Source organism: Leopardus geoffroyi, chromosome A1, assembly GCF_018350155.1.
Source record: "Leopardus geoffroyi isolate Oge1 chromosome A1, O.geoffroyi_Oge1_pat1.0, whole genome shotgun sequence".
NCBI lineage: Eukaryota > Metazoa > Chordata > Mammalia > Carnivora > Felidae > Leopardus > Leopardus geoffroyi.
Window position 1 is genome coordinate 228,898,787 of NC_059326.1, and position 72,089 is coordinate 228,970,875.

Consider the following 72,089-nt stretch of genomic DNA (forward strand, 5'->3'; position numbering starts at 1 on the left):
GAGCCTGCCAGAAACACCACCAGGGGTGCCTCTGCTGACACCATTTTGGTGGGTCTGGCTGGTGGTGACTCCCTAATAAACGTGTCAGGGTGATTAATGAACTCATTATTTTATCAAGATCACGGTTTTTGGTCTGAGTAGCTACGGATGATCAAAGTGGTAATTTAAAGTTTTTTATTATGTGATTGGATAATTCCCATAAATTTTCAGTGATATCTGGAATTTTAACAATAGCACAAACTTTTGAAAACAACTTATTTTTTAAACCAAATATCCTCAATATTATCTTTATAAAATAAAAAAAAACTTTTTTATTATTTTTAATGTTTATTTATTTATTTATTTGAGAGAGAGAGCACAAGCAGGGGAGGGGAAGAGAAAGCGGGAGACACAGAATCCAAAGCAGGCTCCAGGCTCTGAGCTATCAGTGCAGAGTCCAATGTGGGGCTCAAACTCACAAACAGTGAGATCATGACCTGAGCTGAAGTCAGATGCTTAACCTACTGAGCTACCCAGGCGCCCTCCTCCCACCAAAAAAAAATTCTTTAAGATTTGTAAAAGCTTTGAAGAAATACTTCTGTCTAATTTCCATTCTATGGGTGATTTAGAAACAAAGTAAACGTGAGGACTGGGGAAACTTATAAAATTAATTTAGACAGAGCTTATCGTTGTCTGTAAATGTGATCTGTTGGCCGCGGAGCCGTTTGCTGTGTCTCACCATCAGCAGGACCCTCGTTACTCCTTACTTCTCAACCCTGAGGACAAAACTCCAGGCGAGTGACTGCCTTGCTCATTGGTTTCCTGATAGTGTCTCCCAATGGAAAGTGACAGCAGAAGAAAGGCAGTGGGGGCAGGAAGACATGTTACCTAGCTTCCGGACAGTGTCACAGGCAGAGCCACCACATGGCCACCGCAAGTGCCTCTGGTTGCAGAAGTGCCAACAAAAGTGGCTGTAGCTTCTCAGTCTGAAAGATCCAGCTCATTTGAAAACCCATTGGATTCAAACATTTAAAAAAAGTGGCCAGGTACCTCGTTCCTTGCAGTCATTGATATTTGTCTCTGTCAGGGATCATTAAAAAAAAAAAAAAAAAAGCAGTCCTTAAAAATAATAATCAAACATCAGGGGTGCCTGGGTGGCTCAGTCGGTTAAGCCTCTAACTCTTGGTTTCAGCTCAGGTCTTGATCTCACAGTTTGTGAGTTCGAGTCTTGCATCGGCTCTTCACTGATAGCTCTGAGCCTACTCGGTTGGGATCCTTTCCCTCTCTCTGCCCTTCCCCTTGCTTGCTCTCTCTCTCCTTCTCTCTCTCAAAATAAATAAACTTAAAAAAATTTAAAAATATAATCAAACATCAAAACCCACAACGAGACCGATTCCTTTTTAATTTACATATTTCCTATAAGGATGGGGAAAATTGGTTAAAATAAAGGATTGTTGTCAGTGGACTATTTTTTACAATATTAAATTAGCTTTAGCCCCCCTTGAGCATACAGCCTGGTATCTCTCCACCTGCCCCTTATTTTCTGCTTTCAATGGGAAAATTACAGGGGCGCCTGGGTGGCTCAGTCAGTTACGCATCTGACTTCAGCTCAGGTCACAATCTCACGGCTGTAAGTTCAAGCCCTGCATTGGGCCATGTGCTGACAACTCGGAGCCTGAAGGCTGTTTCAGATTCTGTGTCTCCCTCTCTCTCTCTCTCCCCTTCCCCTGCTCATGCTCTGTTTCTCTCTCTCTCTAAAAAATAAACAAACAATAAAAAAAAAAAAAAGAACGGGAAAATTACAGGAACTCTATGCATATGGAACAGAGTGAGATCAGTGGCAATCCAGTCCTCCTTCATATCATGAGATGGGTGGAATTTAAATCATCCTAGAACTAATGTTTCCATAATACGCTATAGGTTGTCAATTGAAGGATTTTAAAGTGAAAGTTTCTAAAACATTTTAAGCACACAGAGTGAACTGAAATACTAAACTGCTCAGAAGGTGAGGGTAGGCAAAGTTCTAGAATTTTTAAGACTAAATGCAATGTAAGTAAAAAAAAAAAAAAAAAAAAAGAAAAGAAAAAACAAAAAAAAGAAAGAAAAAGAAAAAAAAAAAGCTAAAATCTGTATTAGCTCCCTATTGCTACTCTGGTAAAGTGCTACAAACGTAGAGGCTTAAAGTAATACAAATTTATTATCTTAAAGTTCTTTTTTAAAAAGTTTTATTTATTTTGAGAGAGAGAGAGCACATGTGAGTGGAAAGAGAGAGTCCTGAGCAGGCTCTGTGCTGTCAGCACAGAGCCAGGTACAGGGCTTGAACTCACCAACCATGAGATCTCACCTGAGCTGAAATCAAGAGTTGGATGCTTAACTGACTGAGCCACCCAGGCGCCCCTATTTTCTTAAAGTTCTATAGGTCAGAAGTCAAACTTAGTTTCACTAGGCTAAACTTGAGGTGTTGGCAGACTTGAGTTTTTTCTGGGTGCTTTAGGAGGGTAAGAGACTTTCTGGCCTTTTCTGGCCTTTTGAGGCCACATGCCTTCCTTGGCTGGTGGCCTCTCCCTCCATCTTCAAAACAAGTAGCGGGGCATATTCTCTTTTCTCTGACCTCCTCCTTCCCTCTTATAAGCATTTGTTGGGAACACATTGGCCACCAGATAGCCCAGGATGATTTCCCATCTCAGGATACTTGCTTACTCACATCTGCAATTTCCCTTTTGCCACATAAAGTAACATCCTCATAGGATCCAGGAATTAGAATGTGGAAATAGTAAGGTTTTTTGTTATGTTTTCTCGAAAGCATAATATGTTAACCGAATATTAAAGCAAGTAATAATAAAATAAAATAAAATTTAAAAATATTAAATTTTCAGGTCCTTGGTAGCAACTGATTATTCACTTTTGTTTAAACTTTTCCATATTTTATGTTTTTATATGTTATGCATGATATATTGGTTAGTAATATGTGATTTTTAAGGGAATTTATGTGTATAATGGGCCCATTCTTGTGGCATGATCACTCACTTTACACCTAGGGGAAATTCCATCTGTAGATCAACACATTTGTAACCCTAGAAATTCATCGGATGGCACCACCTCTTGGATTATAAGCAGAACAAAACAAAACAAAACACTTTCTTTGTTTTAGCTTCATATATTCACTTAGTCAGGGTGACCTCACGTATACTGTGGTAGCAAACCTCACAATGATCTGTATAAACACAGTATATAATAAATACATTTATTCCTTGCTCATATCAAGTTCATTACTGGCCAAGAGAGTTGATCTAGAGCTGTAATCTACTGCTTTGGTACAGTGGCACCTTCATTCCAGTATTTGCTTCCTTTGATGTTAGAGACTGAATGTTTGTGTCCCCCCCCCACACACCCCGAATTTCAAATGTGGAAGCCCTAAAACCCCAGTGTGGATTTGGAAGTAGGGGCTTTGGAAGGTGGTTAGGTTTAGATGAGGTCATGAGGGACAGACCCCCCGATGGGATTAGTGACCCTGTCAGAAGAGGAGGGGAGACCAGAGCTGCCTTTCTCTGCCATTTGAGAACACAGCAAGATGGTGACTGTCATCACGCCAGGAAGAACATCCTTGCCAAGAATACGATCATGCTGGCCCTCTTATCTTGGACTTTCCAGCTTCTAAAACCATGAGAAATGTTTATTTGTTTGAAACGCCCTGTCTGTGGTATTCTGTTATAGCAGCCCAAGCTGGCCAAGGCGCCTGGTCACTGGAGCAGTGAAAAAGAACACAGGGGACTATATCCTGGTACCTCCCTTCTGTTCCTTTTCCTATCAGTAGACCCAGCCAAATGGGCATTCTTTGCTGAAGGTGGGCAAGGGAGTGAAATACTCTATGCTGAGAATTCAAGGAAAACAGGTACAGGGAGCACTGCTCATGTTGCCATATTTTCTCAGATCGAAAAGGTCAAAGCCAGCATCACAGTAACAACCTTCCATAGCTTTCCAGGGCTATGAAAATGGAAAATCCTGTCAAAAGGTCACTGGTGAGAATGAAAATAGCTTGTATAGAAAAGATAATGCCTGTATTAGTTTCCTGTGGCTGCCCTAACAAATGACCACAAACGTGGTGGCTTAACACAGCAGAAACTCATTCTCTCAGAGTTCCAGAGTCCATAAGTCTGAAATCAAGGTATCGGAAGGCTCACATTTCCTCCAAAGGCTCTGGGGTGAATTTTTCCTTGTCCCTCTTAGGTCTGGTAGTTCCAATGTTCTTTGGCTTGTGGCTGCATAACTCTGCCTCTGTCTTCACAGGGACTTTTTCTCTGTGTGTTTCTCTTCTCTCTTCTCTTACTAGGACACTGGCTATTATAATAAGGACCTACTCAGATATTCTGAAATGATCTTATCTGGAGATTTTTAATTTAATCTAATTGTACCTACAAAGACCCTTTTCCACAATAAGGTCACATTCATAGGTTTTGGGTGGACATATATTTTTTTTGGCAGCGGGGGTGGTAACGTCATTTAATTCACTACAGTTACAAAACCAAGGGCTTTTAAAACAATGTTACAGGAACATTGGTCATCAATAGGTCAAGCCATGGTCATCAATTACCATTATTTCATATACTGAACAGATGTATTAGATTGCCAGCCCCTGTTTTATAGGAGAATTACATAACAAATTTCCCCTTCCTCAGTTATACATGTACAAATAAATGATTACTGGGTTCCCAGAGATGAGACACTGCCATCAGTCATCTCTTTGTACCAGAGACTGTCCAGACATAAACCTTTGAGAGTCCAAACTGAGAAAAAAGTCGAAAGTATTAGCACTATTTTAAGAAACCTTTTTGAACTCCATTCATAAGGCACCAGGCTAGGTACTCAGGACATAGTAAAAAATGAGAATCTTTCTCTTCCACGTCTACTTAAAAAAATTGTTAGAGACATGACTTTGTTATGTAACTATGTTTAAAAAATAAAGGAAAAAAAAAAACCAGTGATATTCAAAATAAAACAAGAGAGGGTCCATCATTTATTTCCTGTTTTTGAAAAAGGACCAAATATAATTTATCCTGAGAACTCTAAGAGATTTGAGAAAATTATTAGAAAATATTTACTTTATCCTAAATATAGAAGAAAACTGTTTATACTAGTGACAGCAAAATTACTAAAGACTTTGAACTTGTTACATTTTTTTTTCATTTCAGACTAGCAAAAACTCTTTTTTTTCTCTCTTAATGACTAAATTAACTTCACAAGTTGGAGAAGTAAAAGTGACATTCCTAATTAGTCTGCCAGGTTTCTATCCCCAAACTAGGCTTATAGGTTAGGTAAATTTGAAACAAATGTATTTATATCACAATATGATTCCATCAACAAATTACCAAGAAACGAAATGTATAGTGCTGATGAGATATCTGAAAAATGTGTGAATCATCCAAACAAGTCTTATTTGGCCTTCTAGATATTGGTCATAATATTCTTTTTTTAAAAAAATCTTAATTACCATTCAGATCTCTCCATTCTCACTTGTGAAAAGGTAAAGGTAAATACCAAGAAATATATGTAAGTCACAGGACTATGTATTGTCCTGTGAAAGGCTAAGGAACATTTTAGCCAATCTTAGGGTCTCCAATTGACAGGAACTACCCTGCGGTTTCCTAAGGACATGGGGTTCTTAGGGTTCTGGGCTCATGAAGATTTTACTTTAGACTTTTCCTACTAATTCAGTAGAGCAGATAACAACTGGCTTTACCTTTAGCCCCACACTCTGTGACTTGGCTACTTCCGGACTTCCAGCACCTACTTCTTTTTGTCTGAAGACTTTCTGTGGCTGTGGAAGAACCCTTTGGCATGCACGCATCTGGCTGGATGTGTTATAGGCATAGCCCTTAAGCAATGATGAACAGGAGATAGTGTGTGACTATCCTGGCTCTCTCACTCTCCCGATGGGATGGCCCTGTCTCCCATGTTTCCTCAGTGGGATTAGGCTCTGGTGAACCACAGTAGGAGCTGGCTTTAAACCATCTACTTTATTGGCTTTCTCCTTCTTTGTCTGATTTTGCTTGTTTCCTTTTTAGTGTTTTCTTTACCTTCCAAATAACTGACATGCTCTCAAAACCTTGTTTTAGGGACTACTTTTGGAGAATCCAAAAAGAGCCATGAAGGGAGCCCCTACTCTTCTCTAAGAACAGGGGCCCAATTTTGCCTGGAATTTTAAATCATGGGGTTTGACAGGTAACTCAGGTTGGAGTGCTGGAGCATTATTTAAATTAATAATAGGATTTTCTCTCTGGATTGAAAATTTGGTCTGAGAATCAGACACTTAGAATTTTAGAGCTGCAAAGTGTAGTCAAATCTTTTTATTGTATGCTCATGGAAATTGTTTTCTAGGGAAGCCAGGGGTATAAAATAGCGACAAGTCAGCATAAGAACTGAGAAGAATTAAGTTAAAACATATAATTTAGTGTATATGGTAGCACTCTTTTTTTTTTTTTTTTTTTTTTTTTTTTAATTTATTTTGAGAGACAAAGAAAGAGAGCACACTTGCAGGGGAGGGGCAGAGAGTGGGAGAGAGATAATCCCAACCAGGCTCCATACTGTTAGCATGGAGCCCGATGTGGGCTTGAATTCATGAACCCTGTGAGATCACGACCTAAGCCAAAATCAAGAGTCAGTGCTTAACTGACTTAGCCATGCAGGTGCCCCTATAATAGCATTTTTAATAGATACTATTCATATAGCTTTCTCCCCAGTTTTGTTTCTAGTACCTTCAAGGGTGTATGTGTGTATGTGTCTGTGTTCTGTGTGCAAACTGTCAATATTTAAAGGTTGGACCTCACAGGCCAAATAATTATTCAACCAAATTTTCCCCAGATACCCATGTCTAACAACTATACTTGAAAGTTCATCAGATGTCCACGTTTAACATTTCAGCGCAACAGGCTGACCCAATCATCTGACCGAGCCCCACGTCCTGTTATGTTTCTCGTTGCTCTCTGCTTAGTATCTGTCCCCACTGCCATTGCCTAGGTAAGGCCACGGTTAAGCCTCTAATAAGTCTTCTTGCTCTCCATCTCACCTCTCTAAACGATGCTGCACACAGCAGCCAGGGGTCAAATTTCAAGGGGTCAAATTCATGATATTTAGTTGCTTAATACCCTTCACTGGTTGTCCAGACTCAAGATAAAACATCAAATGCCTTAGTGCGGAAGTCAGAAGGTTTCTCTCTCTCTCTCTCTCTCTCATTTTTCTCTTTGTGAGTTAATATAAGGTACGTGTGATGGATTAAATGGTTCCGAAGGAGGGACAAATGGATGAAACAAGAAGTGCTAATTGCAAGAGAGATATTTGAGAAAAAGTCCTAACAGAGTGAGTCCTGGAAGATGGCAATTCTCACTCACCTTCAGTGTCTTATACATACTGTTCAAAATGCCTGAGAAAGGACCCACCCTTGCTTCACCCAGACGATTCTAACTCATTACTCCTTGTCTCCGAGTTGAATGTTCTCTTCCCAGGAAACCCTTTCTGACGTTCAAAATGTGCCTGTGCCCTCAACCTTGTGTGCACCACGTCGCATGTGCTTATATGTTATAATTTTATGCTGACTTCTCTGTGTGTCCCACTGTGAGCTCTCTATCCTACCGTGCTGGAAGCCGAGCTCTCCCAGCCTGATGGCAAGGCCCAGGCTGTGGACGGATTGGTGACTGCAAGGCGGCCCGCCAACAGGGAAGCTTCTTGTACTCCCACTTTTAGGTAATTTGGCCTGAATAAAAGTACCTGGGGTGTTGTCTGTTGGGGAATTGACCTCAGCAGGCCCCCTGGGAAAAGAACCATTAGGGAAGACAATAAGGTTCCGCGAGAAATTGAGCGGCCTTACATTTAGCCCTTGCCTTGTCTTATGGAGACTCCTCTGCTTACAGGAAGGATAACCTCATGCATTTGCCAGCAGAAGTGGCCAACAAAGGAGAGACATATGGATTTGAAAGCCCTACTCCAGCAACTAAGGAGTGTATCTCTGGGCACAGGTGACTTCAACCCCTAGGCCCACCTGGCCCTCCGGAGGCATTCCAGATGATGACTGAACCTAGTTGGTTAAGGTACAGAATGGTCCATTAATTCCTAGGTTCACTGTCTCTCTGAGAATGTGTGAGGCATGGGTTTCTAAGGCTTTTTCGGCCCCTTCCTGGCACCTCGGACCGAGGCAGACACATTGTCCTTCTGGCCTCATGTGGTTAGGGGGTCATGTCCCAGTAACTCTTCCACTTGAGGTGTTGAGAAATGGAGGGCCTTTCATGCGAACAGCAAAGCAAATGCTTTATAGACTATAGATAATTATAGATAAACGCAGATGCATAATGGAATAATGTAATAAATTAATCAATAATCAAAGAGTATGCAGGAACATTATGAGAAAATCGCCATGTTATTTCTTAAAGGTTGATTACACATAGGAACATTTTTAAAATTAGGTAATGTTAGAAAAACACGGATGACGTATGCTACAAGGAAATCACTAGCAAATATAATGCCACGTTACAATAAATCGGCCAGATCAACTCACAGCGGTTGTCTGTGTCCATTTTTATTTTAGTTTTTTATTTTCTAGTTTTTTATTTTAGTTTTCTTTTATTTTCACCGATGCCGTCCTTCCTCGGGAACCCCTGGGCCTGGTGGAGCTGGACTCTGGAACTACCTGTAAGGACCAGGCTCTTCTCAGCATATGACCAGTGTGTGGTACATGGTAGATACAAAGTAAGTGTAATTGTTAATTAAATTCATACAGTAGGTAATAGAAAAGATGCATCTGCTTGGTGATAGTAAGTGGTGGTGAGGAGTGCTTCTCATAAATTTAACTTACGAGGTAAAGATTGGCAATAAATGGTAGGATAGAGAGGGAGGAACATACATTAAAAAAAAAAACAACAGTGAAAATAGATTTTCCAATCTTTCCAATATGGCTTCCTGGTCATATTGCTAGTATTCTGTCTCTGTTCCAAGAAAATCCCATTAAAAGAAATTTTGACTGTAGCAGAACGAGCCTTAGGAAGTGGGGCAGTTCCTTTTCGAATTATACTGTTCAAAGCTTAATTATGAAAAGCAATTGTCCTCGGGAAAGGCAGCTGAGCTAGCTCAGCTGTCCTAACATGGTCTTTTGACCCCAGCCTCAGTGCAATTGCTTGGAACGTGTTGGTTTCTAATTACTGGCCATAGAAACATGCATTAGATGTCGATGAGAGTTGCCAAGAATTGCTGTACACAACAGAAACCCAGATTCTTCCCCAGTGGTCAGCGCCCAGCAGCTGGGCTCAATTTTTCTATTTCAAGTTAGTAATGCCTGTAATTGCTGTGTGATTCTACGTGCGATTCTTCTTCCTTGTCAGAATCTCCATTTACGGCTCCCATCAGAACCCTGAAGCTAGTAAATTCATGGGGATTGTTCCCGTGGTTTGTTTTGAAGTGGCAAGAATTATGAAAGCAATTCAGACTCTCTTTCTGGTTATTTTTCCTTCCTAGTGTTTAGTCTCCCTAACTTGAGCAACAGTTTAACATGATTGTGCAAGTCGTGGAACCTCTGTCAGGCTCCCATAAACGTGAAATGGATGGTATCTATTATCAGAGACTCATACAACTTTCATATTTTACTCTCTATATTGAGTGGCCAGTTATTACCCTTTTTATACCAAAATGGCTGCCTGTTAAACTGCCTAACACTTGCAAGAAAGCAAACACAACCAACATTCAATGTTTTACCATAAAAGCAAGAAATGGAAATGACCTTTCTGGTCAGTCTCTCTACCCCCTTGTCAAGTCCCCAGAGGAAGGATGCACTAAATGCTTCATGGTTTCTTGCCGGTGATGAATTAGAATGTCTCAAACTTCCCGTAGGACGCTGACAGATGGAGTTCATCTGACACATGGTAGGTTACAAGGCATATGCTGCAAAGATAAGGGAGGCGAAGCCGAGAAAGACAATGTGAGTTTGATGGAATTTTAATAAAACATTGACAGTGTGGTGTTTTCTGAAACTAAACTTTTTTTTTTCAGTGCAATAAAATGCCTTAGCCTTCCTTTGCCTAACTCTATTTTTCCTCATAAAATATATTTAGACTTGGAGCTAGTGACAGGATTCTCGAAGACTTAGTTCTTTGAAAAACAATTCTGAAGGTGCCACTAAAGGACTGTTGAGTGATTCTTCCCTCAGGGCATTTCACCAGTAAAGACTGCAGATTCATCTATTTGTCTGTTTGTTTCTAGTCCCTTCTGGTTAGAAAACATAAACCAAATAATCAGGAATAGTATTTACAATGGAAATAAAAGATGAGTGATGGCACAAGGTACAAGTTTTGCATGAGACTACATGAGTACTGAAAGGAGGTTAATTTTTATACATGAGCTAAGATGTGAGGTGAGACAGGACAGGAAGCAGAGAATGTATGCCATTTCAGGCACTTTAAACAATAATACATGTCGATTTTGACTCAGTTATCTAAATATTTTAGTGGGAAATATACTTGGGGACCCGCAAGATTTGAATAATGAAAATAGTTCTCTGTTTCATTATGCTAGCATAGACTTGCCTTGGTACAGCACTGCAGCCTGGGGAAAGCTTTCTCTCTTTTTATATATGATTTATGATGTATTGCTCATGGCTGAGGGTGACAATGGTGGTCAAAAGGGAAGTTTTTGAGTTAAACTAAAAAGGAAAGGAGAAAATGAATCCACGATCTCCACTTGTCCGAATTTCTAGTTCTGACAGAGTTGAGATATCCAGTCTGTTCAGAAAGGTCGAATATAGCATATTATGCCCTTTTAATTTTTTAACGGAGGCGATTTCTATCATGATGGCTTAAAATAACTTTGGATAAACTGGAATCAGAAATCATTATAAGGCAGAAGAATAGAAGCCTTTAGTTATCACAGAGTTGGTTAGTTTAAGTTTTTTTATAATCTTTTTGATGTTTATTTATTTTTGAGAGAGAGGGAGACAGAGCACGAGTAGGGGAGGGGCAGAGAGAGAGGGAAACACAGAATCCAAAGCAGGCTCCAGGATCCGAGCTGTCAGCACAGAGCCTGATGTGGGGCTCGAACTCACGAGCTGTGAGATCATGACCTGAGCCGAAGTCTGACGCTCAACCGACTGAGCCACTCAGGTGCCCCCAGAGTTGGTTAAAGATACATTTATAACTAAATAAAACTCCATGATTTTAAGTAGAAAGTGGGCATTTTTATTTACTCTTTGGATGAGAGTTGGTATATGTTTTGGAAATGTGTTCAGTAATAAGTGCAATTGTATATTTGTTTCATTTTGTAAGAATTCCTTTGAAATTTCAAAATTAGGGAAGTCAAAGTGGGAAGCTCCCTATTGCTCTTTCCCCTATAACCCACTCATTTATTGCATTTCTTTTCAAAATTTATTTCTAGCCTATGAAAAATACATTTGACCCTGAATAATGCGGGAGCTAGGGGCACTGACCACCCCTCTGCAGTTGAAAAATCCAAGGGTGACTTTTGATTCCCCACAAGTGTAACTGCCAATAGTCTACTGTTGACAGGAAACCTTACTTGGTCAATTAATACTTTGCATGTGTTATATGTATTATGTACTACAGTCCTACAATGAAGTAAGCTAGAGAAAAGAAAGTTATTAAGAAAATCATAAGAAAAGGAAAATACACTTAGAGTCCTGTTCTGTAAAAGACCCCCATGTAAGTGGACGTGTACACTTCAAAGCTGTTTGTTCAAGGGTCAACTGTGTATATTTAATATGCTCTCTGTAAATGGATTATGCAATACATATTGTTTCCTATTAGACACATACTCATTCCTATGCGATCATCTATTTTGGGAGCAATAGAAAACTACACGAACACATTGATTCTCTGCTATATAAAGAATGAATTATCATGCTTTCAATAGCCACCAATTTTGTTCTCTTTTTCTTCCCTATTTTAGAAATACTGTTGCAGGTTATTCTAGAGATTAACTTTAAAGACTTAATATACATGAACTTTAATTTTATGAATTATCACATTAACTCACTATCCACTATAAAAGAGGACATTAATATATACATCCTTTATTTCATTTCTTCTTTTTCCCTCTACCTCTTTGCATGATTTAATTATTATAAAATGCATATAGCATCCTGATTAGCAACATAGTTAATCTCCTCTCTCCTTTAGCTATTAGGTGACTTTAAAAATTGAAAACCATTTAAAATTTGTTGAGTGATTTATAATAAAGAGGCTCTTAACTAGGCTTTCTGCATACATTATCTCATTTAGTCTTCAGAAAAATGTTTGTCCAATATCTAAAGGCTGAAATACATTGACACCTGAGTATTTACAGGCATCTCAAAATTAGCATGTGTAAAATGCAACTCTCGATTCTTATTTTGATCATCTATTGCTGTAGAGCAAACTGCTCCTAAACTTAGTGTCTTCAAACAACCATTTTATTTTGTTCAGGGTCTTGTGGATTAGAAATTTGGGAAGGGATCATCAGACGGATGGCTCATCCCTGATCCACATGACATCAGCTGGGGTGTCTGGGACTGATGGATCCTCTCCCAAGATAGCTTTTTCTCTTATGTCTATGTCTGGCACCTTTGTTTTCTCTGATTCTGTCTCTCCACCCAACTCCAAGGTGCTTCATCTTCCATGGTCTTTCCATATGGCTTGGGCTTCCTTGTGGTATGGTAGCCTAGAGTAGACATACTTCTTACACGGGGATTCTAGTCCTAAGATTGAGTGTTCTGAGAGACAAAGGAGACGTTGCCAATCTCTTAAGGTATGGGCCCAGAAACTGGCACAGCGTCACATGTGTCATATTTCATGAGGTAAAACAGTCACAGAGACCACCCAGGTTCGAGGGGAAGGGCATAGCCCCACCTCTCAAAGGCATAAGTGCCAAGGAGGTTTGGGGGGCTATAAAAAGTTTGCTACAGTTTCCTATTTTGTAATTTCCCTTCCACAACTTTTTCTACCCCAGAAAAATCATTCTTTCAATCACTTTGGCCCAAAACATTGTAAGTAATCTTTCCTGCTGTTATTCTCTCTCACAGCCCATCTCAAAAAAAGAAAAAAAAAAAAAATCCTGTTGGCTATACCTTCAAAATATATTCATACTCTACCTACTAATTACCACTCCACAGCTACTATCCTGGTATAAAGTGTCAACATCTGTGTGTTCTTGACAACTGAAGAAATCTCATATCCCCTAACTATAGCTCTAGGTGATTGTGTTTAAGAAAAGGATAATTTCTGGCAATACAGTTGATCAGAGCATGTCACCAGAAGAGGAAGATTTAGGACTGAAGTCTTAAGAAGAGGAATTTAGCACATTTATTATTTTTTACTTTATAACATCAAAAGTTATAAATGCACATGGCTAAAAAGATCAGTGTTCAAATGAGTTTGAATTTTCTTTCACTTTTCTTTTTTTTACTTTTTGACCCTATTCCTAGACTGCATCATTTAAACCAAAAAAAAAAAGTTTTTTTAATTGAATTCTTTTGCTGATTATACCCATTACTAAATAATGTGTGTATCCAGTAATTTATCAACTCATATTTGTGGGGGCAATAATGCTAGATAATTCCATTTTCTAGTCTTCTTCTAACTATTTGGAATTTTTGAAGCATTGTATTTTATTTGCAGAAAATTTTTTAGGTATATAAATTAGCCGTGAAAAATGCGGGTCTAAAATTTTCATTTTCATTATGCCTCAAATGTGTTTCACTATGTGTGAAATATATGCTCTCTCCTTTGTATTTTAACATGCACTCTTTTATATGTGAATAATAGATTACTTATTAAAAAAAGACACATTCAATACTTTTGGGGATGTATAAGGAATACATCTTTTTAGTTTTGTTCTTTTTTCCCAGCAAAACTATAGGTCTCTGAATTTAAAATTGAGGTTCTAAATGACTTCAAACATCACAAATCATGCATATCCTGGGGCACATTCTTATTTAGTGTGGGTTGTAATCAGGATAATGAAAAACATCACTATTTTTGTTTGGTCTTTGGAGATTCGATAACGAGAGAGCCATAACTAGGTTCAGGTGTTTTAACAAGAGAGGCATATCATTCATATGCTGTTAAAATTGGTGTACTGTCTGTTTACACAATAATTATCATTAAGTTATTATTTTTTTCCTAACAAATAAGATTGCCTTACACATCCAGCTCAAGTGATGGTCATGATCAAATTACTTTTTATATTACTCCTAAATTAGGAAGACAGCCAGGTGACTCCATCAAAGTTTAGAGTAATTTCTTTGACTCCATCAAAGTTTAGAGTAATTTCTTTAACATCTCCTGCAGGTGGTGAAATGTTTAATGAATGTGGCACATGCTTAACTATCCAGCATCTTGGTAATGAATACCATAAATACATATATAGTAGGTAGAAAAATCTATGAAAGTTATTACATATTTATCTTATTTTGATAAAAAAACATTATGTGAAAGTGAGCAAAAAAAATCAAAAAATCAGAAAAGGCTTTCATCCAAAACTCGAAACGTTGATCTGACTGTCAGGGCAACTCAAGAGCGTCGTGTCATGGTCCAACAGGGAAGTGCGATCTCTTGTTTTCCAAACGATGGAACCTGTGTTTTTCATGTAGGAGATGAGTGACCCACAGAAGGTGTGGAAAGTGTTCATCTCCCCATGTTGCTGTTAGAACATTTGGCTTCCTGTCTCCCGTAATTTTAAGGTATTGAGTTGTTGCCATCATCCAACAACCCCTGACTCAAGAACCAGCTTTCACCCTGTTGTTCAGTTGCTTGGTTCTTCTCCCTTTGTCTGTGTCTTCATGCAATTGTTTTTTGTTTGTTTTTTTTTTGTCTCTTCTCATCCTGAGTTCTCCAGCGAGCCTTCCTACAGTGTGACCAGTCATCCAACGTACATTCAGTATGAGGTCCTATTGAAAGGCTCATACAAACACACATACATACTGCATCTGAATATTGTTTTGCGTTTTCATCATTGTGTACGTGATGGATATTGATATTGATGACTCTGATTTCCACTAATTTTAGGTGTGATTTGAGATAAGTTATTCCACCTAAAGGTCACTTTCAGCTGTGAAATGAAAGTAATACCTATACGTTTCTCATAGTGCTATTGTGAGGATTAATAAGCTATGCAATATACTCAAATGTTTTCTATTTCTATTGTGGTTATTATTATTACTATCATTATTATTATTACTATCATTATTACTACATGTGTAAGTTCTATCAATACCCTGGGATAATATATTATCTGGGGCTAGCCAGAGGGATTTTCATCTTGGCCCATGGTCTGCCAAGGAGTTAAAGATAGAATTTAGGATGTTTGTGAACTTGTATGGAATAAATATTATTTACATCTTCACTAATCTGTAAGGTTACTTTCCTTAAGGGAAATTTAGCATTGTCTTCCATTACGAATGTAGGCAAAAACTCTTAGTATTGAGCATTACCTGTGGTGTTGGTATCAACAGATACCATTGATATTTTTTGGCACATTATACCTGTGCGTATATAAAATACAAAGGACAGAGCATGTGTGTATTTATAATTATATATTTTTATATATACTAACATATATAATTAAAATATATATATTATAGAATATATAATTTATGCTTATAACTATAACCAAAAACAAATAGCTATTTTATGTGATCTGAGTCTTACAGTTTCCAACTGGCCGACTCTGGTAATGCTTTGCCCAGTGGTCATTTAGCCACCAAATGATGATGTCACATGGTCTCATAGGGAATTCAAAACGTCTTGCAGAATTTTGATGTTCCTTGAGAGGAGTCAGTCCTCATCTTATGAGGTGAACGATGGAAGCTTTAATTACATTTGCAACAATAAATCCTTGGGAATAGATATTTCAAGCCTTGTAACTTTCAAAGAAAATGTTGAAAATTTTGGTTGTCCAATGTGACATGCGTGTTGCTTTGTCAAAAGTCGCTCCTGAGTTTCACGCTCTTATTTAGGATAAGCACCTATAGTTTTCACAACGATCGCTCTGAAAAGATAAAATTTAGGGGCACCTGGGTAGCTCAGTCAGTTAAGCATCCAAGTCTTGATCTCAGCTCAGGTCGTGATCTCAGGGTTGTGAGTTTAAGCCCCACGTTGGGCTCCACGCTCTGAGCCTACTTAAAAAAAAATTAACCTTGCCTTGCCTATGTAATAATTATATTTCTTATTACCTAACATGTTAACAAACAAGCACATTGTTACTCTGTCATGCATATATATTTTAAAATATTTGATGACATTTCTATATCATTTTCTCTGTAACCTTTGTATTTTATTAGCAATGCTATTCTAAAAGGGGGATCCATAGGCTTCACCAGACCTAACCAAAAAAGTTTCAGAATTCTTGACCCAGAGAATTGAATTTATTTAACATTTACAGATAACATCAGTGCAATTTCATCTACTTTGGGGTTCTTACTAATGTCCAATTTACCTATTTTTTCTTTGATTGGTTTTTAAGAGACAAATGCAAATTCAAAACCTAATAGTTCTTTTTTCTTTGTTAATATTTATATTACATCAGTGAGCCTAGGAAGAGCAATTTGCTGTAGGCTCTGTTCTTTCTAATACTACCGTTTATGTTTCTCTTTAATATTTGTTTTCTTTCTTCTGCCATCTTATGCCTACTAATTTATGTCGACTGACATTTTTATGAAGAATCTTCTTTTAAGTACTTGTAATTTTCCCAGTTGCAAGCCCTTGGTTTCTATAAGACTAGTTTCTTCAACCTCTAATTCATGTTTTCCTTTTGTGTTTATTTAGAATTTTTATATAGTTACTACTATTATTATTCACTAGAAATGTGGAACTATTTCAAAGGTAAAAAAATACTGCTACCTCCCTGTTGGTGGGAATTTTTATTATGATGTCCATTCATTCATCAAAGCTCTTTGAAACGTAATCATTCATTATGTATTCTGTGAGCACCCACTGTGCTTTACTTGTGACAAGTCTTCCCTGACGGTATAAACAGGTAAGATGATCTTTATTTCTGGTGTGCCTGGGTGGCTCAGTCGGTTGAGCATCAGACTTTGGCCCAGGTCTTGACCTCAGAGTTGATGAGTTTGAGCCCAGTGTGGGGCTTTGTGCTGACAGCTCAGAGCCTGGAGCCTACTTCGGATTCTGTGTCTCCTTCTCTCTGCCCCTTCCTTGCTCACTCTCTCTCTCTCAAAAATAAATAACAAAAACATTAATTTTTTTTTAAAAAGATGATATTTACTTTCAAAATGTTTAATTTTGAAGGGGAATATAGGCATGTGACATATAACCATGAAAATTAACAATGATAAGGGGTATAGGAAAGGAATAAAAAGGCAAATGTTCAAGCCTATCTTTTTTTCTCCTTCATTTCTTTAGAAAAGTTTTTATTTAAACAAATTATAGCATTGTACTGAATTAACATATATAGAAATAATATGAAAAAAATGGCTGCACAGAAAATAAAGGGTGGGGGAAAGGCCCTCTGTACATAAGAGTAAAAACTGATAAATAAAGAAGTACTAGGAAAGATATCATTTCATAACCACTGTGGTGATAATTAATCCTGGCAAGAATACCAATGATTGTTAACAATTATTGGAGAAAAAATTTTAGAAACAAGATTGTCATGTAGTGTCAATGTGTCTCCTAACATATACCGATTTATATACAAATGATAAAAGATATCTTTATAGCATAAAATAATAACAGCTAAGTTCAAAATAAAACAAGACAGGCCTATCATTTATTTGGAATGGCTTAATGCCTAAAGGTATAATTACTCCCCAATTAATATATAAATATAATAAACTTCCAATCAAATTTCCAGGGGAATTTTTTAAAGGTTAAAAAAAAAAAAAAGAAATACGTTTTTCTAAGATGTGTATTCTTTTCCTTGTAGCCAACCTAAAAGTGTCCTCAGTTTTTTCCCCATTGAGTATTGGGCATACATTTTTGGCATATAACTGTTACCCAGTTAAGGAAGTCTCTTGTTGTTGAGACATTTTTAAATCATAAATTAACATTCATGCCCTAAAATATATTTTCCTACATCTACTGAGAAAATTGTTGTGATGAGGTATGTTTATACTTTTGCTTATGTTGAACCATTATTGTATTCCTGGTATAAACTCTAATAATTTAATATGATTTAAAAAATATATTGCCGGATTTTCTTAGCTAATTTTTTATTTGCATACTTGCATCTATATTTATATGTGATTTTTTGGTATTACCTTTACTCGGTCTTAAAACTATGCTATATTAGCCTTCAAAATAAACTGGGTAGCAAGTTTTATGAGACAACTTGCATGAGATTAGCTATTTCTCTAATATTTGATAAAACATCTGTAAAACAGATAAATTTCAGTATTTTTTAATTCTTTCCCTTTAAAAATCATTGGTATCTTTAACAAATGGAGTTGGGAGAATTCTCCGTTTATTTACAACACTGAAATCATACTTTAATTTGGAATAAAAGATCTCAAAACCCTTACTGACTTTTTAAATAACTTATTAAGTGAAATCTATTTATTTCTTGTTCATAGTGTTCACTATCCCATTAGCAACATAATTATGCAAATTGAAAGACGTATAAACAGTGTTAGGGAAGTACTCAATTGCTTCAGGGAACTTGTTGAATGTGTTAGGGAGAAATAACAAAATTTCATCCCTTTAAATGTCAAAGCTGTTCTTAAAGGGATCATTACTTATGAACAAGAAATTCTGAGTTGAAGTGGATAATTATGACAATTGTCATGACTGTCCCTTGAAATGGGTTTCATTCTTTAAAGAATCTAATTCTTTTACATTGGTGTTACTAATTACTCTTCTAACATGGGGACCAGTGCTATCACCTTGTATATCACTGGGAAAAAGAGATTAAAATTGATATTAATGCCTTTTTTTTTTGCAATGGATAACATTTTAAAGAGTTGTTGGTCAAGATTCAAAGTAGTTTTTAAAAATGAAAAATCAAGTTATGTCATGAAAGATGGCATTACCTATTTCAACAAATCAAACTGGAAAAACAATTCTTAGACTTGTTGACTTTATGCCATTACATGTTCAGCCAGTATACCAGCTCCTAATGTTAATGTTGAGTATATTTTTCCATTAATGAATGTTCAGGGGGAAAAAGAATGGAATAAGTTGATATGGCCACTATGCAATGTATATGGTATACAGACTGTAATTGAAAGGACTTCTATAAACAAATTCTGCAGAGGCGCCTTTGTGGCTCAGTCGATTAAGCATCTGACTCTAAATTTTGGCTCAGGTCATGATCTTGTGGTAGTGAGATCAAGCCTTGCATTGGGCTCTGAGCTGAGTGTCAAACAGAGGGCCTCTTTCTCTCCCTCCCTCTGTCTCTGACCCTTCTCCCTCCGCCCCTTTTCTCTCTCAAAACAAATAAGTAAATAATGTTTATAAAAAATTTCTGCAAAGCAAGAAACTATTAAAAAGAGCCTTACTAGGGAATATAACAGAATGTATAATTAAAGAATTATGTAGTTTAGATACTTATACTGTAGTGAGCAGGGAGAGTTTTGACTTATACTATTTTGGTCTAATCTCCATGGATTTACAGTATAATTCTAGGGAAGGGAATTCAGACAAAAACTAGGAAAGCTATTTTACTAAAAAAAAGTGTGAGACTTGGAGATTGAGAGATTTCCCTTTTTTGGTTCCCAGTGTAATAGAATTATAGTACATTGGCATCACATATTACCCATCACATATGTTGGGGCCATATTGGAGTGTCCTTGGATATTGTGAAAGAGTGAACTGGCAAAAAATGTACTCTCTGGAATAGTAAACACCTTCTATGTTATCTCTACCTTTCATAGCTTTGAGCTATTTACATCTCTGTGAGTTATATAAAACAGATAATAATATAAATGATTCTTGTCCATAGATATGGAAATTAATTGCGCCCAGTAGAATGCAATAGGTTATTACCCTATGGATAGACTCATTTGCTTCTATTGATAAATTCGTTTCAGCATTTGTTCCTAATATATGTGTTGTACTTTGGATTCTCCTTTAAACAGTTGGAACATTTACTGGTTTTCCCATTAATTAGTGAGTTAAATAAACCTGCGACAATGCGCATTTTGTACATGTGTAAAAGTCATGATTATGGTGTCTTTCACAGATAATCATTTATCATGTTTGGATAACATTCGCTGAGATGTGCAGTGGACTCACCTGAGAGCCAGGTTAGCTGAGTTGCCAGAAAAGTGCACCTGATGGGCTGCATAAACCCAGGCACGTCTTTCCTTTACTTGCAGAGGTGAACGTGAGTGAGAATAGAACTTGAATTTTGCTCAAACTCTATTTCTCTCAATTTTCCTCCCCTCTGCTAATTTTGGATTTTGTGTCTATCATCGGTTTGTTTATAGATGAAAAGTTAGTCCCAACTGGTGGCAGCAATGACTGGAAATTTTGTTTTATAATCTAAACATTTGGTGATCTTTGTACATGGATTCATGGTTTCCAGAGATCTAATTTTGGTTTGGAGAGAGATGACAGAGAATCTGGATTGTTAGTCAGGTGTCATTAGAGTTCAATTCAATTAAGGATTTTGTGGCTGTTGAAAAGGAACACAGCTCACCGAGACAGTGAAAAACAAGTATGTCTCCTCTTTTTATACTTGTCTGATACTTGAAAACAAGTATCAAAATTCATTTCTAGGGGAATTACCTCTATTTTTCAGTTTCTGTTCATGTGTAAGGGGGTTTGTCTTCTACCCTCACCCTTAGTCCAAAGGTGGGCATGTGACTAAGACCCAGCAAAAAAAAAACAAAAAACAAAAAACAAAAAACAAAAAAACAGGCATCCGATCTCCAGTGACTAGTTTAGGGAACAACATGTGACCCAACCAGAGCCAATAAGGATTAGGGACACTCTTGTAGGGACTCTTGTGAAGTAGAAACCAGAGTTGCCAGCTGTATTTGAACCTGAAAAGATTTCACTTTGAACTTGCTGCCAGGCATGTTTCTATCATATGAATCCTGAGAATGAAGTTCAAAAGAACAGAGCCAAGAAATCAAGGGAAACTGAATCCTGAGGACATCAGTAGAGCCCCTGCAATAACCCTGTTGTCTGAACCGAGGCCTCATGTCGGATTTGTCAATCCCATGGGTCAGTACTTCCCTTGTGTTGGTTAAAACAGTCACTTTATATTTATTTTTCACTTTATCTCAGACGATTCCATGCAATAACAGAAGGTTCTCCATCCCTGGAGCCTTCTTTTATGCTAGTCCACTAAGTATACATTTACCTCTCTGTGCCTCTATTTCTTCGTCTGTAAATAATAATAATAATAATAATAATAATAATAAATGATATGTGGTACTTCAAGGAGTTATAAATATTAAGTGATGTAATAAATAGAAAATCATGAATGTGTTTCACAATGCTGAGGTGAAAGCGGCATCTCCTAACTTAATTTTTCAAACTTAAATTCTATCAGATTTGAAATCACTCTTTACTAGGGTCAAAGACACCCGGTACTAGTCAATACTGGGGACAACATTTCCTCTTTACCATGATATACACTTCAATAAAATGTTTAATGAAGACCTTGTCTTTGGCCCGTCATTATTAGTGATGGAAGCTCTTAGCACAAGCCTATATGGTCCACTAAAGTGTGACGGTTCCACAGCCTCTGTGCTAAGTATGGACGCCAGCCTGCTTTGGGCAGCTCCTAAACTATGGTGATTATTGTTTAGTCGCTCCAGCAAACACAGCAGTCCATACCATCAGACGTGCAGCTGCACCCATGGGCACATCCTCGCAGGAAAATGACACTGATTGAAACATCGCCGTATTCTGTTTCTCAATTACCCTGTTAACCTTGGGCAACTCTTCCTCGGTTAATGAAGCGTCTATCTTAGCCCTTGCCCTTTCTGTCCCAGGAATACCTGGCTACATTTCCTCCCACGTGAGAACCTGGATAGGGTTGTAGAACAGATGTCTAAACATTCACACATTTTGGTTACTCTGCTATTAGGTGTGTGGTGTAGGGCTGAGGAAGGTCCATTCCCACTGCATTCGATATCCGTGGCACCCCTGAAGCACAGCCCTGTACAAGCTGAATGATGATCCCTAATTGTGAGCTTTGGTTGTGAGCATTACCATTCAAAATGTTTTTTAGTCAAATATTTCCTCTGCCTTTTCCTGACCCCTCCCCACCTCCAGGGACCACCAGAGCACTACTCAGAGCCTCCAACCCACACCTTCACTTAAAGCCCATCCTGCTCTATGTTCATTGTACACTGGATGTCTTTACTAGAATACAAAAAAGACCTGCTTTCAGGAAAATGTCCCTGAGCCCCTTCAGATTGTCTTCTGGTTGTCACGGGTGAAAGGTTGTGCAAGCTGGCGCAGACCAAGAGGTGATTTTACTATCTCCCCAGCTTTGAATTCTGTGTGCATCCAGAGGCTGGAGAGTGACCTGAATGCTAGTTAGAAGTATGTAAAGATTTCTTGCCTAAGCCTTAAAACTGAATGCCTTCCCTCCCCTCCCAGCTCAGACAAACCCCTTTCTCTGCCCTCCTTACCCTCTGGCTTCCTCCTATTGGGAAAGCAAGAGAAAGGAGAATGCTTTTCCCATTAACCTCCCCAAGGTGCACAGAGCTCACCAGGAAATGGCCAAGGTTACTACAAATATGCTAAAGCTCCTGTGTTAGTCACTCAGAGATGCTTGCAGGCTCACTGGTGTTGAGATGGAAAGGAAGGTAGGTCATTGGGGAAGAACTGGCTAAGCCAGGTCCTAGGACTGGGTCTTCACTTGATTTTTTTCTACTTTAATAAGCCCTTGAATACATGAATGAATATTTTTATACTCATTTTCCTTTCTTCTCCGAATGAATATTACACAGGATAATTATATTTTCAAAATTATGTTATCTTAGCAGATTGAAAGGACTCTGCATGATGGTGGATGTGCAACCTGCCTCCATGCACCTGCCCACCTTTTGGAAATCTAAAAATGTAGTCTGTTAAAGCTAAAGTTCACACTTTCTTTCTCAAGCTCCTGGAAGCCTCAAACCTCAACTCAAACCATGGCATGGATGGAGGATTCTATTCTTCTCTTTGAAGGAACACATGTATTTATGAAGGATAAACATCACTGATTATAAAAAAAATAGAGCTCTGCGGAAGATGTGCTCTTATGAGAATTAATGAAGTTCCTGGCCAGACAGAGATAATTCTTGGAGTAAATTTTTTTTTCTCAAAAAGAGTTGGAGGAGCATTTTCCGTTTGGCAATGAAACACAGATCCACGAAGACAGTGGAAGATAGTGGCAGTGGGCTAAGATTCCCGGACTGCTGGTGCAATTTTGTGAGGTGCTGACTGTGGACACAGGCTTTCTGGGGGACATGGAAGGAGGATGCCCTGGACACAGTTATTGGTCCTGGGATTTCAGAAGTTATTTGGGGTGGCTGTCTCTGTGTCTGATTTTTTCTGTCTAGAAAACTCACACGCTTAGAGGCTGTAGGAAAGCTGCAGGAATCTAAGGGATCTTCTTGGACTTGACTGAGGTGCAGCCCAAGCATGAAGTCAATCCTGACCCTGATATGATGTGTTGAAGGGGATCTTCTGGACCTTGTTTTTCCTCTGGGGTAAAAGCCAGTGAAACCATCTCTGAACCTTAGTTCTCAAATGAATTTTGAGATGAGCCTGTTCCCCCTCGGCAGAAATTGAGGTGTCTTCTGTCCAGTGCTGTCTGTCAACTCTTGCCTACATTAGAATCTGAAAGACCCTCAGAAATTAGAGTACAAAGCGAAATGATTGGTGGCAAGTTCAGTAAAGTTCACATACACGTAGCGATTTTTTTTTTTTGGATTCAGTAGATTCCACATGCTATCCCCAGGAGTCTCACAATTACCCTGAGGGTTATACTCCTAAGAGACATCTCACAGAGGAATGTGAGACCTAGGAGACTGACACATTTGGTGGAAGACATTAACCAGAAATCTGTGTCCAAAACTAATTGGAAGTCCTTCCACTACATCCTACATGATCACATTTTGGACAACAGCCATGGACCGTGTCCATTTATTCATTCACTTCCTTGGTTTTTTGGGGGCGGTGGGGTTGTTTTTGGCTGGCAACCTCCTGGGAACTTCCTGGGTGTAATCTGAAATTGGCTCCCTATGCAGAGGGCAGAGAGAGGTGGAGGAAAGAGGCAGGCCACTCCAGATTGGTAGATGGCAGGTTTAAAAAGCAAGGGAACCTGCTGATGACATCTTTCTTGAGTGGCAATAAGATGAGTAGATCTCTGCACCTGCCTACCTGATCCTTAAGTTTATATAGAGGCCTTACTGGAGTTCAGTCACATATCCAATGCATATAGCCTCAACACCACATTTCTATCTCAAGGCTATATGCTTGGAGCAGCTTCTCGGAGTGAGGAAGATAAGGGGGGCACATCCCAAGGACAGGAGAGGTAGTGGAGAACCTCCAATTACCAGGGACCAGCTCGCATATCTTCTTGATGACTTCTTCTAACAATGGGCAGAACAGGAAATCTGCCATGTATGCCAGGCTCCCTTCCTATGGAGCGCCCCTGGTGTGAGCTTCGCTGGAAAGACTCGTATTAGCAATTTCTGTCCTCTGAGACCATGGACAAAGGAACTCATGGCAGGTGAGATTACAGGTAATCCTTAGAAAGCTCAGGGATAAACAAGTCAAAACCAACTTGTCAATGATCCCCCTTTTCCCCTTCTACCTGTCTCTACCTTGATTCTGAAAGACAATAAAAGAATAAGGGACTCAGACTCAACTCTGTCTCCTCTTTCTGGAGAAAGTGTAGAAATGGTAGTCATGACTTTCTACATCGGATTACTAGCACTTTGCATTCCTTACCTGTTGTTCATTTATAAGGGCATAACAGTATTTTCTTATAATATTTCTTCTTCGGAAAACTCAAAGAATTTCTTCCTCTACAAGGTCTTCAGTTGATGTTTCACTCAGTATTCCTCTGCTTAAGAAGGACACAGCATTGCAATCCTACAGGACAGAGCTGGGGCTCCTGCCTCTGATCAGTGGCTCTCAGGGGCTCCACACTGCTCTCTACATCAACCTGAACACAAAGGATTGGCTACCCCGCATGGGATGGGAAGGGGACAGATGATCAAGGGTTGGACACCTTTATTCCCCGCAAGTATCTGGAACCCTCTGGATAATCAAATTCAGGGACACTGAATCACTGTGTTTGAAATTATACCATGGAGCCATCTGCCACATGCACAAAGATTTGTCTTTTCTCCTGGAATGGTGATGTTCGAACCCATTCTGAGAGTGCCTGTCTCTTTGCCAGTGTAACTGCTTTGGAGAAGTGGGAAGAGGAAAGAAGAACCAGAGTCCAGTTGCTCTGTGGTCTGGGCCAAACATTCCCTCACCTGATTATTGTCACCAATTTCCCAAGTATTGATGAAGATGGTTTTCTCTTTAGAAGGTGGAAAATGACAAACAGAAACTGCATGCCACACAACCAGACAAGAAATCAAATGGAATTTCAAAAGGGGAGACACTTCTTTATTATCCGAAGATCCCTGAGGCCTGGGGCAAGGGGCATTTGGATGTGGATCTCAGATGCACGTCACAGAGTTATGACATAGTCGCACAGGGTTTCTGAGGGCAGTAAAGGTGCAGAAAGGGAAAGATGGTCACTCAGTCTCTCCCTGACCCTAAGAGATACGTCTACCCATCCTGGGCCTATGGCATCACCGTTCACTTCTCTCATCATTCCTGTTTTCCAGTTCCCTTGTTTCTTTGTATGTTTTTACCTGGTACAACTTCTATTCATTCCCATGTAACTCAGTGTGTGTTACATTAATGAGTCTGTTGCTGCTGTTGGAAATCAAAGCTCTGTGTAGAGCAAGCCTGAGAATTGTCCCTCAAGAGGAGTAAGAAGCTGCTTTGCTTGCCTACCGCCTCCTGTTTGTCATGGTCTGTAGGCTGCTTCAGAGCTATTAAGTCCCCTGAACTTCTGATGAGTCCTACGGGGAGACTAAGCCAGCTCCTGCTGCCAGAGAGCCCACCATAGGATGGTTACTGTGGGCACTGCAGAGGTATGAGCTGGTCACAGGGAGCATCACCTACAATTATCTAACACATTTCTCCTAAATCTGCCTCTACGTCCAGACTTGTGAGAAGGGAACTTAAATGTCAATGGTTTACTCTCCTAGGATTTAAGCAGCAGTCACATGATTAACTATATGTGTGTGTGTATATATATTATATAATAGTTATAGATAACTATATATGTATATAACTATATATTCCTTACCATATATATATATATATATATATATATATATATATATATCATGTGATTGTGATTGCTGCTTACATATCTCTGGTCTCTCTAGCCACCTTACTACACTGACTAGGAACCTCACTGATCAATTTCTTCACATCCATCATTCAATTTTTAAATCCACTAAAACTCCAATGTCGTTAGTTTAGCTTCCTAGAAAGGTCAGCGTGCATGAAGACATCATTTTGAGTGGAAAAGAATAACTTCAGGATACATTGTTTCCAAGAAAAACTGTTCCTCAGGGAACAGTGGTATTCTTTTTCTATGGCATTTCCTAAAATTTTGCGTTCGAAATTATCACTTTTTTTCCCTCAGCTTCAGAACTATGGCTGAAACGATTATATTTAATAGGCCAATATTTTCACTTTAATTCAAACATTAGTATTGCAGAAGAAAAATTTATATCCTAATTCATCAGCCCTTAAATCCTTCCCTACTATGTATGTATTACAGCAACCTGAGTGACTATGCACTTGTTATCCTACGTAGGCCACAGACTAAGTATGCTATTAGTGGAGAACTTTTTTCATGGCTCTGTCTACATTTTAATGGCCTCCTCTCCACACTGAAGCCCCCAGATGACTTATGCATCTCACTCATTTTCAAGGTCTTTCACTCCTGAAAGACTTAAGAGGGATTAAGGCAGAAAATTTGTCTGAAGTTGCTTAGTAACTTCTAAGTGTAAGGGTGGTTTTGAATAGGACTTTGTTTCTCCTCTTTTCCTGCAGAATTTTCTTAGGGTATCTGAGACGTAGCTGAACTCCCCATATTAGTATGGTGACTCATCAATCACTGCACACATGTGTATAAGCCTGTCAGCATAATGTCAATGCAAGATAATTATGCAAGGTCCTCTCACTCGTCCTCCCACAGCTGTGTTCTGAGGGACCCAGGGGACTTTTTTCTTTATTCCAGAAGGTACTGTTAAGATCTCTCAAGTTCCCTTCTCCGCTGGAGAGACGTGCCCCACAGTTTCCCTATATTTCAACCAGACACACACTTGTCAAAGAGAGTCACTCAGATATCATCACTACTGTTCCTAAGAAGCAAATAGTGGATAAGTCTTCTGAGTAATGAGACACCCTTCTCCCTCAAGTCATTAGCAGAAGTCACCGTTCCTCTTCTCCATCTCCCATGGTTCTGTAGAACAAACGTTCGACTCAGAGTTCCTTCAGCTGTGTACTCTCATATTCAAGCCTGAGGCTATAACATTTTTGACTGCTACAATCCAGTGGCTTTTTTCCAGTCTGCTCCCACTAATAACTCTCTTATAATATTTATAATACTGTCTATTAAGGCTAGAGTTTCTTTTCCCCACAGACACTGTCAAATTATCTTTCATCTTCATGCTCGCGCCTTACTTCTTTTCTGAGGGCAGACCTGTTGACAGAGAAGATTGCCACTGAACTTCTTTGCCAACATTACGCCCACCGTAGCTAAAAAAGGCTGTCCCATCTGTCTCGGCTTGGCTTCCAGCCACCAGTGCTGTCGATTCCAACGGCTGTCAGATGCGCAGCTGGAGTCTCACTCACCACATCAACCGGGGTGGATCTTGGGAATGCTCGCGGACTAGAGAATTTGCATCTGGGGGGCTTGTTTTGCTTTGGATGCTGAATTTATTCGTGTTTGTGGGGCAGGCGAGTTTCTGACCCCAGGGGTTGCAAGGCTTCATATTCTGAGAGCAACCCAGCCTCTTCAACCTAATAAAAATATCAGAGGGCTAAAGTTGTGTTTTAGAGGCACATTAGGTGACATTAACAGAATGATAACAGGGATGAAATGAGTTCAAGGTGGGCCAACATGAGTGATAGGTCCTTGAGACTGGTTCTTGCCAAGAGAATTGCTCTAAGGATTTTCACAATTGAAATGGACAGGTGCTATGCCAAAGACACAATGTCTGTTGTAGAGGCCACTTAATGTCATGTTGTAGGGAAGATGAAAGCAAGTAGGCAGGGATTCTTGAAAACCCAGAAGGCTGATGCCCTGTTTACCAAACTGGTTTAGAGAGAGTTTTCTAGGAAGGGAAGCAAACAGATATTCCTTTGTACTAGAAGGATAGAAACAAAATAGCCAATTTAGGAAATCAACCAAGACGAAATGGCTCTGGCAGTTCATAGAGGCCCAGGCATACTAGTTTACACTCAACAGCATTAAGATTAAAAAAAAAAAGTAGCCTCTATTATGAGTCATAAATTACATTGGTATAACACTTAACTCAGATCCCAGGAGAAAAAGAAGCTTCTCTTTTAAAGTGTGTGTGTGTGTGTGTGTGTGTGTGTGTGTGTGTGTGTGTATTTTATGATCCTATAATGGAAATGGGTATTACAGGAGTTACAGTTTGGAAAGAAAATTTGTAAGATTTTAGAACAAAACCACAGTGAAAATCTAGTCACACAGAAATGCTGTTTTCTCCCAGTTAAGCCAGAAAGATAAACATGGTCCTGTGTCTTCTCAGATATTATAGCTGAACTTCAGTTGGTTAATGAGCGAAAACTGATAAAGCAGCTGATGAAAATTACTGGAGGAAAAATGATGGAGTTATATAATCAGATGGAAGGAAATTCTATCCCATGGTAAAGGCCGGACTGATAGAAAAATAGACATACAAAAATGAAGTTGCTCCAGAAGTTTGGGGAATATTATAATCAACTTGTTCTGTTCATATTTTTTTTTTTTACTCTGCAAGGTCAAAATGCACGTGTAAATAGGCTTTAAGTGATCATTTATTGAACATATGAAGCAATCCTAAGTGATAAGAAAAGATTGATTAGAATTATTTTCCTTCTATAGACCGTAAATGGTGTTCTAGATTTTCTGGAAAGTATGCTTTATTTTGTCTAACTATCCATCTACTTAAGTACAGATCTTGTCCTAAAATTTATGGCAGGCTTAATGGACAAAAGGAAAAAACAATGGAAAAAAGCATGAAAACACTGATGCAGCAAAAAACAATTACAGAAGCAAAATGCTATGGTGCTTGCATTTCACTTTGTATCATGGCTTTTTTTCACAGCTTGTTGATTCAGTGTGTGCAGAAATTTTACCATCAAAATTTTATTTCATTTTTTTTTTTACCAGATACAGCTAATAACAAATAGCAAATCAAACACATTTATGGTGTGTATTTCATAAGAGGCAAACAAACTAAACAAAATAAATAAAAACAACAACAAAACAAAATAAACTAAACAAAATCCAATCATTTATTCAGCAAACAATTCACAAACACTCTTGTGTTTCAGGTCCTGCCGTGGGTGGGCTAGAGATGCAAAGACTCCTTTATTCAAAGGGGAAAAATCCTAGAGATAAAATTTTCATTAATTAAGGGGTAAAAGGAGTCACATTGCATTAACGTTTCCCCGGTGAATTCAACCGACCGTTGCCATCATAAGTGTAGGGCTTCCTATTGATGCTGGGTTGGTCCGTGTGTCTTGCTTTGTCCACGGTGACTTTGCTTTGTCCACAGATGTGTGTGACTGGACGTGATGAGTAAAGAAGCCAAGAGGCAATCTTAAAAGCTATTGTGTGTTTCCATCAGCTTTTTAGTTCTTTTTCTCTGGCCAGGAAAAAGGTGCGTTCAAATAAGGGTTTGCCCTTCAGTCTGAGTCCTAGAATGAAGGAGAAAATACATAGAAAGGCATTTAACAGCCACCCCTGAGCTGCTCACAGAAAAGACTTGAGGAGTGAAGTTGTTGTAAGCCACTGAGATTTCCTGGGGGATTGTTATCAGTGTTAAGACTGACCCATTCTGTACTATTCAACTTTACCCATCATATTCTGAAAATTAGTTATTGAAAAGGTTCCAAGTAAATTGGAGTTTGTTCCACCCAAAGATAGAAAATGTTTTTTATCATGTAAAACAGCATGAGAAAAATCCAAGAAAGTATTGATAAGGATGACAGATTTGGAAAATATATTTTGGTAAAATCTATGTGAAAGGAAATATTTAATATTTATACATGTTAAATATATTATATATAATATTATATGTAATAAAAATAAAATATATATTATATATAATAATGAGTAATTATCCTGAAGAGAGAAATAAGAGGCATACTTTGATTACCATTCTAAAAGTTAATATGTTTATCCTCACGCAAATAAGGAACTAATAAAGTTCAAGGAACAAAGCAAGTAATTTTGTATTTTTGAAAGTCTTCCATGGTGTCATTACACTTGGTGGGGGCAGGGAATGGCTCAGGGAAGGCTGTTGTTCATCAAGGGAATGTTATTTGAAGCCATTTTAAAATATGAGCGTCTTTGTTCATTTGCCCTGCTATAACAAAATACCACAGAGTTGCTAGCTTATAAACAACAGAAATTTATTCCTTACAGTTTGGGAAGCTGGAAGTCCGAGATCAGGTAACCAGTTGAGGTCTGGTGAAAGCCCACTTCCTGGTTCATAGATTGCCTACTTCTCACTGTATCCTCACATGATGGAAGGGGCAAGGGGGCTCTCTGGGGTCTCTTTTATAAAAACACTAATCCCATTCATGAGGGCTCCACCCCAATGACCCAAGCTCCTTCCCAAGACCCCACCTCCAGCTACCATTACACTGGCATTAGGTTTCAACATATAAATTCGGTGGGGAGCAGGTTGTGGGTACAAACATTCAGATCATAGCAATAAGCAAAATTTCACTTGGAGGGCTAAAGATTGAGGCTATTGTAAGGACAGGGGATAGCATTATAGAGGACAAGAGTTTAAAAAAATTAAAATAGATAAAGTGATCATAAAATTGGTGCGACCTCACAGTAGGGCTCATCTGGGCCTGTGGTGGGAAAAAAAATAAAAGGCAAGTAGATGACTGGCCATCAAAAGATTTCTTTATGCCATACAAAGATTCCTGAAATTTCATTCATTGGCCAAACTTAGGTGACATTGAAATAAGTAAAGCAGTGGAATGACATGACTCCATTTGCATTTTTGAAAGAGTTATCCATGGATAATGGATTGGAAGTAGCAAAGGAAAAAAATTGTTATTAAGAAGACTGCTTAAGTTGTTAGAGTAACAGTCCAGGTGAGCTACAGTGAAAACCTGAACTGGGGCAGTAGCAATGAAGACAGAGAAACAACTGACTCTGTGATTGACACAGGGTACTGATAACTTGGTAGAGAGAGCTTGGAATGAAAGTTGACATCTGGACTTCATACCACCTATGTGGATGATTTCATCCCACGAAACTGGGAAGCAAGGAGATGTTGAAGGTGCTCTTTTAGGAAGATGTGGCAAGAAATCAGGCTTACCCAGAAGTCAGTATCTGACCCCACATAGTGCTCTGGTGGGCAGTAATGGTTCTTAGAAAGGCATCTATTTAAAATTCCAGGTTCAAATATTTTCCTTTCCGTTGTCAGTTTAGGGATCTTAATCTTTTGTATTCTCGGGGTCTTGATCAGATAAATATAGATAAATACAATCAGATTAGCATCTCAGCAGATAACTGCACTGTAAATTTGTGGGGGTGCAGAGGTTCAATGTATGTGGGATTATTTAAGGCTACCTTTTCCCTTGCCCCACCCGCCCCTGAAATATAAGTGGTTATTTCTTGCTTTATTTTTTCATACTATTTGAAATTTCATTTTCTTTTGCAATCTGTAAATTGGCTATACCAGGTAAGAGATGGGACCAGAAACATCTGTAAGACCATACCAGGGAAAAACATCCTCTCACTACTGGCTTAAGCGATGCTCCTTACTAGTTAGGTTGACTTGTTTCAAAGTTACCTGAATAATGTGTATCATGGAAGAAAGTCTGCTGAGTTGTCCTGGTAAGTTTTGAAGTTATACATGTAAACTGAAATTTCCTGATCTTGTTGAAAATGCAAAGAATAGGGAACCATTTGAATATTTAAGTAGTTTTCCCAACATGGAACATTCTATTGGAGTCTATAATCCTGAAAATTAAGGTGGATCAAAGCATATAGTTCATGCCCAAATTTACCTGTAGGGAATGCTAAACATAAAACAAAAACAAAAACAAAAACCTGAAACCACTGAGTTCCGTGTGGATGCACATGTGTGCACTTGCGGGCGTGTAAAATTATTGTCATGTTTTATCAATGACTTTTGAATTAACTATATCAAACACAGAGGTCCAGCAATTTAGACAATTTACTCTCCGTGCTTTACAAAAAGCTGTATACGTGTTGCTTTTTTTTAGTTCCTTTATTTCTAGCAAATTATGGTAGGCATCTTTTATGACCATAGCCTATTTATCTTAGCAGGAAGAATTAGTAAAATGCGTCTGCCGGTCATGGATGCTCATCTGATAAGTGCTTCTCTGTGCACTGAATGTTTTAACTTTCATACACAGAGAGAACAATTTTTCCCCAGGGTAAAATCTATTTCATAGATTAATATACACCCTTTCATCATTTAAATGGGCTGCAGTTAGAGATCTATGTTTATGATGCTGCTTTGGTGCACTGATAGGTGGATAATACATATTCGGTCCTTTCAAAAGCAACACAGTTGTATTATTCACACCATTGCCTTTAATGAGCTGGCTTTGAGCCATCATCATCAATTCTGACATTTACGCTCCCTTCATGTTGTACCAGAGCCTTGTGATGACATAATTGTTGCTTGTATAATAAGTGCCGATGTGAAGTACATTAGCCATGAAAAACCTAATTTATAACCCAAATGGCCAGTTGGACCATTATCTGGAAAAAAAATAGAAGATCTCACATTTTCAAAATCAATGCTACTTCAGGGCAGACAAAATATATGCTTAACATCTTACAGCTTGGTGACGATTGCAAGGTTGATTGAAATGCCTCAAAAATAGGGAAGAGGGCATGAAGCTGAGCAATATAGAGCTTGTAATTTATTTCTTTAATACAGTAGCAGTTTGTCAGGAGTGTCACAAAAATGTGGATTTGGCTTTATTGTTGTTTGCACGCTGCTCAGTGCAAATGAATAATTCATTCCAAGGCAGAGAAAACAGAAGAAATATTAACAGTTATTTAACCTGACCGCTATTATATTTCAAAAAACTGCATTGTCACCAGGGTTTCCGGACAAGATACAAAACACTCATTTAAACTTAAATTTTATATGAACAACAAATGCTTTTTTAGCATCAATATATTCTCAAACATGGCAACCTGAATGGTCACCAGATTGTTGGTCCCACGCTGCATGCTGCCCCAGTTGGGTGTGGATGGGGTAAGGGAGATGGAATAGTGTGTTAAGATCTGCTTGGATTCCTTTCAATACTTTGGTGTCATTTATATGAAAATGCATTCCTAAGCATTCTACATGAATATCTGTTCGGTACCCAGAAACAACCGAGAGAATAAACTATGCACTGTACTTAAATCGTACTTTAAATCAGTCTTGTTCACTTTGATCTAAGAAAGGTGCTTATTTTTAATAGATAGGGCCGAATTTAATAATGACTTTCTCAAAAACTTTCTAGAATTGAACATGCCTGCCTCCAAAGGCATTGTAAGTTAAGGAAAGCCATAATAAGGTGCTATCCTTTAAATTTGTTCTGGAAATAGTTCAAATAAATCATGCATTTGGAATATTTTCCACACCATCAGTTAAGGGAGGTATTTACGGTGTCAAAGCAGCTGATAAATTTGGTCCATTCAGCCACTAGTCAGTGAAAAGGTTTATCAGCCTAATTATCTGCCCAGCCAAGTATTTCACCAAAAGACTGATAAATTTTGTCCAATGAACTCATCGGATGATTTTGCTGAACCTCATCTTGGATTTTACTCCAAGACTCAGTGTGTTCTAGCATAGAAGACGTTTGTTGCAGATTTTATGTGAAGAAACTCACTTAGGTTTCATGAGATCATTCCAGCCAGAACCCTAGTTTGGAATGTGTTGACACACATTAGTTTGCACATGTCAACAAACTAGCACTGATTGAAGATAATCTACGTAACAGTGATGGAAAAGACTCAAATTTCTGTTGTCGCTTGTGCTGTGCTGTTTTGAGGCCTTGCTCCATATGATATTAAGTGTTGCAAATATAATAAACACTATATGATATTAACATCTAAATGATGTTTAATATTAACGTTATCACTAATATGGAAACTCACTGAATTTTGCCTGTGAAGCGTATTGTAGTCATGGCACTGGTCACAAAGAATCTTAAAACAAAGCCACTAAAGATTTAGAGGTTTTGTTTGTTTGTTTGTTTGTTTTTTGTTTTTTGTTTGTTTTTTACCAAGACCTAACCTAGTGTATCAGGACCACTTTACACATAGAGCATCTATAGAGTGTAGAAGAAAACATCTCCAGGTCACTTACAATCGTCTAGGAAGTACACATATACCATCACTAGTTAATTACAACAACAACAACAACAACAACAACAACAGAATAAAACCCTGAATTACCCACAATCTTCAAGTGTTTCTATTTTCAGGAAATTATTTCTGGCAACTATTCTCAATATCATTGTGAATAATGGTCTATTTTATTTTTCATGTTGGTTTAACACCTATATTAGGAAATATGTACTTGAGAATAGATTAGAAATCTCATTCAATCTCATTCCTCCCCCAAAGATAGGTTATACCTTGATTTGTGGTTGCATGTAACATAACGTTTTAATATTGTTGTAATTACTGATATTTAATTTTTAAGTCAAAGTCTTTGGTGACTTGTGTGATTATACAAAAGGGAAGAATTAAAATGTGTTGATTGTCTATTTTGTGTCTAATACTGTAATCAGAAGAAATATACTAAGGAGAAGAAAATGTCTAAAATCTTATAGGTAAGGAGTGGAAGAGTAAATTCTGAATCATTTACAACATACATCTTTTTAAATTTTTTTTTTAATTAAAAGAATTTGTTTAATGTTTCTTTATTTTTGAGAGAGAGACACAGAGTGTGAGCAGGGTAGGGACAGAGCGAGAGGGAGACACAGAATCTGAGGCAGGTTCCAAGCTCTGAGCTGTCAGCACAGACATGGGGCTCGAACCCACCCACTGCCAGATCATGACCTGAGCCAAAATTGGACATTCAACTGACTGAGCCACTCAGGCACCCCACAACATATCATCTTCTAATAAATCTTGAATTACCTAGAACCAACTATGGCCACTGCAATCTGTGCCTTCATCAGCCTTGCATGTGACTCTCTGATATGTATCAAACAGGATAGGTAGGGCCGGTTTCATAACCAACAAGCCCAGAATCTTGGTGGCTTAAAATAGTATTATTCATTTCTTATTCATGCTACATATCAATCTGAGTTTGTTGGATCGTGTTGCTCTCTCTCTCTTTCTCCCTGTTCTTAATCTGTTATCACTTGTAACTAATACAGAATGGAAAAAAGCAAAAACATAGCAAAGCTCATACACTATCACTTTAATTCCCAGCTGGAAAGTGCATATTTTACATTTGTCATTTGTCACATTTTATTGGGGTGTCATTTTTCACATTCTATTGGCTCACATAAGTCTCATGGTCTCATGAGACTTCATATTATTTGGAAAGTGTAATCTTTCCATATACCTGGAAGTAGAGGGAGTAAGAATATGAATGGGATCAGACCTGATGACTAGCATCTCATATTAACTCAATTATCCCCCCACCTTTTTTTTTTTTTTTTTTTTTTTTAGAGAAAGACATGTTTTGATTTGCCAAAGTCTACTTCCACTTTGTTCTTCTGGAGTTTTTATGAGGAACTTCCATTTCTTCTGATGTACAGTACTAGAAGCTAAAAATAGGAAGCTGAAGTTGAGTTAGTCTCAGTGTTTTTGCTCATTTCTACTGTCAAAGGATTTAAAAAGAAATCTATGCACATTAATTCTATACAGCTGAAATTCTTACACATTTTATTGACCTATAAAATTGCATATCTCTTGCTGTCCATTTTTCCATTTTTTTCATTCCCTAATATACTTAATTTTTTCTATCTTCAGTTTCTTTATCTCATTCAGGCATGATACATCTCATTGACCTTCATGTCAAATAGGATGACTACACTTTTGATCGAATATGCTATAGAAAGTGAGGACAGAAGATACTTAAAAGACTTGTTCAAGATCTCAACTCCACTTTGAAGCATACCTCTAGATTTCTCAAGGCAATCTCAGGTTCAGTAACTGAATAAAGGCCCACGATTTAATCTAAAAGTGCTGACCTTGGCTTCACACTGAGAAACAGTATGGCAATTAAGTTGATCTTGCCTGCTTCAGGCAAGATGTTTGGACACTGTTTATAGGAAACTAGTACAATAGATACTTGATTGGCTTCTTGGTAAAGGAGACTTATTTTCTGAAATAGCCCTTTTCCTTAACAAAAATGTCTCATTTTTCTCCTCGTGAACCATCTTTATCACACCTATCTCTGGACAATTGTCTAAATTCCCGGGTTATGGACATTTGACTATGAAGAAAAGTCTCAGACTCTGGTAGTTTATAAATATTCTTGTTCTTTTAAAGGCTTCTGAAGCATAAGCCACAATAGCAAAAAGTAATGAACATATTCCTGTTTATATTTAACTTAATATTCACAAATATCACTCATCATATCGTTAATTAGCATGTTGAAACATATTTGTTGAAGTGAGACTCCTTAATTAAATGCATACAGTCTTAGCATCCTACACAAAGAAACAAACTAGTTTCCAGTAATTCACTTACTTATTATATACATTTATATTGTGCCAGTCCTTATTGTATCGTGTCATTTTAACAAAGGATATACCTGGTATCACCTTTGTAGAAATCTGGTTATGTGAGTTTTCAAAACAGTGTCATCTATGATGATGTAGAAGGAAATACGTGTTAGCCATGCTGGTGTAGAAGGAAATATTTCAAGCTGAAGCTACTGTCCACAGTGGGTGTACTCACATAAGTGCAGTCAGAAGGGCTATTGGGCTGAATGAAGGCCATGATTTTACTGGCAGATGTAGGCGAGGGCCCAGGAAGATGATGGGCAGAATGTTGAATAAAATCTTCATTTGTTCCAAAATTTATTTTTTAGGGCAGGTTTGGGGGGGGGGTAGTTAATGAAAACAGATTTTGTTTGTTTTTAAATCTTTTCTTTTTGTGTAGTTTTGTAGTGTGGTGGTACATTCCTGTGGACCACAAGAACTCCCATCGCCTCCTTTGCATTGTTCTTGGTGGGATTTGGGTCAGTTTCCTACAAAAAGACCAGAGCACCCCAGTGACGAAGCATCTGCAGCTCAGGACAATTACCGCAAGGTGGTAGGTTGAGCTTCTTAGGGAGAAAATCCTAGCCATCTCTTGCTCTTGAGGGGGACAGTTTACCAATCCTTCCTTAAAATAGGTCATTGTTGCGTGACTTTCTCCTTTTGCAGTAAGCTTAGCAGTTTTACCAGAAGATATGTCATGTTGATTGGTTCCTCAGAAGTTTGGAAGCAGCCCTATTTCAACACTGATCTCCCTGGTAAAATGTATCCAGTTTTGTCTCTATTTATTCTCTTTAATTATTTGTGCACCAAGTCTTTAGGAGACGATTTTATCATAAGCTGCCATCAACTAAACCCCTAATGTGCAGTGGTGTTGTCTTTTCTTTCCTCTTTCTCTCTCCCTCCCACTCTTTCTTTCTTTCCTTCTTACTTCCTCCTCCTCCTTCCCATCTCCCCTTCTTCCTCTTCCCCTTCCTCTTCCTCCTTCTCCTCCTCCCCCTCCTCCTTCTCCTTTTTCTTCTTCCTCCTCCTCCCCCTCCTCCTCTCCTTCTTCCTCCTCCTCCCCCTCCTCCTTCTCCTCCTCCTCTTCTTCTTCTTCCTCTTCCTCTTCCTCCTCCTTTTTTTCTTCTCTTCCTTCTACTCCTTCTTCTTCTTTTCTTCTTTTTTCAATTAGAAAATTTTGATCTTTTCTTTTCTATTCAAGTCCAAACAGAAAGCTCATATTGGTTTATTCACTCAGACAAACGCTTACATAATGTTTACTGTGTACCAATGAAGCTTTATGCACAGTACTGGGCACACACAGATAAATAGTCTGCATCTCATAACCTACTGATGATAATAGCCAGGTTCACAACTGGATGTCAGGCAGGTGTCAAGGAAGGCTTTAGAATTTTTCTTTGATTAGATTATTATTTATATAATGGCCAAATTACTTTGTTAACCAATTTTTTTTGTGTGTGTGTATTTGATTCTTCATGCTTTGCAAAAAATACCTACGTATCAAAAAGAGATCCTGGTGTAAAACTTTGTAAATATGTGATGGTCAAGTTAAGTCAGTTATGGATCGTATGTTAGAGTATACTAGTGTCTAATTAAATGCTTAAAGTTAAATGATTAAATTTCATTAAATAATGAAATTCTGGAATTATTGTAATAGCAATAACTTAGCTTTACAATTGTTCAGGCATAAGAACCTTGACATTCCTTGAAAATTGTACTACATCCCATGCTTCCTGTAACATTTCCTCCCGCACGATGCATGTCAAAACCACTCATCATGTTATTATTTCTTGCATTTATTTTTTACCACATTCAGGGCTATAGAATTTGGATGAATGTCAAAGTCTACACAGAGGTTATGACTTAATAATTAGGTAACCTCAATTTTAAATTTGCAACTGTATCATTGAAAGCAAATAACTGAGTGAAGAACAAGGGAGAAGGGAAAATTAAATCCTTTTTTAAGTTGTGTAGACCTAAATGCCTGATAAACGATGCACATGAGTACAATGAAGCCCTTTCACCGTTGCTGAAAAATATATTTCAAAATTTCCTGGGAGCATACTTTAGTGAAAGATAGAGTGGCAGTAACAATTAAAAGTTAAAAAAAAATTCACATGTATTAAGAAAAAAATATAGTTTATTATTATTATTTTTTAATGTTTATTTTTGACAGAGAGAGAGAGAGAGACAGAGCATGAGCGGGGGAGGGGCAGAGAGAGGGAGACACAGAATCCAAAGCGGGCTCCAGGCTCTGAGCTGTCAGCACAGAGCCCAACGCGGGGCTCGAACTCACAGACTGCGAGATCATGACCTGAGCTGAAGTCGGACGCTCAACCGACTGAGCCACCCAGGCACCCCCAAAAAAAAACATTTCAAATCTCATGTTGCTTATATGTGATTCTGTGATGATCCCTGTAACAAGAAAAAGTGCTAACTGCTGGTTGGGACTGTTCTAAAGTGTGAAATTGATTTTGAATGTCTCTCTATCTTTGCCACTATTCTGCAATGTCAGAAAAGCCTCAGACTACCTAAAGGGCCATTGGGGCTTCATTGCCACTGTAGTGTCTCTTTCTTCCCAGATTAAAACAAATGTCAGTCTTGTGTGTGCACAGCAAAGGACGCCAGGTGGCTTTGGCCTCAGGATAAAGCTGTGAGGTAGAACGCACAAGCAGTAAGACTATTCCACTTACCCCTCTCAGCTCTGCCACTTCTCATCTATTGTGGGATGACAAATATGCCTTTGTCCTAGGGCAGTTGATTGAATACATTGTCACTGAGTCAAAATTGTTGTCAAGAAGAGGGTTTTGTTTTCTCTTTTCATTATTTGATGAGGTGAAGGGAAGTCTATTATGAGGTGTCGTGAGGTTCCAAAGGCGCCTGTTATGTATCTGAAAGTTATAAATGATTTGGGACTTTTCAGCCCTGCTTTTCTACAACTGCTGCAGTAATAGACCTATTGGGGAGGGGGGAAGGACAGGCTTCACAAGTATTAGGATTTTCCTGAAATGTCCATAGTCTTGGGGTCTGCTTGAAGAGTGTCTTAGATTGAATGAAGAGCATGGCAAGTGAGAATCAAAGCAATTAATCTCCTGTGCTCTTTGCTGGCTAGAGATAGTACAGTAAGATGTTGAAGTTACTTTCAATTGCTTCTGGTGATGATGGTTCACTTAAAGCCCACTGGGAGGTCCTTATTATAAACTATCTGATTTTCCTAATTTTTTCCTTCATCTCTGTTCTACTCCCCCAGCCAGATTATAGACATGTCTCATCATGTATTATGCTTTTCCAAGGTGCCTGACATATATTTGATTTCCCCATACTCGGTTGTTTTATAATAGTACAATAGAGATTTTTAAACACTGAAAAGTAGTATATAATGTGAAGATACGAGGCCCTGTGACTATCGTGTGTAGTGTTGCTTCTCAAACTTCCTTTGGTGCAAGATGGATTTGTGTGCTTGTTTTCCCCTTAGCCCATTGCAGATGAGAAATGAAAGTCAAAAAAAAAATTAGAATACCAGTCTGTATTTTTTTTTTGTTTAGATTCAATAGATATAAAATTAATCTTCAAAGTACCATAAATGCTTTCAAACACTTATTCTCAATTTCTGTACTTAATTCATTGCAAACAGGTAACAGTCCGTGGACAACAATGGTGCATGGGCCCCCTTTGGAACACCACTGGATTAGATCACACATGACTAGTTTTTATCTGTTATCTATAAAGTGAGTCATAATTTCATCGGCTTTATATGTGTATTTTGCTCAGCTACAAATATGCAATATTAGGGAAAACACTTTTTAAAAATGTAATAATTTTATATATGTACAGTGATGACTGGAACTTGGGTTATATTTTAATTTCTGAAGTTGAAGGATTTTCTTATTTTCGTTTTTCTGGTTTTGGTTGAATTATGTCCCGTATGCAAATTGGCATATGGAATGAAAACATTGTAAATGATCACAAAGTACTTTCTTGCTGCATTTATAGGTGAGAAATTCAAGAACCAGATAAAGGTAAACCATAAGATCCTAGTTTTTAAATACAAATGACAAAGCATTTCTCTACTTTTGTCTTTATTATAAACATTACTATATGTCCACCCAGAACCATGTGAGGAGTCTGTAAATGGTGGCTAATGCTGAGAGGTGGAGATGAGAGAAAGGAATTAGTGATGTAGGCTGAAAGAGGCCACTGTGAACTGGAAAATATGCAAACCTTCAGAGTGGAAGACATGGGCAGGGGTCCAACAGTCAGCCTTCGACAATCCAGAAGTTAATGGTCTGTGGACTGGTCATCTAAATATGGAGACCATGAATAGGGAGACACCAATTCTGAATACACAGACATGTATTGGGGGTTGGAATTCAGACTGAGCATCAAGAAAGATGAGAGAGAATGTGTTCACCTGGCAAAGAGAAGAGGATTTCTAATGGATACCAATGCCCATCCTTCTTGGGTCAAGCCAGTGGACCTATCCCTCCAGACCCATGACTATCTGTCCTTACTTTGCATAATAATCCACCTTTCTGGTGTGGACAGAAGAGGCATAGGAATCTGTTTTCTCCCTCAAGTATTGACGGGGTTGGGCGGGGGGGGCGCTATTGGCTGATGAACACATGAGATTGAATCCTTTAAAGATCTCTCATGCATGTTTTCAGTGTTTGGGGCTCCGTGGTGCAGAGCCAGCCTTTGGTGGAATGAAGTGTGATGCTGCGTTTGGAAATACCAGCTCTTCTGTCTCCCGTCCCACATGCCACACAAGTTGGTGTCTTCTCCATGAGAATAATCAGGGAAGGTGCTGTGCCTCAGAAAGTGAGAACCAAAACAAGCCCGGCAGCAGCCTTCTCGTTATTTATTTTCCTCACACGCATAGACTGTGACCCACTCTGTGAAATTAAGTGAGAAACTTGGGTCAATTACTAGAGAATTTAACTTAAAACAAAAGAAACAAAAAGCATTTGAAAAAGACCCAGATGATACACATGTTAGCTTGTGTTCTCAATGTTTGGATTTCTCTAGCATGTCATCAATTTCTCTCAGTTTTTTTTTTTTAACTGGCCATAATTTTTGTAATTTAAATTTTAGTTAACATACAGTGCAATATTGGTTTCAGAAATAGAATTCAGTGACTCATCACTAATATATGGCACCCAGTGCTCATCTCAACCAGTGCCCTCCTTAGTACCCATCGCCCATCTAGTTTTGATTTTTTTTAAGTTTATTTATTTATTTTGAGAGAGAGAGAGAGAGAAAGCATAAGTTGGGGAGGAGCAGAGAGAGAGAGGAAAAGAGAGAGAGAGAGAGAAAGAGAGAGAGAGAGAGAGAGAGAGAGAGAGAGAGAATCCCAAGCAGGCTCCGCACTGTTAGTGCAGAGTCCCACTCGGGGCTCAAACTCACGAACCATGAGACTATGACCCGAGCTGAAGTTGGATGCTTAACTGACTGGGCCACGGAGGTGCCCCTCTGGTTTTGATTTTTAAAGAGAGCACAGAGTTTTAATCGTACTGCATGAAAGACACAGATAACACAGTGACGTTGTGGGTAAGCTTACCATTCCCCTGACCGTAGGTCCAGCTCAGACTCTGATTGGATAGATTCACCTGCTTTTCATTTTAGAAAACATTATGCTTGATTATTAGAAGTCTTGATCATAGCATGGTCTTAGAAGTTGCAACATTCTCAAATTAATAATTCATTAATAGTCCTTTTGTCAGGTATATATAGTGTTTGATCTTCATACGGTAAACAGGAATATAAATACATGAACATAGCTCCTACGATCACTTTCATCTACTTAACTGGTGAATCAGGCATAGTTCTTCCATGTTGTAAGCTGTCATGTCTCCTTTTTGTACATGCTAACAAGAAACCCTGACTTTTCTGACTGCTGTTTATATTCATTTTATTTAAAGCAGAATTCAGGGTTTAGATGCATATACTCATAAACACTGGAATCATGACACTTCACCAGCCTAACTGCTAACTGAACTGATTTCCCTCAGGAAAGTTTAAGTAGGGTTAAAATATCAGAGGACTCTGTTTTCATTTTATCAAATATCTAGAGCAAGGGTGAGCAAAAGACACCCATGGGACAGATCTGGCTTGCTGCCCATATTTATTAGTAAATTTTCATGGGATCACGGGCCATGCCTGTTTTTTAAGTGTTGTCTGTGGATGCTTTCACATGACAATGACAGAGTTGAGTAGCTGTGACAGAAACTGTATGGCCTGTGAAGGTTAAGATACTATCTAGCTGGCCCTCTGCAGGGAAAGTCTGCGAACTCCTGATCTAGCTGATTAACCAGACTTTAGCAAAAGCTTTGGATTTTTTGAGTAGTATGAATAAACATTCAGGTTCTTAACTATACATTGAAGATATAGCTTTATCTTTATCTGGGATAGATGATTTAGATAGAAAAAAAATCTGTGAGCGGATTAATTTCATCCAGACTATCAGTGATGTTATCGGTGATATTAGATTTTATGCTCTATAGATATTTAACTTAAAAAGCTAACCTGTATAGGGAATGTGCTGCATGCCAGATACTGCTTTACATCTTTATCTATACTTTCTTATAAACATCACGACAATCCTATCAGGTAGATGTTAATATTATCCTCACTCTACAGATGAGGTGACCAAGGCTGATGATATTAAAGAACTTGGTGATGTTCACATAACTGGCATTGGCAGAGCTGGATTTGAACTCAGGAAATCTTGGTTTAGAATTCACATTCTTAGCCATCATGCTCCTTCTATTCGGTAACAATGAAAAACTTCCTAATGAATATTTATTTATTTAAAAAAAGTTTTTTAAAGAGAGAGAGCACAAGCAGGAGAGAGAGAGAGAGAGAGAGAGAGAGAGAGAGAATCCCAAGCAGGTTCCACATGGAGCCTGGCTGAGGGCTCGATCCCATGACCCTGGGATCCCACGACCTGAGCTGAAATCAAGGTTCGGATGCTGAACTGACTGAGCCACCCAGGTGTCACAGTTTCCTAATGCATTTTAATACTCAAGTCCATTATTATTGCCAGTTATATGTGTTAATGGTAATATGTAAGCTTATATTTGCATTTGTTGCCATATGGCATACTATTTCTGATTACTACATAGAGTTTTCTTATTAATTTCACTTATATGCAACGTACAACTAATACTTTCATGGTTAATGTTTTATGCTTTTTGTACCTGTTTCTATGGAGAATAGTTACTAGAGTGAGTTTCAACTTCTCTGCTAATTGTTTGAAATACTGTAATCTTAGAGACAAATTAAGAATAGTTAACTATGTAAATATCCTTGAACATTTTACCTTCGAGGTAATCTCAATGTCTTCCTTTTGAGACAATGGTGGGAAAAGAAAGGGATCTAGCTTAAGAAAATGAAGTAAAAAGGTACAATTAAGTAAAATTATAGGTAAGACTTTATATAATCATCTCCCTGAAAATTATAGGGTTTCTCTATCTTGTGTAAAGAAATGTTTTACCCAAAGTGTTTCTCCAACTTCTCTTTGGTAGTATATTAACAGTTATCTAGTGGCAATGTGATCCAGAATTGAGGTAATTATGGTGTAAATTTAGGCTAAAAATATGCACCCACCCCAGGTATTTGGTAAGTGAGGCAAAAAGATGCATTCCTCAAATGTAAAGACCTCAAACCCCTTTTTTCACCTGGTGCATGGATTTAAATTTGAAACTTACTCATTATTTTCTTTCCAGGTTTGTATCGTGAGTTGATATCATGCTTTCTAGAACCTAGAGATCCTGTCATGGTGAGCATGTCTTGGCACTTCTATGAATTCAAGCTGAAATATTTTAAACTAGTGAGATTGTTAAATAACCAGGCGTTTGGCAGCAGTAAAGTAGTTTTTAGAAGGTTTCTGACAAAGTAATGCCTTACAAGGTATTCTCTGTACCTAGTCTGAGTGGATAGAGGGTCAGAATAACACATATTAGTCTCTCCTTTCCTTTTTGTAACCTCATCACCAAAAATTTCCCATTAGTGACATTCTTCTGTATTTAACACTGTGCAAATACTTGTACAATTATTTATAAGAATTTTTTAAAATATTTATTTATTTATTTTGACAGCGAGAGAGCACGAGCAGGGGAGGGGCAGAGACACACACACACAGAGAGAGAGAGAGAGAGAGAGAGAGAGAGAGAGAGAGAGAGGGAGAGAATCCCAAGCAGGCTCTGCCCTGTCAGCACAGAGCTCTAAGTGGGGCTTGAACTCAAGAACTATGAGATCATGACTTGAGCTGAAATCAAGAGTCAGACACTTCATGGACTGAGCCACCCAGGTGCTCCTACAATTATTTATAGGTCAAAGTCTGTAAACAACATGGAAAATATATTTCACTATTAGAAGAAGTGACTGAGGCTCTTCCTATTAGGCCCTGAGAAATCCTCCCAAAGACGTGCACATCCTTCTCACAGTTTGCCAGTTTGGCCTTGCCAGGCCCATCATAGGACCACCAAGTACTACACTTTCCAGCCTTTCAGACTTGTGGACGGCAAACATGAAGCTTATTTTCCACCAATTAAATATACACATAGTGTGCTTGGACTGAAAAATGGCTTACCTGGGGAAACAGGTAGTAGAGTTGGGGAACCAGACGTTGGGGTTGGTTGCGGTAGTCTGGCATGGTGGCATTGGTTGGGGTTTTGTAGCATGGCAGTGTCTTTGTCTTTCCCAGGGCACTATGCTGTGATTCTCAAAGTTCTTCCCGGAAGTTCAGGCTAGAACACTTCTCTCAGTCATCCATCAGTTCTGTGAGTTCTCAGAATCCCATTATTATCATTACTACTACTGTCATTATTGTTTTATTATTGTTATTATTATTATTGTTATCATTATCATCATGTCTATTCCTTTTAGAACTAGAGTGAATTCTGTGTATGCATATATAGGACAGGCTAAGCATTCTAAAACCAACAATGAAGTCGAAGTTGGGCATCTGGGTCACCTGGATGGCTCAGTCTATTATACATCCGACTTCAGCTCAGGTCATGATCTCACAGTTCGTGAGTTCGAGCCCCGCGTCAGGTTCTGTGCTGACAGCTCAGAGCCTGGAGCCTGCTTCAGATTCTCTCTCTCTCTCTTTCTCTGACTGTCCTCTGCTCACGCTTTGTGTCTTTCTCTCTCAAAAATAAATCAACGTTAAAAAAAAAGAATCAATTTTTTAGGTTAGAGTCCAAAGCACTGAGAGCAAGTGGACAGTGAGATTATAGTCAGGACTCAGAGCCTGAATTCATACTCACCTCAGCTTCCACAGCAGCTACATAATTCCTCTCCACTTTCTCCAACACCTCCATGCACACAACACTCTATCTCACTGAGATCTTCAATCTATTGATCCACAAATGTATCTCTGTTTTCATAGTAAATTTACTGATTCACTTTTTCATGATTATCACATCCATTTTGCCCTCTTCTGAAATCCCATCTATCTCTCCTAGTGCCCCCAGCTCACAGCCAATTATGTACATCATATTTCAGTGGGAATGTAAATGCCACCAGGAAACAGCTCTCTTTTTCACCTGGTCACATCAAAACATACCTGTTTGTCTTACCTGTGCATCCATCCCCTCTTTTGAAGTGAGCAACTTTTCCTACCAGAGGCAAGTCCTTACCTAAATGACCTAGATTCCATGCCTTCTGGCTTTCTCAAAGATTTTAATCCTTTGGTCATTACCATTCTCCTGCATTGTCAGCTTCCCTTTTTCTGATGGATTTTCATATCACATACAACTATGTTCTTAACTTTTACAAAAGTCTCCTAACCTTCATTTATTCCCTCAGCTACTGTATTATCTTGGCTACAGAGTCATTTTTCTCAAATGGATTATCAAATCACCCAGTGTTGATTTCCCCATAAAACAGGCTACATGAGCATCTCACAGAACCCAAGGGTAGTGAATAAAGCCAGGCCATATTGTGGGCTCGTTCTGAGAAGTGGGAAACCATCAGGCACTAGGCTTTCTTTCTCTCAATATCTTGTTCTGCCTGGACTTTTATGTCTGTTTCTTTCTCTAGATGTGTGTCATTTCTTCTCTCTGCGAAACACAGTAAGATATAGAGAAGATTGCTAGAAATAATTTCTGTCTGATAAAATATGTAAAACCCTTGGCCTGGCCTTTTTGAGATAACCCACATTGTGGGTGAACAATATGCCTCAAGTTTTCTGGAATAAATCTCTGTGTTTCCTTTGAATGTGTCTCTAGGCAGAGATTGGCCAGATGGGGGCTCAGGTTTTATTAAAGTTATTTATGTCTTCAAAAGACTAGCTTTTACTTAAAATTTTCAGTGCTGTCTTTTTATAAATTTTAATGTAGAGTATAAGCAATAACCTTAAAGGCTCAGTGGGAAATATATAGTATATTTCATTGAAATGAAACATAACACATAGCATTCAGCTAACAAAGATTTTTATCAGCAAGATGATATGCTTTATGGAAATATTCAACAAAGATAGTCTGATCATCCTGCATTTAATGATCCCTTGCCTCCAAGTTGATTTTTTTTTATTGTTAATAAGTATTCTTTAATAGATCCTTTAGCATTATGTTAATACATAGATTCTGTATCTAGAAAATATGTAGTTTCAAATTATTGCTTTGTCATTTAATAGCTATACTGCCTTGGGAGAGTTACTTTAACTCATTTGTTCCTCAGTTTATTCATCAATAAAATGGAACTATATGGGAGCTATATGTGCCTAGAAGAGCATTTGCTGCTAACTACTAATAATATTTGTCATTGTATATCTGAAAAATCCTATTGTGTCCTCACTATTAAATCACAGTTTGTCTGGGTATAAAATTCTAGATTAATAGAGTATTTCCCACAGAAGATAATATTATAGCTTGCCTGGCATTTTTGTTACTAATGAAAAGTCTGCCAAAAGTCTGCCAAGAAATAACTCTTTTTTTCTTGGTGGGTTTTACGACTTTCTCTCTCTCTTTTTAAAATGCATGTTTTATTACTTAATATTGTGGTAAGGTTAATTGCATATATATTTTTTTCCTTTTTTTCTTGTGGTAAAAATTCTCTTAAAATTTTTTTCATGTTTATTTATTTAGTTTGAGAGAAAGGGGGAGGGAAAGAGAGAGAGAAGGAGAGAGAAAATCCCAAGTAGGCTCTATAGCATCAGCACAGAGCTGGACACGGGGTAAGATCTCACAAACCTTGATATCATGAGCTCAGTTGAGATCAAGAGTCAGATGCTTAATAAATGTTTATTTATTTCTGAGAGAGAGAGAGAGAGAGTGAGAGAGGGAGAGAGAGAGAGAAACAGAGCATGAGAAGAGGAGGGGCAGAGAGACAGGGAGACACAGAATCTGAAGCAAGCTTCAGGCTCTGAGCTGTCAGCATAGAACCAGATGTGGGACTCAAACTCACAAACCATGAAATCATGACCTGAGCCGAAGCCAGATGCTCCACTGACTGAGTCACACAGGTGTCCCACATGGTAAAAATTCTTAACATGAGATCTACCTTCTTAACAAATTTTTAAGTGCAAAACACCATATTGTTAACTATAGTCACTATATTGTATAGTAGACCTGTAGAAATTGTTCAATTTTATGACTGAAACTTTATACTCATTGGACAACTCTCCATTTTTCCTACCACCCCAGACCCTAGCAGCCACCATTCTACTCTCTGCTTCTATGAGTTTGACTGTTTTAGATTCCTCATGTCGGTGAGATCATGCAGATTTTGTCCATGACTGGCCTATTTCACTTAGCATAATGCACTTCAGATTTACCATTGTTGTTGCAAATGGTGAAATTTCCTTCTTTTGTAAGTCTGAATAATATTCTATAATATGTATATAATATTTCATCCATTCATCTGCTGACGGAAATTTGGGTTTGTTTCCATATCTTGGCTATTGTCAACATAGCTGCAATGAACAGGAGAATGCAGTTACCTCTTTGAGACCCTAGTTTCGATCCTTCTGGAAATATGCAGAATTGAAATTGCTGAATCATATGGTAGTTCTGTTTTTAAGTTATGGTAGTTCTATTTTTACTCTTTTTTTTTTAATGGACACCCTCATGATGTTTTCCATAGAGACTGAAGCCTTTTACATTCTTTCCAAGAGTGTACAAGCACCCTGATTTCTCCATATCTATGTCAACACTTTTTTTTTTTTTTTGGATCACAGTCACCTTATCAGTAAGAGGTCGTATCTTATTGAGGTTTTAATTTGCATTTCCCTGGTCTTTAGTGACAGTGAGCATCTTTTCATGTACCTGGAGACCATTTGAATGGAGAAATGTTTGAAGGAATATCTCTCAAGTCCTTTGCCCCCTTTTTTTTATAATTTAACTTTTTTTTTATGTTTTAAGATTTACATCCAAATTAGTTAGTATATAGTGAAGCAACGATTTCAAGAGTAAATTCCTTAATGCCCCTTACCCATTTAGCCCACCCACCCTCCCACAACCCCTCCAGCAACCCTCAGTTTGTTCTCCATATTTATGAGTCTCTTTTGTTTTGTCCCCCTCCATGTTTTTATATTATTTTTGTTTCCCTTCCCCTATGTTCATCTGTTTGGTCTCTTAAAGTCCTCATATGAGTGAAGTCATATGATTTTTGTCTTTCTCTGACTAATTTCATTTAGCATAATACCCTCCAGTTCCATCCACATTTGGTGCATAAATATTTATAATTGTTAGGTCTTCTTGGTGGATAGACCTCTTGATTATGATATAATGCCTTTCTGCATCTCTTGATCTAGTCTTTATTTTAAAGTCTAGATTGTCTGATATAAGTATGGCTACTCCGGCTTTCTTTTGTTGACCATTACTATGATAGATGGTTCTCCATCCCCTTATTTTCAATGAAGGTGTCTTTAGGTCTAAAGTGGGTCTCTTGTAAACAGCATATGGGTGGATCTTGTTTTCTTATCCATTCTATTACCCTATGTCTTTTGATTGGAGTATTGAGTCCATTGACGTTTAGGCTGAGTACTGAAAGATATGAATTTATTGCCATTATGATGCTTGTAGAGTTGGAGTTTCTGGTGGTGTTCTCTGGTCCTTTCTAGTCTTTGTTGTTTTGGGCATTTATGTATGTATGTATGTATGTATGTATTTTTTCATCTTTTCTCCCCTCAGAGAGTGCCCCATAAAATTTCTTGCAGGGCTGGTTTAGTGGTCACAAACTCCTTTAATTTTTGTTTGGGAAAATTTTTATCTCTCCTTCTATTTTGAATGACAGCCTTGCTGGATATAGAATTCTTGGCTGCATATTTTTCTGATTCGGTACATTGACTATATCCTGCCACTCCTTTCTGGCCTGCCAGGTTTCTGTGGATAGGTCTGCTGCAAACCTGATCTGTCTTCCCTTGTAGGTTAGGGACTTTTTTTCCCTTGCTGCTTTCATGATTCTCTCCTTGCCTGAGCATTTTGTGAATTTGACCATGATATGCCTTGTTGATGGTTGGTTTTTGTTGAATCTAATGAGGGTCCTCTGTGCTTCCTGGATTTGATGTCTGTGTCTTTCCCCAGGTTAGGAAAGTTTTCTGCTATGAGTTGCTCACATAACCCTTCTACCCCTATTTCTCTCTCTTCCTCCTCTGGGACCCCAATGATTCTGATGTTGTTCCTTTTTAACGAGTCACTGATTTCTCGAATTCTTAAATCATGCTCCTTTGCTTAATCTGCCTCTTTTTTTTTCTGCTTCATTATTCTCTATAGGTTTGTCATCTATGTTGCTGATTCTCTGCTCTGCCTCGTCCATCCTTGCCGCTGCTGCATCCATCCGTGATTGCAGCTCAGTTATAGCATTTTTAATTTCATTCTGGCTATTTTTTACTTCTTTTCATCTCTGCAGAAAGGGATTCTAATCTATTTTCAACTCCAGCTAGTGTTCTTATTATCATCCTTCTAAATTCTGGTTCAGACATCTTGCTTGTGTCTGCGTTGGTTAAATCCCTGTCGTTTCTTTGTGCTCTTTCTTTTGGGGTGAATTTCTTTGTTTTGTCATTTTGAAGGGAGAAAAGGAATTAATGAGGTCGAAAAAATGAAATTAAAAAAATTAAAATAAAAAAATATTAAAATTAAAAATTAAAAACACACCCACACAAAAATCGAATAGGTGATGCTAGATCCTAGGTGTGTTTTGGTCTGGGTGTAGAAAGTGGTTTGACAGATTAGAGAAACAAACAAACAAACAAAAAAAAAAAAGAGTGGGGAAAGAAAAAATAAAGAAGTCGTTTGAGAATTTGAAAAAATGAATAAAGTAGACTAAAATACACCAAAGTAGAGAATATAGTAGAAAAATTATAGAAAAATATTTTAATAAAAATTAAAAAGAAATGAATTTTTTGTTTTCTGTATTTGAGAAAAAGAAACAAAAAAGAGAAAAAAAGACAAAAAAAAGAAAAAAGAAAAGAAAAGACAAAAAAAACCCAAATCGTTTGAAAATTTGAAAAAGTGAATACCCTGTAGTACACTGAAATAAAATGATGGGAGTAAGATATAATTTGAAAAAATTTACATAAAAGCAAAAAATATAGTAATAAAAATTAAATGAAAATATTTTAAAAAGAAACTGAAAGTAAAAATGAACTTTTTCTCTTTCTGCATTCAAGAAAAAGAAATGAAAAAGAGAAAAAAAGAAAAAGAAAAAAAAAGGAAATTGTTTGAAAATTTGAAAAGGTGAGTACACTGAAGTAGACTAAAATAAAATGATGGAAGTAAAGTAGAATTTGAAAAAATTTACACAAAAGTAAAAAATATAGTAATAAAAATTAAAGACAGATATTTTTAATAAAAATTGAAAATAAAAATGAGTTTTTCTCTTTTTGTATTCAAGAATTATAAAAGAGAAAAAGGAAAAAGAGAGAGAGAAAAAATTGAATAGATGAACCTGCTAACAGATTGAAGTAGGGCTGAAATTGCTTCGTTTTCCCCTAAAGGTCAGTCCATATAGCTCTTCATAGTCCATAAATTAAGCTGGCAGTGAGGTTTGTGTTCTTGAAGAGTGAAGTTGGCCCAGTTGGGCAGGGCTCGGTGTAACAGCTCCGCTCTCCACTAGATGGCGCTGCTAGCCTACGGGGGTGGATTCTTGCCGTGCTTGTCGGTGCGCATGCGCGGGAGCAGTGAAAAATGGCGCCACCCTGCCACCCAGTCTGTTCTCCCGGATCGGCAATCGTGCACCGGTCCTCCGTCTTCAGCTCTCCTCCACTCCTGGCTTTTTCACTCTCCGTGACCAGGCCCCAGGCAGTACCTCTCTCCCGAGTTTTGAATCCGATGCGGCTGTTTTCCCCGGCCCCTTACTTCTGGAGGACTGCGGCTTTGACCCGTTCCCACCCCTCTGTAGGAGGGTCTCACCGAGCAATGGCCGAACGATGGCCGAATGTCAGCCTGGCCCAGGAACACCTGCTGGACCCTGCTGGTGCCGGAGCCCCGAGACTGCGGCCGGGTGCCAGCCCGCCCCAGAAAAAGTTCGCGAGACAGTGTAGCAGCAGCTTTTCAGGGATTATGGAAAATCGCAACACACACCTGGCACCAGCCTTCAACCTTAACGACCTTGTTCAGCACCAGCGAATGTGGCCGCTTTCCGGGGTCTGCCGGGGCCAGGTGGCTTCAACAGTCTCCACCAAATGTCCTTCCGGCAGTGGAACCGCTTTTCCCCATGTGGCCAGAGAACCTCCCGGACCCCACTCGGCTCCCAGGGACTCGCCCTTCCCACCAGAGCACCGCCAGGTATGGAAACGCGGAGTTGCAGCCTTTGCGCTCCCCTTGTTTACAGTCTTAATGGAATTTAAACCCTCGCCTTTCTCCCTTCTCCTTTCTCCGTTTTTAGTTTAGTCCCTGCGGCTGTTTCCAATTTTCCACTTTCTCTCCAGCTGCTTTTGGGGAAGGGTGCTTTTCCCGTATCCTCCCCCACTCCCCAGTCTCCGCCCTCTCTCCGCCCACAAAAGGGTTTCCCTACCTTTCAGGGTTTCTTGCTCCCCAGCTCTTTGTGTCGTGTACCTGCTGAATTCTGTGGTTCAGGTTGTGCAGATTGTTGTGTTAATCTTCCAATCGGTTTTCTAGGTGTGTAGGATGGTTTAGTGTTGGTCTGGCTGTATTCATGGATGCGAGACACACAAAAAGCTTCCATGCTGTTCTGCCATCTTGGCACCTCCCCTGGAAATTTTCCCTTTGTCCATTTTTAAATTGAATCTTTTATTTACTTATTTTTGCTATTGAGTTGCAAGAGTTTCTTTTATGTTTTAGATACTAACCCCTTATCAGGTAAATGGTGCAAATGTTTTCTCCCCTTCTGTAGGTTACCTTTCACTCTGTTGATTGATTCCTTTGCTGTGCAGAAGATTTTTAGCTTGATGTAGTTCCAGCTGTCTATTTTTGCGTTTGTTGTCCATTCTCTTCGTATCATATCCAACACATTATTTCTAAGACTAACGTCGAGAAGGCTCTTCCTTATGTTTTCTTCTAGGAGCTTCATAGTTTCAGGTCTTATATTTAAGTCTTTAATCTATTGTCAGTTATTTGGTGTGAGTTATGTAAGTTAGGGGTCCAATTCAATATTTCTGCCTGTAGATATCCAGTTTTCCAACACCATTTGTGAAGAGACTGACAGTACAAGCAAACATTCCAGCACAGATTAGGTTTTCTGGGCAAGAATAACATGCGGGGAAAGCAGAAATACTTCCTTACCCTGAGTTCAAGCACAGATCTAAATGGTTGGGAGAATCACTTAAAATTACATGGTATTGAATACAGTTGTTATGGAAAGCACAATACTTTTTTCCCCATTTCTAAAGTCCTACTATGTGCCAAAGGATTTGCTAAAACTAATAGACAAAGGATTTGTTATGTGCCGATCAAACATCTTAAATCTTGGAAAATTCAGTACACATATACATACATATGTAATTACCATAATCTATGTACTTCGTAAATTATATAAGAGGGGCCGACATTATGCAATAGAAAATGAAATAGAAAAATAAAGAAGGTATTGAAAAATGTTGCCTATCGCAGTCAAGGAAGATCTCACGTGGCCAAGTGTTAAATTTTATGATAGCTTCCCTATTGAGTGCTCATCCTTTTAATATTCTGGATAATGAAATGGAAAGGACATATAAAACACTTCTGCTGTCTACTGAAGTGTGATGGTTGTTTCCAAAAGAAGCATGTATGTGATTGTTTGAGCTACGAGCCTGTCCGACTGCTCTTTTCATGGAATAACTTTTTCACCTGAAAAAACAACTGACAAACTATGGTTTTCAGACCTGAGTATCTGAAAGACATTTTCTCATAAATGAACAAGATGAGACTATCACTTCAAGAAAAATAACTGGTAATATTTGAGGCCAATGTTAAAATGTGAACGTTCAAGGAATAATTAGAATTCTGAAAAATGGATGACTTATCACCATTAGTTTCCCCAAACTTAAGGACTTTTCCGATATGAGATGGCCAGTGATGTTGGCAAATGCACTTTTTCACTTTGTGTAATGAAATGTGTTAACATTTGGGTGAGCCTCCATAACTGAGGGAACAAATACTTTCTAAATGACCGATGCATGATGTTAGAAAAATCTTGCAATAGTTAAAAAATCTTTTCAGAGTACAAAAACAAAAATAAAAACAAACTACCTTGAAACCACTTACAGATTATAAATGTAGCAGGGTATGAACAGTTCATTGATAGAATCCCAGATTTCATATTATATCTAATCAGTGTAAGTTTCAATGTGTTAACAAAAAGAATGTCCACAATTCTGTGGAAAAACTATTAATGCAATCTTACCTTTGCCAACTAGATATCTATCTATTTTTTCATTTACTTCAACCAAAGTCACATATTGCAACAGATAGGTTGCCAGGCATCCAAAGAGATTGCAAAAGTGAAGAAATATGCTATTCTTCCCCCTATATTTTTTGTTTTGGAATATATAGTTTTGTTGTTATTTTTGTTAACGTGTAATAAGATTATTGTTGTTATTTTTAAATGAATGACATACTTTAAAATTCTCAGTTTTAAAAACTAATGCACCAAATATTGATACATGTATCATCAAGAGTTCTTTGTGGTCCCCATTAAATTTTAAAATTACTGCATAGGATCCCCAATATACTGTTTTCCAAGACATTAAATATAAGGTTTTATTGGAAAGACTACTACTTCCTCTGTTCCCGTTAACCATGCAAAATCACTGAGACTGGAAACTATCCAATAATGTTAAAAATGATTCTTAGAAACTAGTATAATCTGAGATTATAACTACTTTTTCTGGCTGTCTTATGGATGACTATAGTTTAAATTTAAATTACCAATACACCGCTGTATCTTTGTATACTCTGGATACTGTCAAATTTTGTAGTTCTGCTTCAAATATATCAATTGTCAAGCTGACTTGTGACTTTTTTGTTGATGTGATGTTATATGTAAGCAAGACCAATGGTGTACCCAAGTCAGTAAATCTAAACACTATTATTAGTTTAAGATAATATTTCAACGTAGGTTAGACACTTAATGAGGGTTTGTTTATAGGTCAACAAAGCTTAGTTAGGAATACGGAAATTCAGAAAAGTAAGTAAACTTTGTTAGGCATGAAAAATAGTATTTTTCCCCTCTGAATCTTGTTTGAGATTCACACAAAGGAGTAACAATTTATAAAATATGTGTAATGAATCAAGTTGGACATTACATTGATAAATCCAGAAGCAAAGAAAAATTATGAAAGGATAAATATGTAAATTGATCAATTGGTTCAGCATAAAAATCACATAAATTATTAGAGGCTGATAGAGCGATATGCAGAATAACTTTCAACCCAAATATATTTTGGTTAGGAAAATGGAGAAATAAATCATTCTATATTAAAGAATATACAATAATTTTATTCTGCTCTCAAGGAAAAATAACAAAAATATATATCACAAGCATGACAATAAAGTTTCCCCAGTAAGGAATCATTTTTCAGAGACGAAAACTGTAATTGATTTTTAAAACTCCACCAGGCACCCTGAGAGTAAAAATGTAGAAGGAGGCAATCATGATGGATAGTATGGATACACCTCCCATTAGATCCGTATTTGAAATAACTGAGATAAAGGTGGACATTTCTCTCCCTAATATCATTTAGTTTTATATTTTCATTTTATCTCTTGCTTGTACAGCATACACCAATTTGTGTGTTCAAGGGAAAGTTTGTGTCCAGGTTTCAGTGTGAAAGAACTGTGCATTTTCTATTTTTAGCCGAGTAGAAGTAGCAGCTGTCGCCTCGCATGTAAAGAAAAGACAGTCATGGTGAGTTGGGTAGATGACCTGTCAATGCCCTCCAGCTAAAAGACCTCCAGGAACACACCTGTAGTTGAATAATTTGGTTTCTTACTAGCTGAAGTGAGGGAGAACACACTGCATGGGGGATTGTGGGGTGTCTTGGTAAGAACGTGTTAGAAGGATATGGGCATGTGTTAGGTGATTTCAGGAGGGTTGAAGGAAGTGGGCTTTGCTATGACTTGATTGCCGTCATGAAGTGAGGGTACCACTATGACTGGATATTTTTATAAATTTTTTCCAGAAGAAAGGAAGGCTAGACTGGTAAAACTATTGTTAATAAAAGAACATCAGCCAGCAATGGGGGATGCTGGGTCGCTTGTGTGGTTTGCGCAATGTTCATGTTTCTTTTGTGTTCAGACAATATTATGGATGGGTCATGTTTTTTTTCTTGATCCATCATAATCACAAAGTGACTTTGGCTGATACTGATGGCCTTGACGTTGTTGATGTTCAATAGGAGAACACCGACACTGGGTCCTAGACCACCTTGCAGCAATACCAAGACCTGACTGAAATACACATCCAACTTTTTTGTGTAACTGTAGTTATGGATAGTCACAGATCACATCCCACCTTGATTCAATTTCTTTCTTTTATTTTTATTTCTAGTATACTGGAAATTCTTAACTTATAATGTTTGTTTTTATTTCCTTCACATAGAGCAAGATTTTTAGATAGCGTGGGTTTGGAATAATGAAGAGACGACTCAGTGAAGACTACCTTCACATTTCCGTTAGATATTAAAGCAAAGCAACGAGTAATCAGGATTTAAGGTTAGTAGGTTAAAGATTTCACAAAGGTGTTAGCCGGTGGGTACTTAATAAATTCTTGGCTGACATTTCATTAACAACGAGCAGTGGTTTTATATAGACAGTGATTCCAAGAAAGAGCTGCCAAGTTATTAGAAGTGGTAGAAACTGGCTAGAGCTGAATTCAAAGGGAGGCGCACACGTTAAAAGTAGCCTTGGAGCTTGGCCATTCTCTACCTCAGCCCTTCCTACCCATAGCTCATCGGTGCAGCTGCCATGACAGTCCACTTTGTGAGGAAAAGACTCATGATTTAAAAGGAAAAGCTGCATTCCTAGGCAACGATCATCTCAATTGTTGAAACCTTCTGGAAAAGAGCTTATCGATATGGAGATAATTCCCACCATTCAACTAGGAATCATCACAGAACGTTGACGACATGCTCTCATCAAACCAGCCAGGCCTTAAGTGCATTCATCTCTGTAATTTTGCTACAAATGTAAAACATTTGTACATTTTGTTCTCCTAGGCACCAAGAATTTTGATCACTCTTTAATAATAACAAGGAAGTTTATGCATTTGTTCATTCAGCAAATATTTTTTGAGTGTCTGCTAGGCCCTCCCTACTAAGCAATGAGGAAACAGGAGTGACTGGATAGAGCAGACCCTTCTGGAGAATCTTGATCAGCTTTAGAATGAAGTTACTTCTTTTTGATTAAAAAAAAAAAAAGAACAGTGAAAATCATCTGCCATGGCACATAGATTTCTATAAGGTGTATTTAAAAAAAATTTTTTTTTCCAACGTTTATTTATTTTTGGGACAGAGAGAGACAGAGCATGAATGGGGGAGGGGCAGAGAGAGAGGGAGACACAGAATCGGAAACAGGCTCCAGGCTCTGAGCCATCAGCCCAGAGCCCGACGCGGGGCTCGAACTCACGGACCGCGAGATCGTGACCTGGCTGAAGTCGGACGCTTAACCGACTGCGCCACCCAGGCGCCCCATAAGGTGTATTTAAAGCAAAATTGTGGGCCTGAAATAAGATTCCTGATTTGATTGTACTGGAGTAAATGCATTCCTCAGAACTCTTCAAGAGTGAGTGGATATAGGAAAGGATGGACAAAAAATTCAATTAAAACTTAATGAGACCTATGCTGTGTTGGTCTTTTGAATTCAGTTCTTGTATTACAACTAAAATTTTAAGTCATAATTATTACAAAACTTATGTTACTTTCAAACCAGAACTGAGGTCCCAATTTGATATTTGCTGGTATAATCAGAACATCTAAATGAAGGCAATGGATTTCTTGTGACTTTTTGGATTAGTTTAAGAAGGCTTGCTAATTTGGAGAATTTTTTAAACACTCACATTATGAAAGTTATAATCAAGATATGTAATCTAAAGTCAAGGATAATCATCTTTTACTACAGAAATGTCAGACATGAGCTGAGTGATTTCACTGCTTAACTACTTTTCTTACTTGACATTTAACCTTGAATAAACACTCTTATATATGTGTTCAAAAGTTTTCTTGGGGATTGAAGCACTCTCAGTGAGAATTACAGTGTGAACTCTGCTGTATTTCTCAGCTGGACTGGCCACTCAGACATTTCCTCTCAAGCTCAGGGTTATAGTGGAATCTCTGGGTGTTTCAATAAGTTAGAAAAGGAAAATATGGTTAGGAAATTTTGGATATGAGTAAATTTGTTCAGAAGACCAAAAGTAACAAAAACAGACCCAATTCATTTTATGTTTGTTTCTTGCTTTTAAAACCATTCCTTTGTATTGTATTTTCCAATATTTTTTTTTATTTAGAAAAGGAAATATATGTAATCTATATATTGGTCTTAAATTACCAACATATGGTGTATACTAGTGAGTCCTTCATCCCAAGAACTAAAATGTGTCTGATGTTTGAAGGAGGTTTTAATTGTTCAGACAAAGGAAGATTGAATCTAGCAAATAATAGGAAACAATAAAGATTCAGAAAAAACAAAAGAGAAATGCTGTTTTTTGACGTAACAGTAATGCTATAAAGTCAACTGATAATAAGAACACATGCCTATATTTACCATTTTAAGGGCTGTAGTCCTGAAAGTGCCATTTTAGGAATGTCATGAATATGCATAATTTTTCTTTTTTATCGTCAATGATTCACAATGTTATTATTTGTAGCATGTGTAATCTGCATTCTGCCGCACTAATAAATATTTGTGGAGATAGAGTGTAACAATAGGCAATAAGCAAATGTAATCTGACATCATTCATTCATTAATCAGTCCCTGGATATGAATTTATCAGACTTGGACTTGACTAAGATTTCTCTGGTCATCGTTTTTCTTCGTGGTTCCAGAGCTTATGCATTGCTATCTTTGGGATATAGTCAAAAGTTCATGTTCTATTCCACTTTAGGTTGTGTTATATTTTTCCTGTTTTGTTAAACAAATGAATCCTTCCTTGGATATAGGGTATTGTTTTTCTGGTCCACCCATTGTCAGTGATCTGTATTTTAGATGGCTGGCATCTATACCCATTTGCAAACTGCCACACATTGAGCAGTAGAGACAAAACAAACAAATCCATGTAGAAATATTAAAGATAGTCATTTCCTTTTGCCTAGGAAGAAGCATTATTTTCCCATTACCCCCTGTTGGGTTCTTTTCTAGGCATATGTACTTCAATTTCTGGTATTGATTGCAGCCCTCATGAACAGCTTACCCATATGCCTGTGTGATCAGCTTCATTAGCTGTTGCATTCATAGTGCTGTGAGCATCTGTATCTGTAACTATTATCCAGAAATATCTCTGGTGGGCGCTGATAATCACAATGAAGTATGTCACAAAAGACGTCCGAATTCAAACAAATTTTGCCCCTGACCCCCAACTCTGCCCAAATTTTGCTTGTACATTTTCTATATACTACCTACTTTCCTCTCTCATTTAATACAGTTAATTTTATTTTATTTTTTCTGGCTATCCCAGTTAATTGCAGACTTAGACTTAAGGGTCATGTATTGTTTATCTCTGCATCACCTAAATTGTCTAGACAGTGACTGGCATTTGGGCATTAGTCAACACAGTTTGATTGAATAGATTAATGTTCTCCTTCTATTTAATGAGGTTTGTTTCTGTGTAATGAGGTCTGCTAAAGAAAAGATCCATAATCTTGTCTTGTGGTGTCTGTGTCCCCATAGTACCCTGTGCATCGTGGTAAGTATTTGTTGACTCAAATTGGTAAAGTTTACTGTGATCTGGCTTTCTAAATGAGCAGTCACTAACATCTTTTTGATTTTGAAAGTAAGATCTTTTCTCCAAAATATTTTTTTCCTTGTCTGCCATAAATCTTGTACATGAACTTGAAGGCTCATGAGACTGTCCTTAAAACACAAAACTGCAAGGAACCGAAGCTCCTTAAGTCTGTAATCAGTTCATACACGTTAGTAGAACTAAATAGGGACTAAATGTGGCATTGCTTTTATACCACATCTGTCCAATTTTGTCAAGAGAGGACGGGGGGGATCAAAAACAAGCTAGTCTTCATTGTGTCAGGATGGCGTTGCGGCAAATGAGTGATATGAATAAAAGCAGGTAGGTTGAATGAGCGTAACCATTAGCAAAATCACTAACTGATGTCAAATTTAGAGGAATAGTCCTGGAAGTGAGCTGGGACTTTATCCTGGTATGTGGTTTCCTTCAGCAACCAGGTATTTATTCTCACAGCTGCTCGTGGGCTCCTCGAATGACTGTGCACAGCTCAGTGCCTCTCCAGAACGGCCCTTAGCTGAGGGAAACTGCTTTGCCCAAGTTTATGCCTGTTTTCTGGGGGCAACCTATGTCCAGTGACTTGATAGAGGAGTAAAATGGCATGGCTTCTTTGCCTCCATTGCGACAAGGCAAGGGCCTTCCTAGCTCCAGAGCTCCCTGTAATATCCACCGTATATCTCTGCTGAAATTTTATCACAGTTCAATCTTTCTATCTGCCCATCCTGCTCCCCTCACTCCTTCATCCTTTGTAAACCACTTGCCTGCCAACTTCAGAGACTCAGCATGTTTCTTGGGATTTGTAATGAAGACAGTTGGTACCAGCTATTGATATAGGAAACCGACTCTAAAATGGGGTTCTCAACCTGGATTGCTCAGTGGCTGGCTGGCTGGCAGTCAACATTTCATTGCTCATGGAAGATGGAGCACTTGTCATGTGTGTGGTTGTGGTATATTCAGCCCTCACTGGTGGTGAACTGGGATGGAATGCGGGTGGAAGGAAATGTGCTGGTGTGTACTCTACAGCAGGTGTTTGATCGGTTTGGAGGAATTAGTAATTCTATTAAATAGGATGGCTATTGCTGGCGATCGTCAATGAATTAAAGAAAGACAACCAAAGGCCGGAGGTGAATAACTCCTATACAAGAGAAAGCGTGAAGGACAGTCATTATTGCAACACATAGACTCTTAACTGCTGCAGTAGAGGGCAGAAAATGATGAGGATTCAGCTCAGTTCTTATTTATGAGGGTGAAAGAGCTCCAGAGATGACTGAACCTTAATCTTCAGCATTTGCCAATCTCGTATGCCAAAGTCAGCACCGTGACTGTGAAGGAGTGAGATGCTTATATTTGAAATGGGTCCATCAGATTGGTGCCCTCAAAACCTTGAGTCCCTGGGTTCACTTGAAGCTTTTAGTTCTGCAGGAATAGTTCACTCCTCCCTATGAGTGGCTAGTACTCTTCCCTTTCTTCAAGACATTACAGAGTCTTCTGCCTTGTGAGACCACATGCATCTACTTTATTTAGATGATATTTAAATGAGATTTTGGATTTAAGTTTTAAAGTTGACGCTGGAGTGAGTTAATCCCTTTGGGGCTCTTGGGTTAGAATGAATATATTTTGCGTATGATAAGGACATGAATTTTGGGGGACTGGGGACGGAATTTTATGTATTGAATGTGTGTCCCCCCCATTCATATGTTTAAGTCTTAACCTTCAGTGTGACTGTATTTAGAGATAGGGACTTTATGGAAGTAAATAAAGTCAAATAAAGTTGTTAAGTGTGCGGCCCTAATCTGATAGGATTAGTGTCCTTATAAAAAGAGATACACTCTTGGCCACATAGGGACAGAGCAAGGTGGCCATCTACAAAATAGGAAAAGAATTCTCACCAGAAACCTAACCCTGTTAGAAGTTTGATTTTGCACTCTCCAGCCTCCAGAATTGTGAGAATATAAATTTATTTTGTTTAAGTTACCTAGTTTATGGTATTTTGTTACGGTAGCCCCTCACACTAATACATGCCTCAAGGACTAATATTCCCAATGGAACACTTAGAAATTGGTGCTTCCTATTCATAAAACTCTTAATCTCTGCAGATCTGATTGTAAGAGGGGGGATGTCCACCTGGGGATGCAATAGCAGTTCTGCTAAACTTAAAGCTACAGTTGCTACCCGGTTACCTTTGGCTCGTTGTCCCAAGAGACTAGTAGATAAGGAAAGGAGGCCCTTTCCTGAGTCATTGTGGAAAAGCTTCTATTATACAATGGGGGCAGGAAAGAAAATGTTTAGCACCCAGGTAAGCCCCTGGGGTGTCTTTTAGTACTTTTCTGTTCAATCTTTATTGTAAATGGACAAGACATCAGCTGTACCCTGGGAATGACAAGGTAGACAAGAGCACAGACCCATAGGTGAAGGTCTGTTTCACCACACTAAGTAAGTCCCCAAGGTGAATCAAGGCTCTAGAGAAGGATGTGGGAAATATAACATCAGTCATAGAGGAGAGACGATGTGTACCTATTGTGGCTTTATGACCCGCTACAGTGGAATGGCTGTAGTTAACCCACTAATCTTCCTTAGGTAAGTTTTCCTAGGAAAAGAGAATTTTAGGGAAGTTCTTTTCAGATGGGTAGAACTGCCTATGATTGACTAGAGTGGATTCTGTGGTATGCTGTCCATAGCCCCCTTTAGAATGGTATAGCCATCATCCCAAATGCAGGGAGTGTTAGCTCCTATTGTTCACGGTTAAGTTCCTGTCTAGGAATTGACCTCGGCCAAAGAAGCTGCCACACTTAAGAGGGAAGCCTATGTCCAATGGCAGAACAATGGGGGGGGGGGGGGCGGTACATGCAAAAGTCTAGCCTTCTTGCTTCAACTGGGGAAACTCTGAAGGGTCTTTCAGATTTAGATCTCCACATAGATTAACTAAGACTTCACTATAAATGCATCACGGCTCAACTTCTCCAACTGCTCAATCCTGCTTTATTTACCTGTCACAAGTGATTTTCCATAGATGAATTCCCAATAAATGTCCCTTACACAAATCTCAGTGTTGTGGGATTTTTTTTTGTTTCCTGTGGAATGTAACCTGACTCAACACTAATGTGATGGGAGCATAAATTTCAGGGGCCGAACAAAAGCAGGTATAGCATTTAGGAAAAGAGATAGAGATCCGAGTTTGGCTTTTGGTGGAGTTCTACCGCAGCTCGATTTTGATTTGGCTCTACACATTGTTACTTTGGGAGCCAGGCTGATGAAACTCTTTAGAAGACACTGACCATCTGTGGAGAAAAGAGGGAATGGGAAACTGCTCCTGGATCTTCTAGATCCTCCTCAGAAACAATGAGTAATACTTGCACTCAAATATTATTGTCCAAAACTTGTCACAAGACCATGCTTGAGTTCAACACAGTGGTCATCTTTGGGGAGTGTGCCATGAGATGGGGTACTGGAGATGAGTGCACAGTAATTCAGTCTGCTACAGGGACTAGAGGAGGGCAGACAACTCAGAACCTGTGCAAGAGAATTTGAGCACAAGAGGGAAGTGAGATTTCAGGGAAAAGGCAGAAACTATGGACATTGTGAGGGCTTTGGGTTCCAGGTCAGAGATTATCTATCTATCTACCTATTTAAAATTATATATAATTATAATTATATATATATTTTTAAATGTTTATTTATTTATTTATTTTTGAGAGAGAGAGAGAGAGAGAGCATGTAAGTGGGGTAGGAGCAGAAAGAGAGGGAAAGAGAGAACCCCAAGCAGGCTCTGTACTACCAGTGTAGCTTCTGTCTCACAAACTATGAGATCATGACCTGAGCCAAAATCAAGAGTCAGGCATTTAGCCTATTGAGCCACCCAGGTGCCCAGAGATTATATTTTTAAGTTATGTAGTAGGCAGTATATGCGTTGGCTAAGAGCTGGAAGTAGAAATTGGTAGCTTTGGGTGAATTCCTTAATATATCTCAGACTCAGAAAGTGATTATAATAAAACTTAGCATGTAGTGTTTCTGGAAAGATTGAATTAGATAAGGTTTGTAAAGTGATTACAAGTATGCCTGGCATCTAGATTATGTTCAATGGTTGTTAGCTATTATTATTCATGAACAAGAAATGTGATTTTTGTTAAGTCTCAGAGTAGTGGGTTAAAGTGGACTTGATAATTTTAATTTTTTTAAGTAATTTTTTTAATGCTTATATTTATTTTTGAGACAGTGAGAGACAGAGCATGAGTGGGGGTGGGGCAGAGAGAGAGGGAGACACAGAATCTGAAGCAGGCTCCAGGCTCTGAGCTATCAGCACAGAGCCCAATGCGGGGCTCGAACTTGTCAACTGCAGGATCGTGACCTGAACCAACGTCCGATGTTCAACCAGCTGAGTCATCCAGGCGCCCCTGGACTTGATAATTTTTAAATAAAATCATATTTGTTTCTGAATTGACCATATAGAGTTACTGATTGGAAGAAAAAAGATATAGAGGCAAGGAATGTATGGCACTGATACGATTACCAAAGCATTTTGGTCCTTTCTTATAGAAGTTAACCTTTTCTGCCTTGTAGTATACACATTTTTTTCATTATTTTATCTTGTATGCATGTAATTTTTCCTGCTTGAAGCCAGGTGCTTATTAATCATTATTCTGAATATAATACCATGCTCAGTGTAGATGATTGTGACACTTTAACTGTGGTTAATATTATCAGTGTTGTTTCCATTGCTCTAAGTCAGTTCTCTGCTTAAAACATTATCGACGGTGTCTTATGCATAATTTGAGTTTTGGTTTCCTTAGCCTGGTAATCGATGCCATCTATAACCTGGTCCTAATCTAAATTTTCAGATTTATTTCCTATTCACCACACTAACCCCGCCAAACTAAGCTATTCATTATTCTTTACATGTGTGTCTTGATTATTTTGAGTCCTCATTTTAACCTACCTCTTGGTTTTATTCTGATCCATGGTTGTAAGACACCTCTTCCCACACCCTTCCCAATAGCCCTCCCCCCACCCCCCCCCCTATGTAACTATCTGTTCAACCAAAAGGAGTCTAGGGGCTCAAATTGGTTAGGTCCCACTAGGTAGAACCTTGTTTTCATTTGTGCCTAAGCTACCTAACTCTCCTTGCCTGTCTGAGTACAGAGATGGGTGGTCACCTGTACAAAGAATGGATGGTAACATGCTATGGATTAGGTCACTGTGCTCATATTGTAGCTCTAGGTATGAGCTCAGGGTCAGGAATATAATTCTGTCATCTTTTTAGCATGCATTTTCCTGGAGGGACATATGATAGATCATTATAGGAACAGAAGTCTTTTGAACTAAGTTACAGGAGAATGTTTACGCATTTTAGGTAGATAATGTGTCATATAAATATAATTTATTCATAAAGTTTGATTTGGTCTGAGGATATATTCTGCAACTGCTTAGGAAGAGAAAGAAAAGAACAGAATGAGTTAAGACTTCAAAATATTTGATGTTATAAAATCTTTATTGGATGAAAATTAAAAAAAAAAACTATAGTCCATTTATATAAAAGGAAGTATGAAAGAATTATCAAAATATTTAGAGTTGGACGCAATAATAAATGGTTGTTGTGTTATTTGCAATGTGCTGTCTTTTTAGTTTCAGTCCCTTGGGTTTGTGTTGATTGCTACTGAGAACTTCTACCAAGTTTTCTGCATTTACATATGCCCAGGAAATCTTGTAAATCTTGTTGGCAAAATCACTCAAATATATGCAAAACAAAAGAACATAAAATTGTGATACTACATTTCTAATGAGAGAGAACCTTGTGCAGATATACAAAAGACAGGTGTCCCATGCACGTGGATGACAAAAGCCAATTCAAACTTATTTCTGATTTCATGAATGTTATTCGGAAAAATCCCAGAATAAGAAAAATTAAGTCTGGTGCTTCACGAATGTGAAAAGCTAAAAAACGAATTTGAGAGAATATCGTGCCAATTTAATTTAAACCATTTAGGTGAAAACTAAGTAATGCTATAAATATCTAAGTATGCCTTTCATATGTAATAAAATACCTCAGTGTTTGGAAATAATTGACTGATTGAACATTAGTTATAGTTTTCATGAAAGCGACTGGTGTCAATGACAGGATCCCAAAAGTTGAGGCATAAAAGCGTGGATGGTTATCATCTGGCTCAGCATTCTCAACTCACCAATGAAGAAACAAAAATGATACTTACTCCATCACAACCTATGGTAGAGTTGCAGTGGAGTTCAAGTCATCTGACTATTAGTTAAAATACCCTCCTTATTTTCCGTTCAAGCTCTATTACATAGTTTTCATTGAATATTTTGAATTAGTAAGATATTTTTTGGCAACATAATAATAGGAACCCCTGAGGGCTAGCTTGTTACTACTGCCCAAAAGAGACTCATGGAAACTAAGGCTACGAAGTGAGCCAATTTTTCAAGGGATTAGAGGCAGGGATAGAAAAGGGTCTTGGGGCAAAGCTGCTCCATTCTTGCCTCTTTACCCTGGCCTTGCTGGCATTTGTTCCATTTGTCTCTCCCCGCCGATCAGCTTCTCTGCTCCTCAGTGACATCATGCTTGAGAGTTCTGCCATGTGTAGCCAGTGCAGTATGAGGCTGTCTCACTACAATTCACTTTAGCCATCAACTTTAGTTTCTGTCATGTGCTCTAGTGCCCCCAACTAATATTTCAGCAAGAATAAGGGGCAATCTGACTGGCTGGTTCAAATCTGGCGTATACTAGCCAGACTTGTTATGGAAAACATGGTTATGGAAATAGGTTATGGAAAACATGGAAGGGGCATCACTGCCTACAGGATTCGCCTTTGGTTAAGAGGAAGGTATTTTCAGAAAAAAAGGAATATGAGCTGAGAAGACATCCCAGAAATTACCTGACAGAACTTGTTTCCATCACTCAACAAGCATTTATTGAGGGCTGATACCGTGTGTCAGCTTGTAAAAGTGAACAAAAGAGCCAATGTCCCTGGCTTCAGTGAGCTTGTACTCTAACTTAGAGGGCAGTATAATGGATCCTGAAGGGTACACATGTTGCAGGATGCATATTCTGATTTATAGGAGTTTGGCATTTATAGTTTGGCAATTTATACGCCAATAAGAACTCGAGTCTGGAAAGCTTAACAGTTGAAGAGATTAAATATTCTGCATAATTTCCCTTTTATGACATTACTAAATCAAATCTATCAACATTTTCAAGTACCTACTGAGTAGTATTCTAGGCACTTCATGGGATACAGAGGAAGAATAATATAGGTCTTACTGACAAGGAGATTAAGCACTGCTGGGGAAATAATTTACACAGAGAACAACTACAGAATTTAAATATATGTGATTAAGTTTATGCTGGGAGCCATGAATGCAAAAAGCACTTGGAGAAAAGAAAAAATCTCTGTAAGTTGGGTTCACCAAGGAAAACTGTCACAGGACATTGGGGATTTGTATTGGGGCACAATTTGAATATGACAATCATATTAGGTTCTATGATTTATTGTCTTCTCTAGTGAACCATTAAATATGGTATATATTTTTCTATTAGTACTAATTGAAATATATTAATCATGAATAAATGTGAACTTCATAGTCTTTATAGACCAATATAAGACATGGATGATGAATATAGTAGACTTAGAATTGCAGGTATTTGTGATATTCTGGTTCAGTACAGATTCATCCCAAAGAGATTTACTGATGGATGCAGGTGGTTTACAAAGGGTGGATGATAGAGAATACTGTCGTTGGCTAGTGCTGAATTATCCCTTATAAAGAAGATGTAAACATTATTTTCCCACTGGAATGGTTGACTGTAGTGTGTGGGCATTAGGCAGTCATAGGCAAGACCTAGGATGGCCAGCAGTGTTTGGAGATCTTGGGGAAAAATGTGCTGAGATCAACGGCACAAATAGAGAAGGAAAATCAAGGCACTAGAAATCCAGGATTCTTATTTGCAAACAACTCACATGATGATTCATTGAAAATAAAGCTCACAAGAGCATTCTCAGTCTTTGTAAACCTTTGTTTAGAAAAATGTCAAATTTGCAATGTAGAAAATTAAGCACCAATGTCATCAAATTGGAAGCAGGGTTTCTGATAATTAATATGACCAGTCAGATCAGAGGTGATATTTCCGTAAAAACAGGATTCCTTTGTGCCAAAAACTACTCGAGGAAATGTTTTGGTTTTAGTATTTCTTATGGAGGGATCAGAAGAAAAGTGAACAGTGATTTTAATGTGGTCGTGAAAGGTTATTCTATGACCTTCTCCCTTCTCTCACCTGCAGTGTCACGACTGCCTGAAAGTCATGCGTTGTATTCTCTGTGAGATTAGGTTTTATAATTGTCATTTTGGGGGCATTTATATTACCTCAATACCAATCTTCAGAGCTGGAGATTTTCTGCTGGCATTGTAATGCATAATGTTTAAAACATATGATTTAGGTTGAAGAATTCTTTATTAACTACTTTTTCTTCTACCTGGAAGCATTGCTGGGGTCTTTCCAAAAGGAATTGTACAAGATGCTTCTCTGTAGCATCTCTGAGCAGGGAGCCATAACATTCTTTATTCTTCTCCTTGCGGGCCTGACATATTTCCTTAAAAAGATTATACACATGCTTGTAATAAGAAAGGGTATTTCTGTGGGAGTATAACATTCAGAGCCAACGGAATATGGATCACAGAATTAACTGTCAAACATAGTTAATACACAGAGAAACTGTGCAAAAATATCACAGGCTTACTGCTGTATCTAAAATCGGCCTTTGAGTTTTGAGAGAGTTTCCATTTGACTCTGTTGTCAGATGATTTCTGGTAAGAATGAATCCAGCCAGACTGAAGTGCAGAATAACACTTAGAACAAGATAACTTCTTTGTCTTTCTATACAGCCTGAGGAAAGCTGTTAGTGTATTGTAAAATACACAAATTACACATCAGATTATAATAAGAAACATGCTCAACACAAAAGGCCTAATGATCTTTGAGTCAGGTCACATTTTCATTAGTTTCATTATCCCCACCCCTACCCCTCCCACCTAGAAACTTAGTGACATTTCTTCATTGAAGGTTTATAGATAGGTTTCTTTTTTTAAGTTTATTTATTTATTTTCATTGAGAGAGAGCATGGGGGAGGGGCAAAGAGAGAAGGAGAGAGAAAATTCCAAGCAGGCTCCATGCTATCAGCACAGGGTCCAGTGAGGGGCTCGATCTCAGGAACCATGAGATCATGACCTGAGCTGAAATCAAGAGTCAGATGCTTAACTGAGCCACCCAGGCACCCCTCATAGGTAGGTTTCTAGCTCAGTGGTTTACCATCCCTTTCCCATGGATGCACACACACACACTGGCGCACACACAAATGCACACGCTACACACACATGTACACACACCATGCACACTTATATACATACACACAGCAAAATGCACACACACACCCAACAAGTATACCTATATGCATGCATGTTCTGCATTCCCCAGACTGATTTATATTTCAAAACTAAAGTCTTACCCTTATGAAAGCCAGCATCTTTTATGCATTAGGAAGCCAGATAAAGCTCAAATCCCACAGTATCCCATAACCAGCAGAGAATATTATGGAAAATCCATGGGAATGCTACAGTTTATACTCAAGCCTGGTACATCTCTCCTAGCCCTTGACACACAATGCAATGTAAGCACGCTACTGTCTGTAGTCTTGGGTCCTACATGGGGCAGTAGTTTAAGCAGTCCTACCCAATAGTTTTTGTCAGCAGAAGTTCCCCCCATGGCTTCTGGTCCTAGGTCACCAAGGATCTGCTAATTGCCAAATTTAACAGACTCCTTTTAGAGAATTACTTAAAATCTCCATAGTACCTGACGCAGTTGGCTATACTCTCCTCAAAATGTCTCCACTTCTCTCTTTTTAGATTTTCTGCTTTTATCATCACTGCAAGTCTAAGAATTGTCTTGACCAATTCTTGACCAAGAATTATATCAGCTGAAAGTATGGATGTCTTTCTGGGTCTAAGCCTTGCTCTATCTACCACTTCCCAGCACTGTCACATTTTAGATAATTTACTAAACCTCTCTCTGTGTCCATTTCCTCAAAAGTAAAACATGGACTATGATAGCACTTATGATGTCAGTATGAAGTTGTGATGACTAAATAATTTAGTATATGTTAAAGACTTAGAAACATGTCTGGATCATAGTTATTCCTCCAGAAGTATTAGCCAATGATGGCTCCAATGCTTAGTGCATAGTGAGCGCATTGTAATCGGCAAAACCCAGTTGCACCAATAATCAAGTAAGTAGTCACACCAATAACCAATTAACACTAGTGGTCAGGGTTTTAATTGTTCTCCTTTCCTTCCTAGACCCCTTGCCCATGTATTCTCAACTTCAGTCACTTCAGCTATGAACTTCATGCTGGTGACTCACAAAAATCCTTGCCCTAACCATTCGGTCAAGCTTTATATTAACATAACTAATTACATATATATTTCCAACTCAACTTCAAATTTTATAGAATTGGCCCCTCATTATTATTTTTATAAATATGTTTCTCTTCCTGCATCTTTTGCCATGATAAATGTAACTAGGGAGAATCAGAAATGTAGATAGTCCTAAGCAAATTGAGACCAGTCCCTTAAGTTTGAGTCGAAGAAATTGACATCTTTCACGACTATAGCCTTCTCCTTATCCTCACTGCTTCTTTGTTGGGTCCGGTCTTCATCTTACCCAAACTATTAAAATAATCTCTTAAATAGTCTCCCTAGCTCTAAAATGTAACCCCTCCAATGTATCTTACCCCTCAACACTCCTCTTAAATGTTCTCTCTTAGGTGAAATAATCATATTTTTCTTCTCCCTAAAAGAATCTCATTGTTTCCCTTTTGTCTGGACAAGAAAGAAAGTCCCCCAACTAGAATGTCTTCAATAATCTGGTCTTTTTCACTTTTCTAGGTTAATTTCACACTCCTCTCTGCTGACTACCTTGCCATTTCCTATCTTGGGTGAAAGGTAGTGTCAGTGGCCATGGAAGAGTGCAAGGTTTTAACATACAAATTTTTAGTCAGTTGTTGAAAGGAACTTACAGAGAGAAACAAAGATATTCATGGTGGCCCCTCAACTTTTGGGTCTTGGAATATTCTGGTAATATATTTTCACACACACACACACACATGTACACACTTGTAATTATTATATATACATATATATGTATACATGTATACATATATAATGTGTATATATGTATGTATACGTGTGTGTGTGTGTGTGTGTGTATATATATATATATATATATATATATATATATATACAAAGATTCCATGATACTTTGTGTCTTGATGGTCTTACTTGTAACTCATAATTCTCAACATTACAAAGTTAAATATTGTGGGATAGAAGTTATATATTAAAACAAAAATAAGTAGAGTTACCCAGGTGTGTGTTTTTCTTTATAAGGAGGAAACATAGTGTATATTTTATATAATGTATATAACATATTATTGTTGTCATTTGCATTTTTATGCTGAGTTTGTCTTTTCCATTAAATAAAACCAATACTTGCTAAATTTAATTATAGTTTCCTTATAAGAATTAAGAATCATTTCATTTTCCCGATTCTTAGGCTGTTTATGGTTTTGTTTAAATAGACTTTGTGAGAGGATTGCCTTCCAGGTACCTTTCTGGAAATATGAGTTCTCAGGAGCCTACTTTGGGGACAACGGAGGAAGGAACGCAGTTATCATGAGATTGTGGAGGCTCATGAGGACCGAAGGATGCTAATAGTGCATGTGATCCCCAGCCTTCAAGGCTGACACG

At 38.1% G+C, this 72,089-nt stretch overlaps 1 long non-coding RNA gene across 1 annotated transcript; it reads left to right on the forward strand.

Moving 5' to 3' along the window:
- The first annotated feature begins 7,673 nt into the window (after nucleotides 1-7,673).
- On the forward strand, nucleotides 7,674-25,929 carry LOC123578750. The gene is made up of 3 exons (XR_006702498.1): nucleotides 7,674-7,716; nucleotides 20,140-20,283; nucleotides 22,904-25,929. It is a non-coding gene; the product is annotated as an uncharacterized LOC123578750 (long non-coding RNA).
- The last annotated feature ends 46,160 nt before the right edge of the window (nucleotides 25,930-72,089 follow it).